General features: G+C 56.3%; 1 protein-coding gene and 1 non-coding gene across 3 annotated transcripts; one reads left to right on the forward strand and one right to left on the reverse strand.

The window, feature by feature from the left end:
• On the forward strand, positions 5,488–5,560 carry TRNAK-UUU. Its single transcript has one exon. It is a non-coding gene; the product is annotated as a tRNA-Lys (tRNA).
• PAPD7 (poly(A) RNA polymerase D7, non-canonical) lies at positions 10,473–53,066 on the reverse strand. Of its 2 annotated transcripts, none has more exons than XM_021076643.1 (13): positions 52,601–53,066; positions 25,996–26,119; positions 25,236–25,282; positions 24,300–24,420; positions 22,294–22,401; positions 21,204–21,332; positions 18,648–18,861; positions 16,793–16,919; positions 15,810–15,910; positions 15,069–15,241; positions 14,599–14,757; positions 13,651–13,815; positions 10,473–12,651 (listed from the first exon to the last, which is right to left on the reverse strand). In XM_021076643.1, the coding sequence occupies exons 2-13, from the start codon at positions 26,083–26,085 to the stop codon at positions 12,457–12,459; spliced, it is 1,629 nt and encodes a 542-aa protein (XP_020932302.1). In that variant the 5' UTR covers positions 26,086–26,119; positions 52,601–53,066; the 3' UTR covers positions 10,473–12,456. The 2 variants fall into 2 exon arrangements, with proteins under 2 accessions (XP_020932302.1, XP_020932301.1); XM_021076642.1 differs by having other exon boundaries at positions 10,805–12,648; positions 52,601–52,817.

The following is a 70,210-nucleotide window of genomic DNA, read 5'->3' on the forward strand; positions in this document are numbered from 1 at the left end:
GATGCCCCCAACAGCCCAGCCGCACCCTCCCCTGCCCACTGGGCGCCCGCAGAGAAGACCCCAGACGAAACCCTCCTAGGGCAGGGATGAGGCTCAGTGCCTGCGTCTCCCCGCGTCCAGCTGCACCCCATCCCTCACTCATCAGGGGGCTCGGCTGCTTTGTACCTGCTTCCTCCTGGCGTCTGGAAATCCTGTCTCCATCAGGCGGTGGTGCCACATGACCGGCCCCCAGCAAGAGCCCTGGGCGCTGAGACCACTGAGTGACCCAATGGACAGCACTTCACACCCGCTGACGCAGCGTCTCTGTGGAGGATTTAAGTCCTCGCCCCCGCCCGCCCCGGGGGCTGCCCTGCGGGCAAGGGAGGGGCTTCCCGAAGCTCAGGCTCGGCTCCTTCCGGACTTCACCCCAGCGCCTCTTCCTTCGATGGTTTTGCTCCGGATCTTTTTGTTGGAAGGAATCTTAGCCACAAGCACTATCACATGCTAAATCCTGGAAGTCCTCCTGGCAAACCCCTGAGAGGGTGGCCTTGTGGAGCCCAACCCAAGCCCCTGCGGTTTTCAGACTGTCCCTCGGGGGTCGAAGCTCCACCCTCTGCCTGGCTTGGCTCCGCTCCAGCTTGGGACCCCGCCCCCCAGGGAGTCCCAGGTGACCGTTAATGGAGAAGATGCACACAGGAGCTAGCTCTGCCAAGGCCCCCTGCCAAGCCCGGGGCATCGACCCAGAGGAAGAGCGTAAGTAAGATGGTAAATCAGGCGGTTAGAGGAGGAGCATGCTGGCTTCATGCTCAGGTGTGTGCCTGCAGAAACCAGCACCAGACTCTTAGACGACCCCATGTCTAAAAGTGCTTTGGAGTTCCCTGGTGGCCCAGTGGGTTAAGGACCTGGTGTTGTCCCTGCTGTGGCACGGGTTGTGAGTGCACACACACAAAAAAAGCAACTTAAAGCACTTGTAAGAGCGGGTCTCCATGGGAGGGTGGTTCACTTCTTGAACCATCTCCTGAGACCTCCACGTGGTGCCCAGAGGCAGCTCCTCTCCTCTTCGGCGCAGCTGAAGCTTAGGGCTGGCCTCCCAAGACTCTTGTGGGAATCTTTGCCTTCTCTGATTTTAGCCTGGTTTTAGTTAGTTTGTTTGTTTGTTTGTTTGTGTTTTTAAGAGCTGCATCCGTGGCATATGGAGGTTCCCAGACTAGGGGTGTAATTGGAGCTATAGCTGCCGGCCTACACCACAGCCATAGCAACGCAGGATCCGAGCTGCCTCTGCAACCTACACCACAGCTCATGGCCACGCTGGATCCCCAACCCGCTGAGAGAGGCCAGGGATCGAACCCGCATCCATCCCGCAGGAGAGACCCCAGGCTAGAGCCTCCTCGCAGACCCGAGCTCCAGAACCGTTCCTGCCAAAACCACGGCCTCCGGCTCCAGACACCGAGACCCACATGCCCAGATTCTGTCCAATTTAACCGCCTGTGATTCTGTGGGTGGGAAGGGACAATGGGCTTCGGGCCTGAGGGGTCCCGGAGCTTCCGTCCTTGGGTGGAGACGAGGCTCTCACTCACGAGGTCCCGTTATTAGGGCCTCGAACAGCAATCGCGCAGGTCAGGAAAGGGGACCTTGTCTCATCATTTCCACAGCTTCTCTAGTCTTTATCCCACATCGGTGTAGACTTTTATAATTAAAGCTGAATAAATAGAAGGGTAACAGGTGAACATTTATGAAGCTGTGAGCACAAAACTTACCGTCCTCCAGGGCAGGGATTCCCACTAATAGAGATAAGTTGCGTGGATCTCGAGTCCACAGAAACTATTATTTTACTGTATTTTTGTACATTTGGGTAAACTGGAAGGAATCTGAGACATTGATATGAAGCGTGGCAAAGAAGTTACCCCTTTTCGATATCATTTTAATTTTTCAATGAAACACAATGTATGGAGATAATAGTGAATTTGTATAAAATTTCCAAATAAAACCTTTTACTATGTTTGTAGTAGGAAGCTTGAGCAGATTTCTTTGGCCCTAGTCTTTTGGGGGTGTTTTGTTTTGTTTTTTGTCTTTTTAGGGCCAAACTTGAGGCATATGGAAGTTCCCGGGCTGGGGGTTGAATCAGAGCTGCAACTGCCGGTCTACACCAAAGCCACCGCCATGTGGGATCTGAGCCGCATCTGCAACCTACACCACAGTTCACAGCAACACTGGATCCTTAACCCACTGAGCGAGGCCAGGGATCAAACCCGTGTCCTCATGGATCTCAGTCCTGTTTGTTATGGCTGAGCCACAACAGGGACTCTGGGACCTAAGTATTTGACATCAAGTCGTGTGCTTGAAAGGGCCAATCCCTGATCAAGACTTTTTAGGGACAGTGTCTTTAAATTCTTCTTGATCGCTGCGCATGAGACCCTGGGTTGACATGATAGGGTGGCAGAGCCTGGGAGCGTGTCCCACCACCTTTTCGATAGCAACCGCACCTGCGCTGATTGGCAGGTGCATGCTCTTGCGTATGGACGGGACGGTCAGCGGGGCCCTGCTGTGAAGCCCAGGGAGCTCTCCCCAATACGCTGTGAAAATCCACGTGGGAGAAGAATCAGCAGGAACGGATGTGTGGACACGTATAATCGAATCACTTTGTTGTACAGCGGAAAGGACCACAACCTTGTCAGCCAACTCTACGTCAATGAAACTTTTCCAACGGAAAGAAAAGTTGTTGCAATTGGAAAAAAAGTACGTAAAAATCCTCTTTCTCTTCACTGAGGAACATGAAGGTTTCTCATTCGTCTGATCTCGGAATCCAGAAGACTGGCCCCAAGTGAGCACTGGCGTGACAGTGACCCTTCTGTCCACGCAGGCGCCTGCCCGGTGAGAACCTTCCCGAAGCTGGTTTCAAGACACATCTCCCGCAGGGACGGAAGTGGGCTGGGAGCTGCCAGGATCTGGGACACCCCGGGGCCCCTCCCGCCTCCTCCAGCCGGAGCCCTGGGGCTGCCGCGTGTGCAGCCCACCTTGGGTTCAGGAAGGGAGACGTGGATGTGGAGTCCAGCATCACCCGGGCTCGCTGCCGGTCACACAGACCCACCCCGCCCTTTGTCGGCCAAGGAGACAGGTGCCAGTCCACTCGCGGTGGCCCTTGGGCCACGGTGGGGGCCTTCAACCTCGGTTGGCTCAGACAAGGGGTCAGGCCGTACTTACTGTCTCCACGTAAGGGGTAACTCCTTCTCTCTCGCTCTCTCTCTCTCACCTAGGTCCCCCTCCCAAGTGCCAGGCGCCCCCAAGAGCCTGGGGGCTGCTCCACCTGTGTCTTGAAGAGGGGAGGGAGGAATGGGTCAGGGGTGCAAGGGAGGCTGGGAGGCCCCCCCAAGAGCAAGGAGAAGCTGGATTTCTGTGAAGGAAGGTTGCTTTCAGAGTTGTTCCATTCAAACTGTCAGATATACCAAATCAAAAACAAAAAACCTGAATTCTGGGATGAGCTGTGTTTCTGGGAAAAAGAAGAACTCTCCAGAATCATTCTGGTGGACCTGAGAGGGCTGTGTCTGCTGGGGAGGGGAGGGCACCTGGGAGGCCCGGGCCTGTGGGGGTCGCCCTGCCTGCAGGGAGAGAGCCTCCAACGCCCCCTGAGGACTTTAAGCGGGTGATGCCGCTCGGTCCTGGAAGAGCAGAGAGAATAGAAGTATTTTCTCCACGAGCTCAGGCCCCGAGAGCCCATTTGAAGAGTGTCTCGTCACTGCTCTTCTCAGAATGTGGCCATAAAACCAACAGCCACAGGTACCAGCCCCCAGCATCCTCGGCTGGCAGGCTGCAGGCCACCACCAGCAGCTCCAAGGGGGCTGACTGACCCGTCCCGTCCCCAAGGTCCCCCGCACTGCCCTAGGTCCCCCTGGAGTCACACCATGCCCAGGACCAGGTCCCATCTCCCACCTCCCACCCACTCTCCTCCCGCCGCTCTGCTCCTGTGCCTTGCACGCTGTTTCCACTCCCAACCCTTCCCTGAGGTCCAGCAGCTACTCTGCAGGTGCCCCTCCCGCCCCATCCGGAGCACATCACAGGGAACCTGGTGACAGCAGAGCCACCAACCCTCAGCCCAGGCCCAGACGCAGCTTTAGGTCTGCGCAGACAGTGGAAGGCTGGTTTCAGCGATCTGGATCTGATGGGCACCCCGGGTGGCAGGAGTGGCCCCAGACCCACCCTAAGGATCCCCTCCCTGCCACTGCCACTGCCACTGCTGGGGAGTCACGGGTTTTTCTTGTTTTCAATAAAAGAAAAGCCTACAGCCTCGTTTCCCCGTACTTTTCAAAACCTGGGCACCAGGTTTCTTTTCAAACCTTTGCTGAGTTCACAGCTCACCTCCGGGGCCACCCTCCCCTGGGGACCTCGGGAGGGAGGAGGGAGCCGCGGGCATGCAGGGCAGGTCTGCAGTGGGGCACCAGCGCCCCCTCCCCGACCCGCTGCGGGGCTCGTGCAGCCAGGACTTGCCAGGGGCTACCAAGAAGCCGTCAGCCGAGAGGGGATAGGGTGTGGGGTGTGGACGGCGATGCCCACCCAGACCCCGGGTCCGTCCTCGCACAGAGGACACTTCATCGGACAGGCGAGGACCTGGGAGGGAGCCACCCCACCCAGGAACTTGGAAATGGGATGGGAGGGGAGGGGATGGGATGAGAAGAGAGGGGGGTGGGGGCAGTGGAGGGGGTGGGATGAAGAAAATGAAACAAAGCAACAAACCACGGGCAATTACCCAGCTTCACTGGGCTCCAGCCTTCCCCGCGCTGCCAGCTGGCAGGCATGCTGGCAGAGAACCAAGCAAACCCTCCAGGAGGGCAATGCTGCTGCAGATGTGTTTCAGCGACAAGGAGGATTGGGCAGGGGTTCTCCTTGCGGCTCAGCGGGTTAAAAACCTGACCTAGTCTCTGAGGATGCAGGTTTGATCCTGGGCGGCACTCCGTGGGTTAAGGAGCCTGCCGTGGCTGCAAGCTGTGGTGTAGGTGGCTCGGATCCAGCGTTGTCATGGCTGTGGTATAGACCAGTGGCTGTGGTATAGGCCGGCAGCTGTAGCACCAATTCGATCCCTAGCCTGGGAACTTCCATAAGCCATGGGTGTGCCTCTAAAAAAGAAAATACAAACATAAAAGGAGGACTTGATATTCTTTTAAATTCTGACATAGTCTGCATTCCAATTTTCCTACAAACTTAACCTGGAATCTTCCTATTTCCTGCTGTACTTTTCCACATACAAACTTTTACTTTTTTTTTTTATTCACTGAAGCATTGCTGTCTATCTGCTCCTGGCTGCACCCTGCAACAGCAGAGGCAGGGGAGCGCACGCACCAACCCAGGAGCCGTGAGACTTCAGCAAGCAATTTCAGGGTGTCCTGCGTGGCCCTGGGCCCGAGAGGGCCACACACACACACACACACACACTCACACACACATACACACACACACACCTCTCACAAAGCTCACATTCTACTGAGCAGAGAAGATAAATTTGAAAAAGTCAGAAGAGCCCGGATAGCTCAGTTGGTAGAGCATCAGACTTTTAATCTGAGGGTCCAGGGTTCAAGTCCCTGTTCGGGCGAAGTAGAGGTTTGATGTGACCAATTCATTTGAGTAATAAAAATAAAATAATAAATTTTTTAAAAGGTCAAATAACAGCACAAAAGGAATACAACCTTTTTCAGCCTGATAGAGTGACTGTCAGGAAGCTGAGCGCTTAAGCGGTGACAATTCCACGCCTGGCACAGAGGAGACACAGGCCATCGCTCCGACCCCCCGGGAGCCTCCCAGGGGAGGACGGACTCCCTGGACGTGGAGAAGGGGCTGGTCCTGCCTGGAATGGGTGGACAGAGGTGGCCAGGGTCACCCCCAACGACAGCCGACACGCTCCCTGTGCCCGAGGAGGAGCCAGGACGCACAGGTGGAGACCCGGGGTGTCAGGACTCCCCACACTCAGGCAGGACCAGACCTGCCCTGGTCGTCTTTTTTAAATTTTTTTTATTACTGTTGATTTACAATGTTCTGTCAATTTCTGCTGTACAGCTGAGCGACCCAGTTATACATACAGATATGCATACTTTTTTCGTATTATCTTCCACCATGTTCTATCACAAGCGATTGGATAGTTTCCTATGCATACAGCAGGACCTCATTGCTTCTCCATTCTAAATGTAATAGTTTGCATCTACTAACCCCAGACTCCCCGTCCATCCCACTCCCTCCCTCTCCCCCTTGGCAACCACAAGTCTGTTCTCTATATCCATGAGTTTGTTTCTGTTCTGTAGGTAGGTTCATTTGTGCCGTATTTTAGATTCCACATAGAAGTGATAGCATATGGTATTTGTCTTTCTCTTTCTCAGTTGACTCATTATGAGAATCTCTAGTTCCATCCACATTGCTGCAAATGGCATTACTTTGTTCTTTTTTATGGCTGAGTAGTATTCCATTGTGTATATGTATCACATCTTAATCCATTCCTCTGTCCATGGGCATTTAAGTTAGTCCCATGTCTTCGATATTGTGAATAGTGCAATGAACATAGGGGTACATGTATCTTTTTGGCTTCTTTTGTTTTGTTTTGCCTTTCCAGGGCCGCACCCGTGGCACACGGAGGTTCCCGCACTAGGGGTCGAATCAGAGCTGTAGCTGCCAGCCTACACCAGAGCCACAGCCAGATCCGAGCTGCATCTGGGACCTACACCACAGCTCACGGCAACGCCGGATCCTTTAACCCATTGAGTGAGGCCAGGGATCGAACCTGTGTCCTCATGGATACTAGTCAGATTCGTTTCTGCTGAGCCATGACGGGAACTCCTGTGGGTGCAATTTTACAAGTATTGTATCTTCATATTCCTTTTCTAATATCGCATTGTTAGTATGCAGAAATGCAGCTGATTTCTGAATGCTAATCTTTATCCTGCTACTTTGCTGAATTCATTGATCAGTTGGCATAGTTTTTGTGTGGAGTCCTTAGGGTTTTCTGTGTGTAGATGGTATCACGTCATCTGTATATAGTGACAATTTTACCTCTTCTCTTCCATTTTGGATACCTTTTATTTCTTTTGTCTGATTGCTGTAGCTAGGATTTCCAATACTATGTTGAATAAAAGTGGGGAGAGTGGGCATCCTTGTCTTGTTCCAGATTTTAGTGAGGAGGCTTTCAGCTTTTCTCTGTTGAGTATTGTATTTGCTGTGGGTTTGTCATAAATAGCTTTTATTATGTTAGGGTATGTTCTCTCTATACTCACTACAGATGCCCAGCGGACAAGGCAGGAGGTCCGAGGGTGGCCGAGGGTGGGGCAGCCCCTGGGAGCAGTGAGGATAGGGGGCCGAGCGGCCAGGCTTGGGGAGAGTCAGGAGCCTGGGGGATGCTTGTGGGGAATCCAGCCAGGACACAAGCCGAGATGGGAGGTGGGAAAATGATGAGAAAATGATGTCAAGGAAGCTGCAGGTGGGAGGGTGTCCTGGGAGCCCAGTCCGAGAAGCAGGTTTGCAAGGGCGGAGGGCAGACAGCGCTGGGTGCAGCCAGTGGGGAGGCGGAGGTAGAGAAGGCCCGTCTTGCAGCTGGTTCAAGAGGAGGAGGCGACGCCTCCACAGGGGAAGGAGCCCCGAGTGGGGGGCAGGAGGGTGGGCATCCGACGCAGGGGTCTGAGGCAGAGGCCAAGGACAGGTGGGCCCCAGCCAACACGTGGCAGTGCCTCCTGTGCTTCTTTAGAGTCTGGAAGGGGAAGGTAAAGTGCTGCAGGTGGGCAGCCCCTGAGGCGGGGCTTTCGTTCAGACCAGGAGGCAAGGCCACGTCTGAGAGGGAAGGGCGGGCAGCAGGGAGGTGGGGCTGTGACCTTGGACTGAGTGGGGCTGAGAAAGGGGAAGGAGCCCCTGAGCCCTGAGGGCGTGGGCAGCTGCGTCCCGTGGCACCACACCTGTTGATGACCTTGGAGCTCCCCGCCCTCCGCCTCCCCTTACTCCTCCAAGGATGGGACAACAGCGCGCCCGACGTCGCAGCGTCAGAGCCACAGCCCGACATCCCACGATCCGGCCCACTGAGCACTGGCAACGTCAGCCCCAACTCTGCGGGGCCCTGCCTGGTCTTGGCCGACCCCCCAGAACCCCTTACCCTGCTCGCGGGGCCCAGGGGCTGGCAGGGCACAGATCCCGGGGAGGGCATCGCACCAGGAGAATCCGACCGTCAGACGGCAGTGAGGGATTTCATGGGGGCCGGGGTGCAGGTGAAGCGAGGGCCAGAGAGCCGGCTGGGAAAGGAGGCGCCAGGGCAGAGGAAGCTGAGGTCAGGAAGGAGCTGAAGCGCCAGGCCTGGGATGACAGCATCCCTTCCCGGGCTCCGTCTTTACGACGGCTGGTACCTTATGGTGTAGACACTGGCCACGGAAACCAAGGCCAAGTGGTTTCTCATCCAGGCTCACCCTCAACACGGATGTAAAGCGAAGGGGTCTGACATAATCTCAGCAGTTCCTCTGGGGGTCACGGGAGACCTACAGCTCCGGGCTGTGGGAAGCAGGCACGGGGCGGGTCAGGGTGCCCTCCGGGGGGCCCCACTGAAGGCAGGACCAGTCCTTCTGAGAACGCTACCAATGCCAGTTCGTACCGTCCTGTCCAGAATTTAGTCTGGGGTCTTTGAATCGCACATCAGTCCCTCCCTAGGACTCTGCTATGTTGGAAGATGGACAGCAAATCGCCAAGCCCAGGTGTGGCCACGGTGGCCTTGGAACGATCCTGGGGAACAGCCCCGCCCCCACAGACCCACGGAAACAGTAGCACAACCCTCGCTTGAGCGGTTCATCAACAGTGAGAATTAGCCTCGCTGTGTGGAGTGTTTAGGGCTCTGCCTGTGTTTCATGGTAGCCACTACACGTTATAAAGCGGAAGGATAAGCATCCCATCCTTCTCAAAGTTTCACCAAATCGATCAGAGAGTGAATATAGCTCAATATTGCATAGCTTTAAATGGAATGTAATCTATAAAAACATTGCAATTCTATGTTGTACACTTCAAACTAGTACTGTCTATGTCAGCTATACTTCAATAGAAAAATAATTTAAAAAATCATCACGATTGTTGTGTAATTATAAATGTAATAAAATTTATTGAGTAATTTTAAAAAATCATCACTGTGACTGAGACAAAAAAGGCACACGTGTCTGGATCACCAATGTGGCCGCCTGGGCGCACAGGCTGCTGGGGCCCGGGGACCGGGGCTCAAGAGGGAATAAGAGGGGGTGCTGGGGGTCCCGCCACACCTCGAGGCGGAGACCCTGGAGACCGGGCCACGGGGGGAGCTGGTGGGGAAGCCTAGGAGCCGGCGCTGACGGGGCGCCGGAATGATGTGAATTCGCAGGTGATCACACGGGGCGAGGCAGCTGGGCGGCAGGGGCAGCGAGCCACGCTGGGCGCCTCCTGACTCCGCCGACGGGACGCCGGCTCGCGAGTCCAGGGAGGCCGCGGGGCCCTGCTCGGACAGCCCCTCCCCTGTCCCCAGAGCTCGCCGAGGGCCTGCTTCCGTTTCAGGTAAGCGCAGCCTCCGCCTCCCCTGGGCTCCAGACTCATCCACAGTGTAACTTGCTGTTCAGGCCCTGATCCTCCGGGAGGCCCCGGGGAACCTCCATCACGACCGTGGACCTGCCACCACCCCACTCACCAGGACGCCTTGCAGCTCTACCTCCAAACAACCCTGGATCCTCAACCCCCACTTTCGGCCAGTCCAGCGTCCCCATCATCTGTCGCAGGGACCCCCTCAACACCCCTCCCCGACCCTCAGCCTCTGCTCCCCCCTCCCCCCACACCTCCCAGGCCTCAGGGCTTCCTTCCAGCCCCAAGACACACAGCTCCCTCTGGCTGGGGGCTGTCCCAGGCCATCCCGTTCAGAAAAACACAGTATTTCCCCCCCACCGCCCCGCTGGTGCTGTCACGTGTCTTCGGCTGCTCTGGGCGGTTTGCTGTGACTTCCCTGAACGCGGTGCCCAGGGCAGGGCCTGGCATCTCCGGGCGGCACCTGCTCCGAGCACTTTCAGAAACCTTTTGTGGAAGCGCGGGAGGAGCGCTAGAGCCCTGGCACGGGGCCTGGCACGGGCCCTGGCAGCGGGCCGGGCGCTGCTGAGGATGTTCTAGAGCATCCCCAAGGGGCCGTGCAGCCTGAGACATGGAGCAGCCACGTGCTGGTGCAGTTTTTACAAATGTCCTTATAAATTCAAATCCTAATTTGTATTTGAAGCCACACTACGCGTTTTGGTGGCTTAAATGTGTGACTTGAAGCGGTACAGGGCTGAGCCGAGAGGGGTGTGAAGACACACGCCTTGAACTAGGACGTCTGAGTTCCCCGGCACACGGGCTCGGAAGGGGCAGGATTTAAAGGGTCAGCCGAGCCCAGGACAGGCTCCCTGAGCCGAGGGCATCGCCATCGTCCCCGGCCTGAGCCAGGAAGAGACACCGCAGGGGCCAACCCTCCCCTGAAGGGAAAGACGCTCAAACGCACCCACCACCTGGTTTCCAAAGTTTATTAAAAATCAAAGAATAGAAAAACTTTACATAAAAATATGTCAATTTGAACCTCTACATTTTTGTCCACACACACAAAAAATTGAAACATGATGTCTTGTTAAGCCTGTGGCGCGTGGCCACGGGGCGGCCAGCCCAATTCATTCGCTCACCGTGACGGGTAGGGAGCCTGGCGCCTGGGCCTGGGGCCGAGCGCCACGAGGGGCACCCACGTCGCCCCGCGTCCCCGCGGCGCTTCCTTAATGGAGGGTTACAGTCAATATTGCTAATGTGTAGAGATTAGTACGGGTCTACGTATCAGTTTTATAAATATGTCTTTATCAATAGGTTCACAATTTAAATATCTTTAAATATTTTTGATAACCTTCGATCGCCGAGAGCTGCAGACCAAGTGTGCTACGCTGCTCTGGCGCCGCCCCGAGAGCCCGCGGGCGCGGTCGGCAGCTCGCGACGCACGTGGCCGGTCACGCTTCCAAATACAGCTTGTCCTTGGGGTGTCTGCCACACTGACCCCACTCCACTACTGCCCACGTCCGCACGTCAGCCGGGTCGTGGGCGCAAGCTTCCCGCCTCGGCCTTCTCTGCCGGTGGGCTCCAGGACCAGCCCACCTGTAGTGTTGACAGGGCCCGAACCCCCACTTTAACAGTGGGTGCTGGATGACCTGGGAGGGCCCCCGACTCCCAGGACACCTGTGTGCTCCAGAAACTCAGGGGGGAGGCAGGATGCGTATATTCACGCTCGAGAATGGGGACAAGGACAGTGCTGTCACGGCAGAGGACACCTGCACAGGACACCTGTAGGCTTCTCCAGTCGGGCACCGGCCGCTCGGCCCGGCACCGGGCCCCGCTCTCCTGTGACACGTGAAGGCACCCCAGCCGCGCGCCGAGCAGCTCAAGTACTTCTCTTAGAGATGCTCTTAACAGAACGAGTGCTTACTGCTACAGATTCCGCAATGGAATCAACATAATTCCTTTCTCCACATTCCTAAAACTGGGTACCGCCGTCCGGAACCAGACCCATCATCACGAGCTATGTTACTAACACTGAGGAATTTCAAAATTCACATTTTTTTTTTTAAGATTTTATAATGTGACAACCTTTTCTCCCTTTAGAAAGTTATACTCTGGCACTTTAAATGCTGGATCTGTTGTCTAGTTTAAAAAAAAACCAAACCCAAAACATTCAAACGCCATGGTCAGAGCAGGACAGGCCAGACGCAGAGCCGGCCGGCAGCTGGTCAGCAGGCTTCGGAGCTGAACCCCACCCCCGAAACCCGCCAGGGCCTCGGCTCCTTCACCACAAACTGAGAGGCCTCACGTCCGACCAACAGAAGGAACGCAGGCCCCTCCCCAAGGTCTCCCTTCCTAAGGCTGCTCATCAGCCCGCCAGCCGACACGATGAACCCAACTTAGAAAATGCAACTCGGGAAAGGATCTAAGCGTGTTTAAAAAAATTCCCTCTTCCCTTAAATATAACTTATGTGAAAATATGAAATTAAATAAAAAATATCTGAGTTATTGCACAAATCATAAGTTTTCAATATTTACATAGAAAAAGTTCTGAAATCCGAAACAAAACGTGAGAGCAGTAAAACAATGAGGACACCTCCCAGCGAACACGGGGTCTGATCGCCGTTGCTCTGACAACGTGAAATAAGGTACCCGATGCAAAGGACAGACGCGGTACCGAGGGACGCGGGGCCCGGCCCGGCCCGCGGCTCCCAGCCCAGCCGCCCCGGCGCTGGCGGGAGGGTCCGGAAGCAGGAGAGCGTCCGCGTCGGGTAAGGCTTCACAGATGAGCACAGGGAGCTGTTCTCTACGACGGGCGTGACCACCACGCGGGGACATGCAGAGGCATCGGCGGCGGGCGGCGGCCCGGCTGACGGGCTGGACGCTGGTCTCTGGGCCTGGGGGCGCCGAGGCCGCCCGGCTACAGTCTGCGGGGGCCGGGCGGCGCCACCAGGAGGATTATCTGCTGAGACTGACGGGCAGGCTGTCCCTCGTGTGGGTGTGTTTTTTCCTCCTCCAGCCGGTGCGGTTGTACTGGTGGTGCCCCCGGTTGCCCACAGGAGGCCGCACGCCCCCAGTGCCCACCGAGCTGTAGCTGCCCCCCTGGCCGTGGTTGTGGGAGCCCTTCATGGACAGTTTCATGCCGCTGTGCTGCTGGGGAGACAGGGAGGGACAGCGGGGTCGGAAGCCAGCTCGACACGGACGCCCCCGCCGAGCCACACGTGTCGCTAAACGTACGGAGAGGCGCGGAGCGGAGTCGAGGACGAGGGCCCGCAGCGCCGCGAGCGTCCAGCCCTCAGACTCGGCCCCGACGCCCACGGCTGGACGCTGGTCACGCTTCTCCTGAACATCATGTGCTCAAGACCCAGCGCCTCCATAACAACCTGTCTCCTGACACCAAGTTTCTAACGAGCGGGAGCCTGGCTTAGAGAAGCCACAGGGCCGCAGACAAGCACATTCCCAGGGACCCCGGGCCCTAGAAACCAAGCCAGTGCAGGCCCTGCTGGCCCCTCTGCCCAGGGCACCCGTGGCAAAGACCAGGGACGGTGAGACTGGAGGAAAGCATGCCGACCTCGGCTTCACCGTCTGCTTCTCAGCATGTAAACCCATTTAACGGAGGACATCCATTCTCTGTTGCAGGAGTTCCCGTCGCGGCGCAGCGGAAATGAACCTGACCAGTATCCCTGAGGACGTGGGTTCGCTCCCTGGCCTCGCTCGGTGGGTTAAAGCTCCAACGTTGCCCTGAGCTGTGGGGTAGGTCGCAGATACAGCTCGGAACTGGCGTTGCCGTGGCTGTGGCGTAGGCCGGTGGCTACAGCTCCAATTCAGCCCCTAGCCTGGGAACCTCCACATGCCGTGGGTGCAGCCCTAGAAAGACCAAAAAAAAAAAAAAAACCTGCAAACTTAAGTTTTCTGCTAACAAGTTCAAGAGCAGAAAACAGAGATGCTTATAGAGGTGAGTTAAACTGCACTCAATTTAAAAAAAATTTCTGAACACTTGTAAAGTTTTGTTTGTTACAAAGGAAAACAAAGATGGAGTTGAATGATCAGCAAACAAATTCCCTTAAAAAAAGAAAACGCCTGGGCCGCTGCGTCCGTGGTGGGGGGAGCGTGAGGCGCTGGCCTGCGGCACAGCTGCCGGGCCGGACGTACCTTGTGATACAGGTGCGGGCTGGACAGGGGGTTGGGCGAGCCGGCCGGCAGGGCGGGGGGAGACACGTGGTGGACGGCTTTCAGCGCGGGCGCGCCTTCCAGGCCAGCCTGTCTGCAGGGCACGGGGCCCACCCCTAGCGCGGGCGGAGGGATCGTAAACCTGGTCTGGGAGAGAAGCACCAGAGACGCCGTGAGGCACGAGGCGGCGACACAGGCGCACCCGACCTCTCACCGGGGCACCGAGAACAGGCCCTTCGGCTGCCGGACGACACAACCTCCCAACACTCGGTCTGCAGGGGCAGCGTTTTCTACTCCGAAACAGCGGCCACAGCGCGTGCAGTGCGTCCAGCCACCGAGTCACTAAGGCTCCCGTGTCCCCTGAAGACCTGGGCAGGACTCTGCAATGCTGACTGCTGAGGTCTCAGGACCGTGAGTGTCCCAAAGACCCGGCAGTGACCGTGCCCCCACCCCCAGGGCAGTGGCGCAGCAGGAGCTGGGCCTCGGGGATGGCAGGGCACACCTGGTGCCCCGCTCAGACGCCAGGCCTGGCACACCTGGGGGCACGGAGCACCCAGAAGCGCTCCCCGCTCTCCGTCCCCGCCTCGACCCCCGTGGGGGTGGGCGACTCCTCACTCTGAGCCGCGTGGCGACCGTCAGTGGGTCTCCCCGGGCTGCCCTCAGTTCCTCCACCAGAAGCAGCGTCTCGAGTCCAGAAAGACAGCGAGAAGGTGGGCTCAGAGCCCTGTCTTAAGATGACACTGTGAGCGTCGGGGACAGACGGGACCGCGGCACCGGCTGTGACCCTCAGCCACGCCCTGCCACTCCCAACGCCGCGCACCGGGGGCTCTCGGGGAGCTGGGCCGAGTTCCCTCCCACGGCGCAGGCAGCCACCTCCGCCTCTGTGTCCCGTGTTCAGGCAGGAGCTCGGGTTTTGGATGGGCCGCGTACCTGAGTGGTTGTTGTCATGACCAGAGTTCTGGACGTGCTGGGCTGAGGTTTGCCGCTCGGCACGGGCAAGGCGGCGGGCAGGCTGGCCAGCAGAGGGGTGGGTGCCTGCAGGCTGAACTGGTACACGCTGGGCGTCGTGCAGGGCGGTGTGTCCGAGTCCTGCGGGAAGGACAGAGCAGGGCTGCAGTCGTGCCCGGGCCCCCCAGAGCTGCAGGGGCCAGCACTCCTCCAAGTCAGCTCACAACGGAAGAGGGGCGTCAGGGAGACCCAGAAGGGACACCGGGGCTGCAAGCTGTTACCTCCACGTGAGTCTAGAAACCACAACTTCAGGGAGAGCCCCCTGCTGCCACCCGGGGTGCTGCGGGGACGGGGGGTGGCCTCATGCACACGGCGATGGAAATGAGGGGGCAGCGTGTGAACTCACTGCTCCAGGCACTTCCCCCACTCACGCCCCCAGCAGACACACTCACGATGTCACTTCCAGAAAGCGAGGACACGGAGGAGGCAGACGAGCCCGAGGACAGAAGCTGGGGGCTGGGCAGAGACAGGGTCAGGCGCTGGCCGTAGGGCGACTCGGCGTCCCGGCGCGGAGGCTGCTCCCCCTCACACACGCCCACGTGCTCTTTGATCTTGATCCTGTTGTCTGTGGGGACACGGAGCCCGCGGTCACCTGCCAGCCACGCGCCGAAGGGCCCTCGGCAAGGGCTGTCCAGGAGACCGACAAACCGGTTCTTCTGATTTTACTTAATTTCAACGGATTTCATTTTAAAAAATTACATCTCAGTGACTGGAAAACGTTTACATGTCTTTGGAACAGTGTGGATACATAGCTTTCAAGTGTAAACTCTGGGAAATCTAAATACAGATCAAGCATTTCTGTCGAAAACTTACCAGCTGGATCACGACAGACATGGGCTATAGACACACACTAGATTTCAAGGACGCGGTACCAAAAAAATTAATAATAACTGTTTATATTGACTACCTGTTCGAATGTTCATATTTTCAATACGAAGTTGAAAAAAACATTATTAGAACTAATTTCACCTGTTTCTTTTCACACGTGGAATGCAGTTCCTAGAAACTTTACCACCGCACGTGTGGCGCCTTGTAGTTCTGCTGGGCGGCACCAGCCTACACCGCACAGACGTGACCGACCGGATCCGTCCAGCACCAAGGGACAGCGCACGGGGCGGGGGCTGGTGGCTCACCGAGATCCGGCGCCGGGCGCGCCCTGCTGCCCCACTTCTCCTTGATCCACCTCCGGTAGTCGATCACCTCCTGCGTCACCTTGACGATCCTCCCCAAGGTACTGCGGGGACAGGGGCTCAGCATGGCACGCGGGCCCCTGCGGCCAACGACCCTCCCGGGAGCTGCTTTAGACTTTACACAGGCCTCTGCTCGGTGAGAGGCGGGAACTGCTAGAGCCGCCTCATAAAAGCCGTGTGACTTCCGGCGTTGGCACCCAAACGTGCCTTGAGCTCACGGCACAGAAAGTGGGTGCAGGTGTGCACGCGTCCCTGGACGTACCCGAGCCACAAGACAGCGCAGCGATTCCGTCCAGGGCCAGAGAGGGACGCCCCCCCCCCCCCGCCCCCCGCCCCGGGGTCCCAGCTTCCCGTTTCCCACCGCACGGGACAAAGCTCTGCCCGGAACACTGAGCGAGCGGAGGCCATGGACCCCTGCGCTGCCGCCTCCAGGGCCAGGCCTCAGAACCACCTTCCCCCACCGCTGCCGAGGCCGGAACCCAGGCCCCGCTTCAACCGCCGCCTGCGACAGCCACCTCGGTCTCCCTTTCCACCTCCTCTGCCTGCCCCCCCGCCCCCCGCCCCGTCACAAAGCATCATCTGGGGTCAGAGGATGGGGGACACGGGCGCAGGAAGGGGCACAGATGCATCCCTCAGAGCTGAGCACCCACATTCCGCCTGAGAAAAAGCAGCTCGTGCCAGATTCAAAGGCCAGACGTCGCTCCCCAAACAACCCCCTGAAGTAAAGGTTGACTCCCTCGACGGAACACGCGTTACTCCAGACCACGGGCGACCCTCTGAATGCCCGTGAGGTCCTCCTTCCCCCATATTCTCCGGTTCCCCGAAAACACGGTCGACAAACTTCGGGGAAGCCAACGACAAGGCCAAGGGCGCTGGCGCGGCAGAGCCGGCAGCACCGGGACGGGACGCGGCCGGGGCGGCCTTACCTTTCGGAGTCTCTGTTGGGGTAGGACCTGGCGAGCGGCGACACGGCGTGGCTCAGCACGATGTAGGCGTAGTCGAACACCTGCTTCACCTGCATGGCCCCGTAGGAGCTCCGGCCAACGTCATTTCCTGGAACGGAGAGGCCGCCGTAAGCCCCCGCCTCGCGCCCGCCGCTCCCGGGCATGTGCGACACCCTGAGCCCGGAAACACACCCAGACCCTGGCAGCCAGATGGCACCAGCCAGCGCCCTGCCTCGGCCGGCGGCCCGTCCCACCATCAGACCAGGGTCCCCCTCCGTGGAAAGACGTGTCACTCACGGAGAGAGACAGCCAGGTCGTCCCCCCAGGTGGCCGAAAACTCGAAGGCGCCTGAGCACCCGCGGAACCAGACCGCCGGGGCCGACGGAGAGGCCGGGAGAGCGGGGGTCCCGCCCCCGTGGGCACCGAGGGGGCCCGGCAGGAAGCACGTCCTCCAGCCAGGACAGGGGGCCAGCTGGACGAACGCTCAGGGGTGAGAAGCGCGGGGACAGCGCCGAGGTCACGAAGCGGGCCGCAGGCAGGGAGCTGACTTCTGCCAAGAACAGCCGCGCTCCCAGCTGTCATTTCCCTGTAACTCGCTCTGACGATTCAGGGAAGGATGTTTCTTAGGAGACATGTTCTTAAGTCCCGGGATTTTATTTTCTCCAGATTTAACAATATAAGCCAAGGGTTTTCACTTTCCAAGCACATTTCAGCAAAAACGGAAGCAGCGGGACGGCTGCCATTTAACTGACCCAGGCCCTGAAGGAAGAGGCACCACGGGGGGCACGGCGCTCACGCAGCCGAGAGCAGTGGGCCCGGTTCCTGCCAAGAGGTCTTAAATAAACGTCATACCCCAGAAGCCGTACGACAAAACCAAAAAATCGAAAAACATATACAAGAGCTGAACCGTAAAAAAAAAAATACAAAGGACAGATGCAAGAGACAAAGACAGAGCGTGAGGACAAAGAAAGACCCCGCTGACCACGGATGACCTCACGGGGCAGCAAGACAGGCCAAGACGGATGGCAAAGCACACGAGCAACACGGGGGCGCCGCGCCTGCAGCTGACGCGCTGCCCCGCCTTCTCTGTCACCTGTCCGTGCGACATGACACATTTTATCCCCAACAGTAAAAATGCGGCATCACCTAATAAATGCTCGGTAAGTGTTCACGGAATTGATAAATAACCGTGTGTTTAAAACCTCACTCATCATTAAAGAAACGTAAAATAAGCAAAAATGTACAGTGAGACCACTCTTCTCCGAGCCGCAGAGGTTTAAAAGACGGCCACCAAAGGCGTGGGTGTGTGAGCAGCTTTAAACCACCTCGGGTTCTTCAAGGCAGCACTCCTGACAACAGAACACAGCCTGTGAACACGGGAAAGGGGCCTCGGGAACACTGTTAACTAAACCACGAGCTGCAACCTCTTTGCAATAGGGGACGCCACCCATTAACAAGAAGGCAATAAACGTTAATATCCACGCAGGGAAAACCGGAGAAAACCACACCAAAGGGAGATGACGGCACACCCCGCAGCTCCGTGACAAATTTCTGGGAAGCAGATGTTTATGATGGATATGCAATACTTTTCCAACCAAACAAAATAAAAATTTTTAATCCCCACTCTCTACATTTTTCTGATTAAAGAAAGTACACAAAACTGCAACTTGACAGCGAGTGACACAGAAGCATTAGCAGGAATTTCTGAGTGTGCCCCCATCCCCTCAGCCAGCACGGCGGGAGCCTGCCTCAGATCTGAGGGCCCCCGGCTCAGGGGGCCTGCGGACACGCCTGCCCCCCACCCGGCCAGGGCGCAGGCGGAGCGAGGCGTCCTTACCTGGCAGCAGGGGGTCCTCGATGCACAGCATGGATGGTCTGTACCCGCTGGTCATGGCTTTCATGATCTCCTCTTTGGCGATGTAGGCACCTCCTTCTTTTATTCTAATGCCAGTTTTCAAGTAATTAAAATTTCTTCCGTAGAGTTCAAAGAATTCTACAAGAAGCATCCCAAGGTTTTCGTCAGCTCTCCGGGCATCAATTCTCGGATGCAGCTGTAGAAGCAAGACAACCACGGTTTGCATGGACTCCAGTCACTCTCTATTGGGGGGGTGGGGGGGCTGGGGCAGGATTTGGGGGCGGGGGAGGCTTGCTCAGCAGCACTGTAAGGACCCGGAGCAGCGCCAGGGGGCACTAACGGAGCCTGGAGAGCTTCTGTCAATCAAGAGGGTTCACGGGAAACAGAACCTTCTCATCCAAAGGTTTTAATTACACTGTAATTCTTTGAAACGCATGTTCCATATAGCCACTTCCTACACAAACATCTGATTTACCACAAATTCCCAAATGCCGAAAAATAAGTAGACCAGCTCCTGCACAATTTAGTCACCTAGATGGTGGAGTTAATTTCAGACTCTAATCTTGAATCCCTTTTTCTGAAACACAACCAAAAGGGGGCAGTATGAGACTGAACAGCATCGCGGTGCCTGGGGATGCTTTTACCCGTGAGCAGTGACGGGCACTGCGTCACACTTAGAGCAAACGCACATCCCGCCCGGCATACGGATCCATGCGGATCAGCATCAGCCTCGTTCCATGCCACACTTCCTTCTGAAGATAAACCCTGTCTCCTGGCCCCTCCTGAGCACCCCTAATTTCAGAGGCTCACAGACCTGAGCAGCGCAGACCTGCGGTGCCCACTGTGATGGCCACGAGCCGTGCATTTATACTGAAGTGATTCAGAACACACTAACTCATAAACACTCATTCAGCTTGTGGTCTTGCTGGCCACGTCACCAGCCTCGTAGGCACAGGTGGCCTCGTGCTGGACAAGGGGGTCACACTGGACAGCGCCATCTGAGGACAGGACAGCCAGGTCTAGGGGAAAGTCAAGGTCCTGGCTGAAGATGGTTCCAACACGGGGCTCGGTGAGCAAATGCGGCTTCGAAAGCCTGCAGATTATTTCTGGGGCTGAGAAGACCTTCCAAAGGCATGAGGAGGCTTTCTCCTGCCTGCCCGGCCCTTCCCCTTCCTCGTCCGCCTGGTCCGAGAGCCCACCCAGGAAGTGGGGCTCCTGCCCCCAGCGAGCCGTGAGCTGAGCGCAGCGCCAGGCGCCAAGGGAGGGAGGTGACAGCGGCGCCCGGCACAGAGTGCAGTCCCTGCGCAAGGCTCCCGCAATGGTTCGCATCAGGAGAAGAGCGGGAACGAAGGTAAGAACACAAGGTGGGGCTCAGCTGGAAACCAGGTCCGACTCCTCGGGGAGAGCAGCGGTGAGGCTGCGTCTCGGAGGTGAGGGCAGACACGTGTGCCCGAGACCGCGGGAACCGGCGAGGAGTGCCATGCCCGCCGTTCCTGCAGCCCCTCTGCCAAGACACGCCAAGGAAAGTGACCAGCAGCCCTACTGGCCGTCGGGAGTGTTACCCAGAGAACGACCCAATTCGGGGCCTCAAACCCAAAGCACACCACAGACACAAAGTTAATGAGAGCCGTGGAGGAAGAGTGCCGTCCAGCTCAAGCAAGACTCCGTAAAGACCTGAGTCCTTCGGAGAAAATGTCAGTGGGTAATGACGGCTTCAGGTCACTCGCAGACTGTACCTTTAAAAAGGAGCCGTCCAGCGATCGATACATGGTAGCACTTAAAACTTAGGTTTTCAGCTGAGAGACTTCCTCATGCGACTCAAAAAAAGGGGCAAAGTATAACTAAGACAAATACTGGTTTTTCATCACTGAGGAAAGAGGCTCTTTTCAGTATTGAACCATATGCGGTACCCAACTTTTTTTTTTCTGATCCAAATTTTTCGGTACAAATCATAGTCAAGAATCAAGAAAAATAGTTTTTCACTGTCCAGGCATGAAATTTTGACTGAACAAGGCGATAAGCTATAAAGGATATATATAAAGGATATATAAAGGATAAGCTATAAAGGAGCAAAGGAAAAAAGTAGTGATCAAAACAGAGTGTCAGGAGCTCCCATCACGGCTCAGTGGTTAACAAATCTGACCAGGAACCATGAGGTTGTGGGTTCAATCCCTGGCCTCACTTGGTGGGTTAAGGATCCAGCACTGCCCTGAATTGTGGTGTAGGTCGCAGAAGCAGCTCGGTTCCCACGTTGCTGTGGCTCTGGCGTAGGCCGGCAGCTACAGCTCCAATTCGACCCCTAGCCTGGGAACCTCCATATGCCGCAGGAGTGGCCCTAGAAAAGGCAAAAAAAAAAAAAAAAAAAAAAAAACCAGAGCTTCATTCTGAAAATTAACCATTTCTACTACCACGAAACTGAACAGCAAGGGGACAGCAAGGAGTTGAACCCATGAAGCAAGGGGTCAGACCATCGAGGCAGAACTACTCCCACGCAAGCCTCAACGCCCAGGGTTTCGACAGCAAGCACACTCTACTCACCTGTAGAAAGCTAATGGCCATTAAAATGAGGCTGTACGAGCTAATTCCACCTGTAAAAACTTCGTTCAGGTCCCTCTGCAGGAGGAACTGTTTCAGTACTAAAATCAAGTAAGGCAGCAACGAATATTTCTGTAAATTCCAAAAGAGAAACATGATCTGGTTAGTTACTACAGCTCCGAGACGTCTCACGCGGCAAAGCCTACAGCCGACAGGAAGCTCGCTTTGCCCTCCCGCCCCTGGGAAAATCTAGGCCCTCCGCCCCCAGGCCATGGGGGCCCAGTTCCAGGAGGGGAGCCCCTTGGTGGTGGTGCAGCAGGGGTGAGGTGGGACACCTGCATGGAGCCCCCGGGCAGCAGGGCTGTGTGGGCAGGGGTGCAGCGGGGAGAGGGAAGGCCCTGAGGCGGGGTGCAGAAGGCCAGCACACAGGGCACCCCTGACAGGAGCCAGCGGGTGGGGCGGAGGACAGCGGCACGTGGCACTGCCTGAGGCAGCACGGTGGACGCAGGCGGATGGGAACAAGGGACACAGTGCAGGCGGGGAAGGGGGTGAGGGGGTGCGGGAGCTTCTCCGGTTTCCCCTGTTCTCCTGGGGACGGACATGGACCTTCAGACGAGCCCGACGGTGCAGAGGAAAGGGGAAAACCTGAGGGGCACGGCCCTGAAACTGTGGCAAGAGGCAGGATCCAGGCGGGGCTGGCTGCCCCCCGCCTGACCACAACCGGACGACCACACGCCTGGCCAGAGCCCCAGACCCCTCGGCCCGATGAAGCACCCAAAGCAAGCAAATCTAACTCCACTGGGAAGGGCTCCCCTCGCAAACCAGGCAGCCTCAGCTACGGGACGGTCACGTCCTAAGAACTAGAAACGGGCTTCAACAGGGTGCTCCGGAATGACGCCCAAGTCAGTGAGGTGCTCGGCCACGCGGAGCCGCTCTGCCGAAGGGCGACGCGACTCCCCAGCATCTCTAGAGGGGCTTCTGGGGGATTCGCTCGGCGGCTCCGCCCTCCTCACTAACGGCGACCAGCAGCTTGGCGCTCCCAACACTCCCACGAGCAGGACGCCCGCGGCCAAGGCCGCCGCGGGGACGGCACCTTCATGTAGTTCTTGATGAACTCGGCCGCCCGGACCCCCGTCTCCATGTTAAAGCTGATGTCCACCTTGACTTCCGTCTCCTGGTCTGTGAGTTTGATTATCGGTACCTGCAAAGATGGCATTTAGGAAACTGCGCTTTAACAGGCAACGGGTTCCACAGTCGGGCAGCCCCGTGCTTCCCGAGTGGACAGCGGGCTCTCCTCCTCCTTCGCAGAGGCGCTGAGAGAGGATGGGCCCCGTGTGAAGGCGGACGGAAGGGCACCCACTCTGTCGGCCGTAACCCGCAAGTCCCCAAAGCCGCCCCCAGTCCCTCAACAGCGCCCCCTCCAACCTCTGCAGGGCCCACAGCCTCTCGCCACAGGGCGCAGGGGCGCGCCCAGGCCTGTCCCGCGAGGGCCTGGGGACCGAGGAGCTTTCGGTCCCCCAGTCACACTTGCTCCAATTTCCCAGAGCATCCAAAGTCACTTCAAAGCCACTTTTTAAAGTATGTTTCGTACTGATGCTGTTTCTCCAGACACCTCCACTTCAGGTTTTCACTCTTTAAGACAATTTAACTTAGAAAAACTTTCCCAGGAAATCAGAATAAAAGGCTGTTTTGGAAAGAGTCTCATCAACAAGAAGTATCACCAAAAGGCACTAAAAACGGGCCCCATAAAAGCTGCCCAAGCAACCGTGCAGACCCCACACTCCTTCCTGCCCCAGACATAACCGCGTACTTCCGGAAGGAGAGTCAGCCTTCTAAGGACTGAAAGGGACACTCCCTCCCCCGCCACAATCGGGGGCTGAGGGAAGGTTTAAATCATCTCCACGCCAAGGCAGCAACGTGCTCTCCAGCACACGCCCGCCCCGGGCTCTGACACATACACCCGGGGCAAACTGCAGGGGACACCTGCGAGAGGGGCAGGCCAGCAGGTGGCGACAGCGACTCCGGGAGCCACCTCGGCCACCAGGCACGACGAGCGACGGCCCCTGGGGTCCAAGAAGCAGAGAAAACAAAATGTTTTCCCAAAGAACTTGTGGGAGAGTGTTTCAGAAGCTGTCCATCCTCAAACGCCCAGGCCTCCGGGAGGAGGAAAATTCCCGCGACGTGCGCAGCTCTGGACAGAGCTAGGAAGCCCTGCCTCTTCCGGACTTGGACGTTTCCTAAAGCACGCCTGGCACCCTCCTGCCACACACACACTGAACCCCCAGGTTCTGGAGACAGCTAGTAACACCACGATACCTACTTTTTGGTGCTTGTTCAAAACAGACACACTTTCACCCAAAACACAGCTCTCACACTGGGCTCAGAGCCCCTGATGCGATGCCCTGAGGCTGCCCAGCAGAGGGGTTGACGGGCAACAGGCAACACTCCTGGGGAGCGGCCTGCGGACACTGCCCCTCCGTCCACGCTGCACCTCTGGCAGCAGAGTCGGCGTGTGGCTGCTTGAGGCCACTAACCACGCGGCTCCTGCAGCAGCTACTCAGCGTGTGGTCTGCACTCCAGAAAGTTCTGGAGCCCTGGACAGTCAGACTGAACCTTCTCAGCTCATCGTCATCTAAACAGAGACACCGGCAGAGACCACCGCCCACCCCCAAACTCTCAACGAACAGAAGGCAGCATCGCGTCTGACAACCTCTGCCCTCGGGGCAGGTGGCGCTGGCGCTGCCAGGGCCCTGGGGCTCGACACACACACCGAAGCGGCCTCATCTCCCACCTGCTCCTGAGAGCAGCACGGCTTTCTCACGTGTACGTGTTTTCAACACTGGAAGGAGCAGGCAAGGTTTTCTTTCCGAGGTAAAACTTGGCACAGGTAATAAATGCCACAGGCGGAACGTTCGGCAACACCCTCCCCGCAGGCAGCGACCGAATGCACCCGTGTCGGGTGTTACGATCCTTCCACGGCCTCTCCAGAGGCGCCCGGGCCCGGGTTCCAGGGCGGGAGCAGGGAGGCGCTCTCCCGCTCACACGCCAGCTGGCGTCCCAGCCGCACAGCCGCGAGCAGGGGGACAGCCCCGCACTCACCGTGGCCTTGTCGAGGACCTTGATGGAGCAGGGCTCGGCCACCTTGTGCTTCCGCAGGGCCTGCTCCAACAGCTGCAGCGGGGGGCGCTCCCACTTTCCAAAGACCACCAGGTCGATGTCACTGGGGGAGGAAAGGGAGCGTGAATGACGTCCCCTGCCCACCGCAGCCCAGACGCGGGGCGGCCGGGCCCCAGCGCCCCTCCTGCCCGGCGGGGGAAGCGCAGGTCATGAACTCTTCGTAACGGAAGAGGGAAGGCAAAGAGCTGACGGGGTACCCGAGGGCTGGGAGAAGGCGCCTGCCCGCCGAGGGGGCCCGGCCCTCCCATCCGTGCTGACCTGGGCGCCTGGACACCTGGGATCTGGCCCTGCCAACGCCAACCCAGATCCTAAGACTACGGCTGCGGCGGTGTCCCAGGAGTAACAGTGGGTTAGTGGAAAAGGAGCTTTAATAAAATGATGCGCGTACAACTAACTGGAGAGGAGAAAGCCCCTGATAAGCAAACCCTGGAGAGTGGCCGCGGAAGAAACCTTGCTTGACGTTTTCCTAGTCAAAGAAATTCTCACGAAATACTGTTTAAATACAATTTTGCCTGGGTCTTCATTAGAACATATGATCAACGTTTCCAAAACCTCAGGAGGATTTTCTGCCGCATCTGCGTCCCAAGCCCGCTCGCTGGTCCTGACGCTCGCAGGAGCCAGCGCTCTTGGATCCCATCAAACGAAGGGCAGGAGGGAAAGCAAAGCAAGCAAGCGCGGCAGCAGAAAGTTACGTCTGCTCTTCCTGCACTGCTCCCTCTCTCTGTGCCCCAGAGGCCTTTCCTTTCTTGCCTTAGACGTGAACGCAAGGAACCTACTTTCAGCCTTTCACACGCACAGACACCTGCACCCGGCAGACAAGCGCAGACGCGGACCTGCGCGGCGCCGCCTGCTGCTCACCTGGTTGGAAGGTAGAGGCCGGTACTGAAGCTGCCAAATATCTGCACCTGAAAGAGAGCGAGCGAGGCCTTCACCGTGACAGTCCCGGCCGCCTCCCCGCCACGCGCCTGCAGCGGGGCCCGAACCCCAACGAGACCCTCTCAGCCCTGCAGTTAAAGACCTGCCCCCAAAAGGAATGTGTATAATCTCAGAGCTAAGGATGCAGCGACTCCTGCCTCGCCCACAGTCGCTGCAGCCGCGAATGTCCAGAGCCGCTGTCATGCCCGTGGAAGGTGCTGGCAGCAGGGCTTTGCCTCAGGGCTCCAAAGGGCGAAGCCAAAAACGTCATGTGTCCTTTTAGACAGGAGGGGAGCGCGGGCTGGCCGCAGTCACGGGGACTGTCTCCGCTGCCCAAGGACCACAGCTCCACGAACACGTGTTCACTCCCTGGAAAAGTTTCACGAAGCTGAACACGTGCTGTGATGTGAGACGCAGGGAAGGGGGGAAACTCCTGACCTTAAGGTAAACTTGAAACAAGAAAAATAACCAGGCCATGTCAACAGAGAAGTCCCTTAGGCCGAGGCTGCTCAGCTGGGTGTGCGGGGTCAGAACCACACGGGGCCAGGGGCGCACGCGGACCAGAGGTGCACGTCTAAGGGGCTCCCTGGTGAGGGCCCAGCCCACCCCAGGGCCACACCCGGGGACAGCACCATGGGCCCGGAGCCCAGCAGACCCAGGCAGCCACGGGGCTGAGTGACCCACACCAGCCAGGCGCACCCACCTCAGCCGTCGGCCAAAGGTCTTTAACCACAGTCTCGATCCTCTTCACCACCTCTCGTCTCATGGCTGCTTCTTCAGGACAAGGGGACATGAAGTTATAAAAGTCAATTATTTCCTCATGAAGCCTAGGACAGAAGAGAAACACGCTGAGTTACCATCAAATGTAAGCACACGTCTCACTCCAGCGTCAGAGCAGCAGGACATTAAAATGTGTGTCTGGCCACTTGAAATCCAGCTCCTTTCCGCTCTGAACGCAGAGAATGAAATGAAAACTGTCGCGGGCCGCGTCCCAGAGCCCAGCTCAGCAGAGCAGCACCGCTGGGTCCTGACGACAAAAACAGCCCACCTTCCAATTGGCGTTTAAAGGCATATCCTAAAGATACATCTGGGTGACTTCAAGAAATGGAGAGAAGTCCCTCCGTGACAGACAAAGAGGGCCCCCAGGTAGCAGCCTCACCCCCGCCGGGCTGTGCTCGGGCCCACGGGCACCTCCCGGCCTCTCCACGGGCGGGCCTGAGACCAGCGCGGCCAGGAGGACACAGGTGTGCTCAGGAGCCAGAGACCCCGGACCTCAGCCAGCAGGTTTGCCCGACACACCCGCTGACCCGCCACCACAGGCCCCACTGCATTCAGCTCTCGAGGTTCCCTCCACCAGACTCCAAGGAGGCCAGCTCCCCACGTGCTGGGCCTGCTCTCCCTCTCCGTCCTTCTGCACAAAGATCTAAAAAGCAGTGGCCCCAGGAAAGAGAAGCCCCCAAAGCCACCTCACCCCGCCCCCCAAAGGCCCTTCTCTGTCAGCCCCACAGGTGAAGGCTAGGCCTGTGGCCATAGCCACACGGATCTGAGCGCAGTCACCTTTGCAGGAAGGAGACAGGCCATCGTGGGCTACTTTAGGGATTAAAAAGGGGGAGGTAAATAACCCAGCCCTAGGAACGACGTCAGGTCAGATCCACCTGCTTCCACTCGCAGTCTGATCATGAGCCAGGCAAAGGCAAGACAGAACAAAGTCAGGGGCATAATATGTCAGCTCAGTGACCACCCAACCAGTCGCCCTGAGAGCGGCAAGACTTCCTGGGACCTCTCAGCATCCGGGTCCGAAGGCACAGACGTGACAGCAAACATCTCACCCCACAGCGAACATCCAATTTCTCATTTAAGGCCAAGGTCAACTCCCTTGCCTGCAGGACCGGCTCCCTGACCCCTGCAAGTCACCTGCAGTGAGCATCCCTACTGCTCAGTTTCAAGGCTCCTCGAAGCCACTGAAAGCACATGTGGGACCCGAGTGGCAAATACGTCCTCGACACCCCTGTTCACGGAGCATCTGCAGTCAGCGGGGCCATCGCCGGCGGGGGACCTAACTTGATGGTGTTTTGTATCAAACAGAACTTCACCCCAAGCACGCTGCTGATTCAGTTTTTAGTAAATCCAAAAAGATAATAAATCATGCAACATTAAAACGCAGTCATTTTTCCAAAATATCTATCAACTCCAGGATATACAGCGTCAAGCTTCTACAAGCTTCCACCGTCGCAGCCGCCGCTGAGCGCCAACTACATCCTCCACACTCAACGCCGTCTCCTCCGGCAGCCAGCAGGCGCGGCACGTCACGGGCGGTCCCCACAGCTCCAGGGCACAGCTCCAACGCTGTCGCAGGACAAGACGGTCAGGCTACAGGTGAATGCCCACAGCAGGGCCCCTGCCCCTCAGCTTAGGCGTCTGTCCCCGTCACTGTGTGGCCGTCAGGGAGGCAGCACAGGCTCCTCAGGGGACTGGCACGCGACACTGGACCAGCAGCCACCTCGGTTAGTCCATCAAAGCACGAAGGGCACACGCCCCCCACCGCAGCTCAGGGCTCTTCTGATAACACCACGAGGACAGACATTCGGAGAAATAAAAGAACATAGGCCTAGAAAAACTAGGCAAATGGCCCAAAGACATGGGAGAAGAGGAGCAAAGCTGGCGTGGCAAAATTCCATCCACAGCCCAGAGGGAACCCATCACAGCACCCAGGAAGCAGGCCAGGCCGATGTGCTACGGGTCACTGCCAGTCTGCACGTGCAGTGCGGAATGAACCGTCACACATGGAAGAACATGAAAGGTCGCCCCCTGGCTTCCCAGGACACCCCAAGGGACCTGGCTGCACAGACGCTGCCCGGTGGGTGACACGGTGGCAGTGTTGTCAGATGCCCGTGGACTTGCCTGACACAGAGGACGCCGCCCAGAATCCCGCCCCTCTCGCATTTCAGGAGAGATTAATAATGAGGTCGCCAAGGGCCCACATCGCCAGAGCGGAAGTGGTGCCAAGCAGGACACTCGCCTCCAGGCCTCCCGATCTCAGTGTCCTGTTCCAGGAGTAAGATACACTGAGGAAGCATCTTATCTGAAATAGGTGCTAAACTGCATCTAAAAGTTAGCAACTGCCAAAGTTCCCGTCGTGGCTCAGTGGTTAACGAGTCTGACAAGGAACCACGGGGTTACAGGTTCGATCCCTGGCCTCGCTCAGTGGGTTAAGGATCTGGCTTTGCTGTAAGCTGTGGTGTAGGTCGCAGATGCGGTTCGGATTCTGTGTTGCTATGGCTGTGGTGTAGGCCGGCGGCTACCGCTCCAATTAGACCCCTAGCCTGGGAACCTCCATATGCCACAGGAGCGGCCCTAGAAAAGACAAAAAGACGAAAAAAAATTTTTTTAAATAAAATTAAAAATAAAAGATAGTAACTGCCCTAACAAATATTAGGAAGGGCATTTTTGCTTTGCCTTCTGGGAACAGAAGGGACATTGCTGGGAGCCTAGCTGGACAAGAAGGCTCGGCCCGGCCCCTGCCGGCGAGCTGGGACGGGCGAGGCACTGCACGACCCCTGGAGCCGCCCGAGGCTCTGCAGTGTGACGGCTCCGTCGGTGCAGAAAGACACCAGGAGGTCTAACCACCACCGCGACATGTGGGCAGACGCGGAGAGCCCCACGGCTGCCCCCGTGCCGCCTCGGGCCCTGAGGGCTGGGAGAGCTGGGAGGTCCCGCAGGACACTTCAACAGAACCTGCGGGGAGGAGAAGCAGAGGCCCCCGCGTCCTTCGTGGCCGTGGTGATGGCCCAGCGCCCGACTCTGCCCAGAGGAGACGACCCGCAGGAGGAGAGGGGCTCGCCTGTCCCCGACAAGATCTCGGCGCAAGACAGCGCTGACCCAGGACCAGCATCCGACCAGCGTGTGCGGAGCCAACCGAGTTTGGGTAAACTACATGTTTTGCTTATTACCATCTTGTCATTTGAGAGCGACATTAGGGAATGTCATTAAATGACTACACGATGTCGTCAAAAATTAGCACCCCAAGAAATACTGTACCCCGAAACTGGGTAACTTGACTTGTTAGCAGAAATCATTTAAATGGCCAACTATCCTTTTTTAGAAAAACATAACCAGTGTTCAATAAAGCCGCCGGGGTTAAGTATTCAACACACATTACAAGGGTCACTTGAAGAAACTGCCCGATGGGCAGGACAACATACTGCACCAAGAAGGGCCATCGGCCCCAAGCCCGCTGCCAGCGTCAACCCGAGGCCGCCGGTCAGTCACCCCTTCGGAGACTGAGCGTCCCCCGTGCACAGTTCTCCAAAGCGTCTCACGGAACCACGTCCACGGCGAGTTTGGATCCTTTCTACTCGAGCAGGAAATGAGGACGCCGACGCCTCCTCCCTCAAATCAAAACCTCAGAGGAACTGCGGAGCCGCCAAGATGAACTCGGGAAACCACACTCAGAGCCCCTGCCGCTGCCTGCCTGCCGTCTCCACACCTTCCAAGAAAATGCTGACGCTGCGACCACCGTGGAAAAGCCCCCCGAGAGCAGCAGAGAGGTGGGGTCTCAAAACCGGCAGGAGCTGCCGGTCTGGCGGGCCCAGGCCACCGCCTCGGCCGCAGGCAGCCACCAGGCAGCGCTAGGAGGCCGAGGAGCGCCTGCTCCCGGGGCTGCAGGTGCCAGCGTGCCCCGGGGGGACCTCGGAGGGCTTCTGAGGGGAGAGCGCCCTCAGCCCTACGCCCCCTCGCTCAGTCCTGGTGCCAAGGCACCACATTGTGACTTTTTATCCTTGTAGACAAACCTAATCCTGACACAGCAGCCGAAAAACAAGGACGACTGGAGTTCCCGTCGTGACTCAGCGGTCATGAATCCAACTAGTATCCATGAGGACGCAGGTTTGATCCCTGGCCTCGCTCAGTGGGTTAAGGATCTGGTGTTGCTGTGGGCCACGGTGTAGGCTGCAGACAGGGCTTGGATCCTGTGTTGCTGTAGCTGTGGTGTAGACCGGCAGCTGTAGCTCTGATTCGACCCCTCACCTGGCAACTTCCATACGCCCGGGTGCAACCCTAAAAAAAAAAAAAAAATACAGATGCAGAGTTAGATTTTTAAATGAAAACATCAAATAGAAGAAGAGAAAAAAAGCCATGAGAGCTATCAGCTTTCTCAGACGGGAAGAGGCCTTTCCAGACTCCAATGCAGAAAAGACAACCACGACACAAAGACTGAGAGTCAATTATTATGAAGAAATTCCTTCCAAAAACACATGGAATGTGAACAAATTAAAAAGCAAATGTCAATTTCGCACGGCAGGAACAGGAAGAATCTGTTCACAGAGATGGGACCTCGCTCAGACTGGACCTCACACTCGGGCACCAGCAGACAACAGCTCAATAACTCTGAGTGAGAGGAAGGCTTCCCTTGGGAGCCACAACCCCAGGCCGGGACCCCGGGCCCTGGAGCACGCAGGCACTCTCACACACTCTCTCCCCCCACACACGCACTCACATGCACATACACACACGTGCGTGCGCACACACTCGGGAACCGCCTGGTGTTCCCGCTGCAGGGCTGTGGGTAGGGATGGACACTGTTCAGCACTGAGAAGGGCGAGGAGGGTGTGAGGCTCCAGGACAGACAGACAGACCTGCCCGGCCGCTACAGGAATGTAGCTACACACATACACACACGCACAGCTCATGAGAAGGTCTGGAGCCACACGCCAAGGCCCACAGGCTCTGCCACCAGATGAACGAGTTGCTGAGAGCAACCACCTCCTACGCTTGAGACCCACGTGCTGCAGGAGCTTTGTTCTTCACCAGAATGTACTCATCATATGTACAAATTAAAAAGTGAAAAGGAGGGAGCTCCCTGGTGGGCTAGTAGTTAGGATTCACTGCTGCAGCCCCGGGTTCAATCCCTGGTATGGGAACTAAGATCCAAATCAAGCCACTGCACACTAGAGCTAAAAAAATGAACCACCAATAAAATCGTGATTAGAAAAAGTGAAAAGGAGCAAAGACGACACTTTTTAAGAGGGAAATAACTGCAGAAGTACACAGAAGTTCACCCCTGAGAATGGTCACTACACCGCTCATACTTAACAGCAAACAGCAAAACATTAACTACAACACAAAAAAGTCAACTATTTTTCTAGATGACGAGATTACTTGTGAATTTTATATTCCTTTTGCTTGCATTCATTTTCTAACTTTAATGGTAAATTATCAATTCCTTAACTAAAAAAGCAAATGATCCAGCCAGTCAGCCTCAAGAGCCCCGACTCTGCACCCGCTGCTGAGAGGCAGCAAGGTGACCAAGTCCCGCCAGTGTCTCTGGTCCCAGCACCTCGGCCAGGCCCCCAACTCGGCCCGAGCAGGGACGAGCCTAGGATGCTGCCGTCCTCGGGGCGGGGGGGCAGGACCCACAGGCTCCCTAGCACAGCAGTACAGCGCTGCTGACAAGTCCCATGATCACAGAACGTTCTGGAAGTGGTGCAGAGCTCCGAAACGTGGCCGTGACCGAGGCACTGGAGCTGTGCTTTCACTGCAGTCTAAGCGGCCATGTGGGGCGAGCGGCGGCGGCTCCAGCGGCTGCTTCCCTGACACCCGCGCAGGCAGCTGAGCAGCCCAAGCTCAACAAGGGGGCGCGGGCGGCCCCCACCCATCTCCTCTCCCGGGTCCCCGCTCCTTCCATCCCTGGAGAAGCCAAGGTCTAGGCAGGAGGGGAGGCCCCCCGTGGGCAGAGGCCGTCCCACCCACACGCCTGCCAACAGGAGACCAGCGTCCCTGGCTCTCAAAGGCTCCCCAAAATAAACATCTCAGAAGCTTCAGGCTAAATGCGGACAAGGAAGAGCCGCGTCCGTCAAAACTAAGCATTCCAGCTCTTGATACAATTTAAACGCATCCTCACGGCCACGTTTACCACACCCCAGTTTAGGAGCTTTTACCAACAACGGTGCCTGGTGAGAGCGTTTCCAGAGGAACTCACGTCACTGGGGAACTGAGCAAAGACTATTCTTTCATCCTCAGGAAAAGGTACCCTTTTTTCCTTAACATTTCAACTCATCTAAAATTGGGATGCATCTTCCAATCATGGCTGAGCATCACATCAACTCAAAATTAAATATTCTCCTTTCTTCACGGTGAGTTTCATAAAGGCGCTTCCCCTTAGGTGGCTTCATCCACAGGAAGCTGTCCTTACCAGGGTCACATTTCTGAGCCATAAAAACACAATTTCAGAACAGACATTTCTGCAGAGAAGATATACAGATGGCCAGCAAACACATGAAAAAATGCTCAACATCGCTGATTATAAGAGAAATGCAAATCAAAACTACCATGAGATACCACCTCACACCAGTCAGAATGGCCATCATTAATAAGTCCACAAATAACAAGTGCTGGAGGGGGTGTGGAGAAAAGGGAACCCTCCTGCACTGTTGGTGGGAATGTAAACTGGTACAGCCACTATGGAGAATAGTTTGGAGATACCTTAGAAATCTATCCATAGAACTTCCATATGACCCTGCAATCCCACTCTTGGGCATCTATCCGGACAAAACTCTACTTAAAAGAGACACATGCATGTTCATTGCAGCACTATTCACAATAGCCAGGACATGGAAACAACCCAAATGTCCATCGACAGATGACTGGATTCGGAAGAGGTGGTATATATACACAATGGAATACTACTCAGCCATAAAAAAGAATGACATCATGCCATTTGCAGCAACATGGATGGAACTAGAGAATCTCATCCTGAGTGAAATGAGCCAGAAAGACAAAGACAAATACCATATGATATCACTTATAACTGGAATCTAATATCCAGCACAAATGAACATCTCCTCAGAAAAGAAAATCATGGACTTGGAGAAGAGACTTGTGGCTGCCTGATGGGAGGGGGAGGGAGTGAGAGGGATCGGGAGCTTGGGCTTATCAGACACAACCTAGAATAGATTTACAAGGAGATCCTGCTGAATAGCATTGAGAACTATGTCTAGATACTCATGTTGCAACAGAAGAAAGGGTGGGGGAAAATATAATTGTAATGTATACATGTAAGGATAACCTGACCCCCTTGCTGTACAGTGGGAAAATAAAAAACAAAAAAAAACAAAAAAAAAAAAACACAATGGGTCCTTTTTTTTTTTTTTTTTTTTTTTACAAGTAATGGCACCTCAGATCCACAGAAACAGGGGAATCAGAGGTGACCAGAGGCACCCTGGGGCGGGGGGGCAGCAGAAGAAACAGAGGGCCCACCAGCAGGTGAGGCCTGCCCTGCCACTCTGCAGCCATGAAGCCAAGAATGGCTCCAGAAACCTCTGTGTGGGGCAGGCTTCATTCTCAGCTGAGACCCCAGCGTCCACACCGCTGTGGGGCCTTTAGGGACCAGAGTAGGGCTCTGGCCGGCTTTAGCCTCATAAGTGGCATCGTGAATTGGAACGTGGCAGAACAGAAGGTACAAAAGGGACAGCGCAGTTGCGGGAGGTGGGACCGCACAGCACACCTGACGAGCTGCCCTGAGCAGTGGACCCGAGACACTCCAGCCAGGGCGACTGGCCCATACAGACCCCGTACGACTCTGATGGTCAATCTGGAAGAATCTCAAGTTGATACAACACAGTGGAGAAAGCCCTGAATTGATTTACTTCCTGGTTATTTTAAGAAAGACGAAAATGGTGAGACCAGAGTTTCCAGTGATTTTTAGTTACAACCATGAAAGTACTGGAAAAAAATTTCTAACGCGTTATTGCTAAGTACCCTTTGAATCTAAATATCAAAAAATAAAGTTCACTGAGAAATGAGAAAAGACATTCCTCATTTACAATTGCTCGCTTGTAAAGCCACTCGAGGTAATAACTGACTTTTCTTTTTTCTTTTTTTTGTCTTTTTAGGACTGCACCTGCAGCATATGGAGGTTCCCAGGCTAGGGGTCAAATCATCAGAGCTGCAGCTGCCGGCCTACACCACAGCCACAGCAATGCAGTTCCAAGCCGAGTCTGTGACCTACACCACAGCTCACAGCAATGCTGGATCCTTAAGCCACTGAACGAGGCCAGGGAGCAAACCTGCAGCCTCACGGATACTAGTCGGATTCATTTCCACTGCGTCACGACAGGAACTCCTGGTCTTTCAATGTCTAGTACATTTCCCAAATTAATTCTTGCTTCCGGTACCAAGTATCAATCAGCAATGTTTAGTATCTATCTTTGCATCTGGTATCTGGTTGCTTTAAATATTTGTGAAATCCAACTCACAAAGACCAAAAGGCAATTACGAATTTAGAGAGCCAAACTCACCATTCCACAGCCAGTCAAGTCATTCATGCAAACAGATGACCCATTTCAGGCGGATGATTTTAGACTTTCAAAGCCGTGCTGGCAGGGTTACATGGTAAGTCTAACCCAAAGTCAGGGAAGGCTGTTGGTTCTGAGGGGGGTGCCCCAGAGAAGCAGTCCCACCCCCAGGAGCCTCGGGGTCCGGCCCCAGCAAAGCGGCTCCTTCTCCCACCGCCAGCCTGGCACAAGGTGCAAGTTGCTGAGTGGTGACATCTTCGTACGCCAACAAGGACAGGCACACGCACTGCAGCAGCTAAGAGACAGAGAAACAAGGGACCGGACTTGAGGACACTGAATCAGATTTAAGATAAAACCGTGTCGACAGAAAAGGGAAAGGAAACAGGCCAAGGCGGCCCTGAGGCTGCTCTGCGAGGGGTTTGAGAGCCCCGCGGCTTTTTCGAAGGAAAGCCCTGGCCAAAGGTCAGATTTCATTCATCCTTTGAAGGGGAAAGAAAAACCAGATGAATGAGCACAACTTCCTGCAGTTTGGCTACAAGGAGTTCCAGCACCCCGTACCGGATTAAGTGTCAGCACGCACCCCACCCGCACAAGCCGCCGTCCCCACGGCGCCCGCCCCACCGCTGCCCCACCATCCACCCTCCCAGAAACCCGTCCATTCCAAAGGCTCGTGACCCACGAGGCTTTTAGATTACACTGTAAAATGCAAGGGAAACGCCGCGAGCCACCCGCCAAGGTCCATTTCCTCCTGTTCTCTCCTGCTCCCCGCCCTCCAACTCTTCTGAAAACCCTCAAAAGCCTTAAAAAGCCAGTGGTTTCTCAGAAACTGGAGCTCCCTCCCCTCAGCTTCTCGTCTGCATCCTTGCCAAAAGCAACGCGTTGGTGAACGTCTCTGGAGTCAAGTGCTGGAGTTTCCAGTGGCTGCTCAAGCCACTCTGCTGCGCAGCCGTGGGCGTCCTGTCTGCCTGCCACCGGGCAGGGCCAGGGCAGTCACTCGGGTGGCCCATCCTTTTTACAACTCCCTTCAAGGACTTGGTTAATCAGCTCATTTTTTTTAACTGATTTTTAATTATGTTACAAGCCAATTAATATCCGTACCCACTTAGAGAACCCCGAATCAGACCTTCGAAGGTTGTTTTGAATCTAAGCTCAAAGGCAGGAGGAGACTGACTGAACCCGCAAAGCAGAAAGCCCGCCCGTGTGTTTCCAGGCGGACCCCTCCTGCTGCCGAGCCCCGGGCTCCACCCGCCTTCCTTGGGCCTGCGCCTCGCCTCCTCAGCCCCGCAGACCCCTGCCTGTGCACCGTCTCTCTCTCCGGCAGGGGCTCCAAGGCATCAGTGGAAGAGAAGCTGCTGCAAAGGGAGGGTCCTGAGAGCTGAGTGACAGGCAGGGGGAGGTGGGGCTGGGCTGGGGCACCGCTGCTGTTCGGAGCAGGCCGAGCCAACCCAGGGTTTAAAAGGGCTCAGAGCAACAAAAGAGCCAGGACAGAGGACCCTGCAGCTTAGGGATCTCTCTGTGGTAACCCCTGATCCCCGCAAATTCAGCTCCCGGCCAACGCAAGCTCTGCCTCCCCTTCCCTCCCGGGTCCCTCCTGGGATCAGCCGCGCTGCACGCTGAGGCAGGCAGATGTCCAGGGGCCTGAACCGAAGCGAGGAGAAGTGCCTCTGTGCGGGTCAGGGGAAAGGATAGCACCCCGCTCCCGCTGGCCCGGCAGAGCACCCAAGCACACTGCAAGTGCCAAGCAAAGCCCCTAGGGCCACTCAGAGGCCCGAGAACCACAACCACCTTCCCTCCCCTTCAGAAAAGAAAGCAAGAGCTCGGATACCACAGGCTTATAACTAAGCCACGCAAAGGCATTTACTTAATTTCAGTGGAACCACTAAACCCACGGCCAGAGCAGACAGGACATGCCAAAATGGTTTCTAGAAAAAAACTCTGCTGAGGCACCCAGGAGCATCCCGAGACCAAGACGAAGTCAGGTGAGGGAAGCACGCTCCAGTGCCACTGCACCGTCCTGCGTCTCAGCCCCAAGGAGACCCCCACCTCCGGTCCCAGCTGGAGCAACCCTGCGGGAAGCACCCACTCCCTCAGCCAGTCCTGAAGGCATCACCGGCAAAGGGAGCCAGTGGGCCTCAGCCCCTAACACTGGTGTCCTAAGGAAGCTGCAATGCAACCCGGGCCTCCATGCTCCGGACAGGCTCAGAGACTGCAGGGCTGCTGGGCAGGGAGGGGCCGCACTGGGTGCACTGGCTCCAGGCACCTGCCACCCAGGCTGGCACAGCAGCTGCAGCACAGCCCCCTGCAGGCCAGGTGCTCAGAGGGAACCCCAGGGCTGCTTGTGAAGGCAGGGTCCCCGGCCCTGCTCGCCAGCAATCATTTCTGAGATGAAAACAGCTGTGCCTTCTGTCCTCTTTCTGGAGATGCTCACACCCGGGGCGCGGGCGAGCGGGACCATCTCTGGGGGAGGAACGCCTAGGAATCTGAGAAGACGACTACTCCGGATGCCGCGCAATTCCGTCCACTTCACCAGCCCCTTCCTTAGGCTCTCCAGCAATCTTCGAGGCAAGGACTGCTGTCCAAAACCAACTATTCTTTCAACGGGAGGTAAACGGCCCAAGATCCCCCAACGAGGACTCAAAAACCCGGAGCTTGCAGCCCTCAGACGTGACGTTCAGCCACGGAGCAGGGAGGCCACCCTCGGGGAGTGGCCCAGCACACAGAAAGGTGCACAACTCTGCACCGTGGGCCTCTTCTAAAAAGTGGAAGGTTGGAACTCTCTCTCTCTAGCGCACCATCTTCTAAAATTGCTCAAGAGAGCTCTTCAAGGAGGAACCACTTACCTAGAGTTAAACAAATACAAAACGATACACTGGTGACACTGGGGTTAGCAGACGCAAACTCCCGCACTCGGAGTGGATAAGCAAAGGGATCCTGCGGTCCAGCACAGGGAACTCTATCCAGTCACTTGGGGCGGAACATGATGGAGGATGAGGCGAGAAAAAGAAGGTACACACACATACACACACACGCACACGCATGACTGGGTCACTCTGCTGTACAGCAGAAACTGACACACTGTAAATTAACTATAATGACTTTTTTTTAAATAACAGAAATATGCTCAAGTGTTAACAGGACAATTACGGACAGCTTCTTTTCTGTATCTTCCAAATTTCTTCAATAAGCACACCGTTGTTTTTATAATCAAAGCCAAGAAAAAGCGTCATCATCTCAGCTTTACTGACACTGACTTTACTCCAAAGGTCCCAGGGCAGAGACGTTGCCGACTGGCCGCCGTCAGCCGTGAAAGCCAAACCCAGCCTCCGGGGTCCAGGGCACTGGGACTCTGCTCAGCTCCAAGGACCAGCTGGGCTAAAAGGCCCCTTCGGCCTACATTTCTGCTTCAAGCGCCACCTCAACCAAGCCACTGACTTAGCAGACACAGCCCCAAAGACAGGGCTCCTAAGAAGGCTCCCCTTTAGTCCCAGAAAAGCCTCCGTGGATGCAGACGACTGAGCCCGGACGAGACCTGTGAGCACGGGGTCTTCTCCAGGACCCCGACCCGCCCCAGCCGGACCACTAGCAGGCTCTGCCCGCTGTCCCAGCCCCCGTCAGAGGCGCTGCTGTCAAGAGGTGTGCGCACGAGGATCCTGAGGCAACACGCGGCAAGAAACGGGTAAACTCACCAGGGATGCTGCCAGCCGACGCTCTCGTGACCGCGGCGAGCACCTGCCCCCTCCATCGGCTGCCCTGTCCAGTCTCCACACGACGCACCTGACTATGACCCTGAGAACCAGCCACCTCCCCGGCTCACGGCGGGCTCGGCGCTGACAGGTAGCCCGAGCCTCACGTGCGACCTGGAACCTGCGGGCTCGGGCCCCTCTGCGCACACTGCCCGCACCCCATCGGCCGCCCGGCCCGCCTCGCCCTGCAGACCCAGGGCCTCAGCACCCCCTCCCCCGGCCCGGAGACTGACCTGGGGAACGCGACGTCCCAAGGACCCTCAGGGCAGGAAAGCCCGCGTGTGACACACCCGGAGAAGGACGTGCCGGCCACCGTGCACGTCACCAAGACGGGCAAAGCACTCGGTGAGCCTGTGGCCTGTAGATCTATGCGGCCTGAAGAAGCGACCACAGAGGCACTCGCCGCCCACCGGGCCTCCCCACACCAGGTGTCACGCACCCGAGAGTCGGCTGCACTCAAAGCCCCCCGCCCTGGGTGCCCTGCGTCTGCACACACGTCAGCGCCAAGTCTAAGCGCGGCAGCACACACACAGGTCTGACTTTTCCGGCTTTACTCCCACTGAATCAGCAGGACTGTCTCCATCCAGGGCAGAGGAGGAACCAGCTCTCACGCGGGCACTAGACGTGTCTGCCTCTTCAAGTCCCAGCAGAGGGGCTCCGGGTTCCGGCACGGGACGCCAGGGAGAGCACCCCAACCTCCCAAGGCCCCACCAAGACCACCAGAAAGAAGAACTGCAGGAAAAGAACAACACGACGGTGCTGGAAAACCAGCAAACATCAAAGGAGGGAGGGAGGGAGGCGGGCAAAGCACAGAAGGGCAAGGATCTAAAGGCTAAGGACGCGTGCGGCTCCCGCGGGCAGACACGGGGCATCACCGCACGGTTAGTCGCCTCGACCTACGGCGCGGTCCTGATCTCGGCCACGCAGAGAGCCAGACAGGGAGGGCCTCGGGCTCCGGAGAAAGGAGCGAGGCAGAGGAGCAGAATCAAGCCCAAAAACAGCCGACGACACGGAGAGGCCGAATGCGGCCCCGGCCGGCTCCTGCGCCAGCCTCCCCAAGAGCTGGTGCTGCAGCCAAGACACAAGGGCAAGGAGACGCCAGACCTGCAGTGAGCAGGGGACGAACCTGGGGCCATGGCCGAGAGCACAGGAGCCTGAGGCTGACACACCGGCAGTGAGGGCCTCCTGTCCCGAGTCTGAGTTCAAAGCCAACAGCCAGGCTCAGAGCCCGGCAGCAGGCAAGGATGGGACCAGGCGAGCTGAGCCCTGAGAGGCGGCCTATGTCGGAACAGACCCTGGGCCCCAACGAGGTGGCCCACCCCCCATCGACTGGCTCCAAGACGCTTCTCTCCCTCCGGGGCCAGTGGGTCCCCGAAGGCTTGGCCCAACCCAGCAGCCTTTCAATCCTGCAGCCTGGCCTGAAAGGGACAGTTCCAGGGAAGAGGGAGGGATGGATCAGAATACAGTCCGGCCACATCGGCAGAGAGGCCGGGCCAGCAACCCTGTGTACACTGCACAGCTGGGAGAGAAGAAGAGGGGGCCCAGGACACCGTGAAGACACAGCCCAGCGTGGGGTCAGGACACCCACTCCAGTGCCTCCTGCCACAGAAAATCTAGGTGAGGATGCGGCAGGGACACGGGCTGGGCAGGCGAGGTCAGGAAGCCGCGGTGCCAAGAGCCTGCGCAGCGCCCACTGAAGCAAGCCGGACAGTGAGGAGCGACAAACCGAGTCCGGCTGTCCACGCGGCCGCCCTGCACCAGGACGATGAAACCAAGGCCGCTTGCAAGAGCCAACAGAGGACCAGCCCCAAGGGAAAAGGCAGAGCCAGGCTGCGGGGGCACCAGGTGGCTGTGGCCCAGGAAGGCTGCTGTGGGGCCGCCGCTGCCCAAAGGACCAGGTGAGGGCGCGAGGGATGCCCCAGACGGACGGGCATCCGAGATCACTTCCACTGAAGCGGCATCAGTCCTGCCAGATTCCTGACAACGGTCAAAGCCAGAGGCAAGGGGAGGATGCTGAGACTCCGAAGCAGGTGTGCTATTCACGCACACGGCAGGCTGCAGGGAACACGGCACCAACAAGCCCGCCTTTAAAAACGTGACTACCAGAGTTCGTGGCTCAGCAAGTTAAGAATCTGACTAGCATCCTTGAGGATGCAGGTTCAATTCCTGGCCTTGCTCAGTGGGTTAGGGATCCAGAATTGCCATGAGCTGTGGTGTAGGCCACAGATGTGACTCAGATCTGGCACTGCTATGATTGTGGTGTAGACCGGCAGCTGCAGCTCCAAGTTGACCCCTAACCTGGGAACTTCCATATGTCACAGGTGTGGCCCTGAAAAGAAAATAAAAAATTAAAAAATAATAAAAAATAAAAATGCAACTACTCAATACACATGCCAAGACAACACAACTGGGCTCACGGCAGTAAGCACAAAGTCGGTGTAAATACAGAACCAAGACCAATCACTGCATGGAGTTCCCGTCATGGGACAGCGGAAACAAATTCAACTAGTATCCATGAGGATGAGGGTTCGATCCCTGGCTTCGCTCAGTGGGTTAAGGATCCGGCGTTACCGTAAGCTGTGGTGGAGAGTGCAGGCACGGCTCGGATCCCGCATTGCTGTGGCTGTGGTGTAGGCTGGCAGCTGCAGCTCTGATTCAACCCCTAGCCTGGGAACCTCCATATGCCATGGGTGGGCCCCCACCCCCCAAAAAAGACTAATGACTGCGAACTGTGGTGTTCTGTGCGGAGCCGGGACGGCAGGGCCATCAGCTTTCTGCCACACAACCACGAGGGGCCCTCGGCTGCCCTGGGCCTATTTCCTCATGTGAAACCCAAGGATGCTGAGGGTACACCCTCCGCGTGGTGCTGTCACGAGGATGGGATGAATCCCAACAAAGTGTCTAGAAGGGGCCTGGCACTCAGCAAGACCGCAGCAAGTGGTGGTCGTCACGACTAGAGAGCCAAACGCCAACTCGCGGTGACAGACAGCATGATGCAAGCCAGGAGCTGGAGGACCTCTGACAGGCCTGGGCCGCTGTCAGGGGACACCGCAGCCCGGGCACCGAAACCAAAGGCACTTCTTTCTCAAAGTTCTGGGAGCGACAAGTTCAAGATCAGGGCTCCAGCCTGGCCGAGCTACGGTGAGGCCCCTCTTCCGGGCCTGCGACCGCTGTCATGTCACTGGGTCCTCACGTGGGGGAGGGAGAGCGAGGGAAGCTGGCCTTTCCTTAGAGGGACGTGCACCCCAGGATGAAGCCCTAAGGTCCCACTTCCCCACACCATCACCCGGCATCGGGGTGGGGACAGCTCGGACCACGGCAAGGGCTGCCATCTCGGCCCCCGAGGCTGTGAGCACATGGATGCGACTGCGTGAAAACGCGCACTCTTTTCTTTGCACTTGGCCATATGCCGTTTTCTATCTTTTATGTTCTTGGCCTCAGCAATACCTCTTAGAAGCTAGTATTTCTTTTTTAATGGCCGCACCTGCGTCATATGGAAGTTTCTGGGCTAAGGGTAGAAGCAGAGCTGCAGCTGCCAGCCTACGCCAGACACAACAACCCGGGATCCGAGCCGCATCTGTGACCTACACCACAGCTCATGGCAACGCCAGATCCTTAACCCACTGAGCGAGGGCAGGGATCGAACCTGAATCCTCATGGACACTAGTTGGCAGAAACAATTATTTCTATTTGAACACTACATTCGCTTTCAGGCCAAATCAATACTTTAAGTAAACGGGATTTGAGGAGAACGTAAGTTGTAACAGGAGTGTTTCTGTTGATCAACATACGTGTCCGTGCACACGCGGCTGAGAGAAGTGGCTGCAACGGCGGTCACCCGACCGGCCTGTACTTACTCCTGGGTGGGGGCTTGGGTGATTTTAAGCTGTCTACATTTTACCAACAAATACACACAAAGCTGTTTTATAAAAACAGTATCATTATTTAAGAATCAGCACAAAGCACTCTCAGAAGCAGTTAACTGCAAAGCAATGAGCAGACAGAGAGGCAAGCAGAGGCACGGGGTCACACCCGCAGCGCTTGCTGTGGCAAAGGAGCCAGAAGAGCTGCAGGGGGACAGCAGCAGGGCCTCCTGCTGGCTCTGCGAGAAGCTCTCTCAGGTCCTCTTGGGGACATGCGGGCAAAGATGTCCATCTTCGGGATGCCCGGACTGTTGAGACTGGGGCAGGAATTCACGGCGCCTGCAGCCCTTCCCGAAAAGCCAGGGGTCCCTCCTCCTGACCTGGAGCCCGGAACGCAGCGTGGGCAGGTGCTGTCTTCCTGTTACCATGCGCCTTCGGACAAGCCCCTTTGCTCCGCGGGCCCAGTGCTTAAGAAGCTGGGCTGTGGGGTCGGGCAGCTTGGGCACTGAGGCAGGCACTGCACCTACGCCCTCTCCTGCACTGTGGAGGGGACAAGAGCCTCTCCAGGGCGGGGGGCCTCAGGTGCACGTAGAGGGACGAGGGCTCGGCAGAGCCAGGGAAATTAGTACTGAGGACACGTGACCAGCACTGAGGACCCCCCTCTGATGGGCGCAAAGGAAAGCTGAAGCATCCAGCTGCTACAGGCACGGAGCCAGCTCCCCCAGGCCAGCCTCCCACGTACTGCCCACGGGCTTCCGCCCAACCATCCGAAGAGGCCCTTTGCACCTGTACCAGTTCCACAGGCGGCCCTCCGTTCCAGGCTTTAACCTAGGACAATTCTCACAGGCCCTTGTTCTTTCAAATCTGGTCTCAGTTTCCCATTATTTCCATCCACCCTCTTGTTCTCAGGGTCGCATGTCGGTCCTTTGTCAGAAGGTCTTTGAGAGACACAAACTCTTAGAATCATCATTTGCTTTTTTTCTACAAGGCTTATAACAATGCTTTAGAATCTCTGCATTTCACAAACCAGGCAAGATACCCTCTTTTCTTAATTTTTATATTTTTATTTTACTTGTCTTTTGTCTATTTAGGGCTGCGCCCACGGCACATGGAAGTTCCCAGGCTAGTGACCTATACCAGATCCTTAATGCACCGAGCGAGGCCAGGGATCAAACCCTCAACCTCGTGGTTCCTAGTCGGATTCGTTTCTGCTGCGCCACGGCGGGAACTCCCAAGATACCCTCTTTTCTATGTCACTTATCATTTCAGAGTTTATACGTCAATTTCTTAAATCTATTTGCTTAAATTTATAAAAGATATCAACGACCAAAACACTCTAAATTGCCTTGCGCCAAGGCTGCCCTCTCTGCGGACCCACCAGGCCCTTGCCTCTGGCTCTCATGCACGCGCCCCAACTCCCTTCCCACGGGGGCAGTGGTCACGCGCACGGGCCTCCTCGTCAAGCAGGCCTGTGTTGAGGCTCCAGTTCTCTATCTTCCAGCTGCGCCTTAGGCAAGATGCTTCATCTACGGAGACTCCATCCGCCCCTCCCTGTAAACGAGGCGCTGTCCACAGGCTCCAGGAGAATGTGGGCTCTGCAGCCAAGGCAGCGCCTCACACCAAGGAAGCAGTGGGCAAACACCTGCCAGCCCTGCTTTTCGGGCCTTCAATTGTCTTCCAGAAAAACAGCAAGTCAACAACTCATCAAATGCTGCATTTTTCATAAACTGCGACTTCTAAGAATTGTCCAGATGGTAGAGTCCTGCGCTCTCCACCACAGCTTTCCCCCAGGCAGCTCTGGAATGTCCGGGGAAGCAGGAACTCCGTGCACTACAGCAACAGGACTGGGTTCTGGGCCCCGGGCCTCCCCCTGCCCCCCCCAATCCACCTTCATCATCCGTCACCTCGCTGTCTGCCCTTAAGCCACCAGCCAGGCCCCTGCCCCAGTCCGCACTCTCTGCAGGAAAACGAACAAGCCCACGGCCCTCACCGGGCACACTCGAACAGGGTGTGAGCAGAGTGAGCTGCTGGCTTCCAGGGAGGGGGCGGTGCAGCTGCTGGGTCAGAGCGACACCCTCTTCCAAGGGCAGCACCTCTGGCCAGACCACATTAGCCAGTCTAGGCTTTGCTCTTCTGCCCACAGAACAGGAGAAGCGGTGCCCCTTTCAGGGGGCTGCTCTGGGAATTCAAAGAGCCGAGCCCGCACGGGAGCCCCTGCGCTGCGGCCCGAGGGGACAGGAGAGGCCGAGCAGGTCATCGGCCAGTGCCGAGGGGCGGGCACCAGCCCCGCCTGCTGGACCCAACACCCGAGGTCAGCCATCCAGGGTTGGTCCCTGGCACCCCCGGCTAGGAACCCATTTATGCCTCTTGTGTCGCTGAAACAGCAGCCTCTGCAAAGGATTTCCACTAGAGCTCAGAGATGATTCTAGAGCTTTCTAGGGGTAACCTGCTGAGGAACACAGCTTTGGTGTCTGAGTGTGGACTTGCGCCGGCAGCAGTTACTGAATCAGGCACTGCGGTTCGCGCAGGAATCTCAAGTTACTGCAGTTCAGTGCCATCCAAACATGGGCCCGTTTAAATTTTAACTAAAATGAGAGACAATTAAAATCCAGTTCCTCCGTCCCATCAGTCACGTTTCCAGGGCTCCGTGGCCACACGTGCCTGGTGGCTGCCGTGCTGGGCGGCCCCGAACGAGGCCTCCTCCGTCCCCATGGAACGGTCCACGGAGGGCGCTGCCCTCGTGCTGACCCTCCCGGCCCCCGCTTCTGTTTTCTGCACTGTACACAAAACACGTGTCGAAGCTGCACAGCGCCCGGAAAAATAACCTAACATCCACGCCGGGCACCCAAGACCCAAACCCCAAACAGCGCTCGTCCAGTTCCGCGGGCGGCGCAGGCATGTCTGATACACACGCGGGGGGACCCTGGCTCTCCCTTCAAACTGGAGAGCACGTGACTCAGGCCCTGTTTACATTTTTAAAAATAGCAAAGTGTGTCTTGGCTCCAAGGGGAGAAAGCGCTTCCACAGCATCAGGTGGGCCTCCAGCTGTGCCCGCTGCCGCCCGCCCCCGTCTGCAGTCTCTCCTGAAACCGGGGACACTGTCTGCAGCCGGTGGCAATGAGATGTGTGCTTCCGATCTCGACACGACAACACCCCGCCAGGCCTCGCCTCCTCTCTGTCTCCCGGGCCCTGCAGGGCGCCGGCACAGCCCCGCTCCACGGGGCACGGAGGCTCACGGCCGAACCCTTGAGGAAACCGGCCAAACGCCGCCGGAAACCAGGCTGCACGAGATGCCAGCTCCAGGCCACACACAGGCCTCCCGATGCCAAACGGCTTCCACACAAAGGGCTCAAAGGCAACGAAACGCACACACGATGTGATTTTCCACCGTCCTTTACCGCCCGCATCCCAGCCAGTCCTTCAGACTCCCAGGATCCCAGAAAGATTAAGGTCGTCTGGAACCTCCTTCAGACAAGGAAAGCTGGAAAGTGCCTACCTCCACAAGCTGGCAGTGAGGAGATTAGCTCTGATCTGAAGCCACAGAGACGTTGAAAGGGGTGTGCGGAGCAGCTGATTAGGGAATTAAGAAGAGCACCCCCTCAATCCACAGGCTTGTTGCCGATAACCAAGGCCCCCCCGCCACCCCCACCAATGGGAACCTCAGAGCCCTCCACCCAGACACCCTCCGCTGCCAGTGCAGGGGATAAATCTCTGTGCCAGCCGAGCCCAGCCCAGCCCAGCCCAGCCCCAGGGTGGGCCCACCTCTGCCTCCGCCTCCCCCCAGCGAAGGGAGCACAGGCCTCCCAGGCCAGGACACTGGACTAGTCACAGGACACTCACCAGGCTTCTGACTGCTCACAGCAGGTGTTAACGTTACAATGAGAAAAGGAAACCAGTTAAAACTAAATGAAGATGCCTCTCAAACACAGATTTTTGGTGTTCTGTTTTTACATTCTACACGGCAAGGCTTCCATGAAGCTGATTTAACCATACTGTTCAGGAAAGTGGGCAGAAACGCTGTAATAGATTTTAATTTATTCTGCATTTATATATTTATTGTTTCGGTCGCACCCATGGCAGGGAGAGGTTCCCAGGCCAAGGACTGAACCAGGGCCACAGAGGTGGCAATTCTGAGTCCTCAACCACTGGGCCACCAGAAAACTCCTAACCTGCATTTAAATAACTTTAGAGTTTGCAGTCAAATCTTCAGAAATTCTAGGACAAACAACGGAAGTTACTGTAGCATTTGCTTTATTTAAACTATGCAGACTTGCCACACCTCACCTGCTCCTCTAAGCTGCCAGATTTCCCCTTCTCTTCTTTCCTTCACTCACTCCCTCACTACTATTATTCAGCAGCGGCAGGAGTGCTTGGCACTGGGAACGCAGCCTGGGACACAGCCCCTCCTTCCCAGAAGGGACACGGGAGGGCAGTGGTCAGTTTTCAAGAGCAGCAGTAACTGCACAGGAAGGGACAGTGCTCTGAAGCAGGGGTTTGGCGGGAGATGCTCCCCCCCCCCCAACCTGGACGGCAGCACAAGTGCTGCAGGACCTTCTGCAAAGCAAGATGCGCTGCCACGTGTCTGTGTGTCTGGACCCCAAAGGCGGCCAGGATGGGATGCCAACCACCCTCTCCTGCACAGGAGCGGCACCTTTCCTGAGCTGCTCTGTGCAGGGACACCTCCTGCACGGGCCTTGTCACTGCTGTCTCAGAGACGCATTCACACGGCTTTCACGTAAACCTTTCCCAGATGACACAGTTTAAGAACAGGCCCGGGAAGAGAGAGAGAAGCACAGAAAGGCACTCAGCTACAACCACTCTGGTGGCCCCCGAGTTCAGCGGTGACAACCCAGCTAGAGGACACGACAGGACCAGCCATCGGCAAGAGTCACCGTGATGGGCTGGAGTCCAGTCACAGGGAGAAGGGCTGGAAGAGGCAAACACAACCTCCGGTCGCCTGTTTTCCCACAGAAGAGAGCCGGCCTCCCGAGCACCTGCATGCGCCACAGGCGGCCCCCAGAGATTCCATACCTGACTCCCCAGACCCTGCAGCCACCACCGTACTGTCGTCGCTCCTGTGACTGTGCTGCACTATCGTGTGCCCTCGATACTGTGTCACCTGGGAGGACCTGGCCCAACCACAAGAGCCCGTAGAGCAGAAAGCTGCTCCGGCTGGCAGACGCGGATTCAGAGCACTGCTGCCAGTCTGAAGATGGGAGGGCCTTGAGCCAAAGGATGCAGGTGGCTTTAAGAGCTGAGAGAGGCCCCAGCTGGCAGCCAGCAAGAAATCGGGGACCTCAGTCCTATGACTGCAAAAGAACGAGATTGTGCCAATAACAGGAAGGCGCTCCTGCTGAGAACGCGGCGGCCACCCCCTCGACTTCAGCTGGGCAGGGCACCCAGCTCCGTCCCCAACCTCCAACCCGAGGAACCATGAGACAGACACGCAAAGAGTGCCATTCTAGGGCCACTGAGTCTGTGGACGTTTGTTACACAGCAGCGACCGACGGGTACAGCATGGGAATCTCAGTGCAAACCCCAAGCCAGCAGGGAGATGCACCCCGACCGCCTCACTGGGAGGCTCTTCACACTGGGGGCGTCTGTCCCCCAGCTACCTGCCCTTCCTGAGGGGCCGTGCTCGCCCGGCAGCCTTGCGGGAGGAGATGCCCAGCCAAGCTGACCATAGCCGGTGGCAGTTTTCAGCCGACACCGTGACTTAAAACCATCTCCTGTGACTCTAGTTAGCAGGAGCCGGCACCCCCTCCAGCCGGCCGACTGCTGAGCTGCATCAGCAAAATCTGGTTTCTGAATTTAACCATCACAGGATTTTGTTTGTTTACTAAAACGCTCTTTTACTCTACCACCAAAAAACCACATTCTAAACCAGAAAGACCTAACCACGGCACAAAAGTCTCATTTTTCAAGGGAAATTACGATCCCTCCTTCCGTTTACGTGAATCCACTTAAAAGGGGACCAAAATTTCATAGTAAACAGAGACCAAAAGGTCTGAGACTTTACTTGGAAACACAAATCTTCAAATTATGAACACCTTTTTTAGTTTAAAATACCACTTAAAAATCACTTTTAAAAGCCTTAAGTTGCAACCACGTGTTACTCCTGGGCAGCAGCAGACGGCCCTGCCTGGGCCCTGCTTTCCCATCACGAGCTCACAGCAGCGGGCCGACCCTCTTCACCCACCCTGACCTCCGCAGCAGGAGCAGTAAGGCCACTTCCTGCAGAATCATTTGAGCCCCCCGCCCCACCCAACCCCGACCCGGCCAGGCTGCCAGGCTGTTTAACATCCTGACCGTCCACTCTCAGGGCCTGCCCTGCTCCCCCTCCTTGCAGCCCCTTCCCTGAGTGTCCGCTGTCCTACCTCCTTGACCAGGGACCAGGGACCACTCGCCCCAGCTCTGTCACAGCCAGCATCCCACGCTAAATTTTCAACGTCACTTTGCAGAGACTGGCCAGGGCGCGATGGGCAGGAATGGCGATGCCAACAGTGATGATGCTACTACTGCCAGGTGGGCGTGTCTGAGTGGGAGCTCACTTCACGGCCGGTGCAGCAGCCCTGCTTCCCGCTACAGCCGCACACCCTTGGGTCCCCAAGGACGAACATGCAGCAAACAAGGCTCCTGTGCCACCATCACCTTTCTTGGCAGAGCTCACAGCCACCCCTCCTGTGCATCCCGGGCCGTCTGCAGGAAGGGACGGGGATGAGAGAGAGGACAGCTAGGGTCCGTGGTGGGTCCTGCCAGGCCTTTTCCAAGGAAGAGCCGGAGAAGGCAGCTGGTCGGACTTCAGGTAGAGCCAAGTCAGGCCACAGAGGGAGAGGTGGGACCGGAGCCCTCGCCCAGCGCCGACTCGCAGGGGAAAGGAGGAAAGAGTTAGGACGAAGCCAGGCCGGCCCTGCCCTGCCGGCTGTGGCTGACCACACCCACATGACATCCACTGGTTTCGCACCAGCTTCAGGCTATAGGAATTCCTTTGGGGAGAAAAAAACGTCAGCATGAAGCATCAAGGGACCTACAGGGAAGATGCTGTGGCACGTGGCCCCGCACCCTGTGGACAGACCCAAGAGGACCAACTCCCGACAGAGCCCTGACCAGGGCAGAACCACGGGCACCGTCCTGGACGCTGGGCTCTTTCTCGCCCCCATACACTCTTCTGGGGACCTGCGGGGCACCAGGAGGGACATGGTGGAGTATCTGAGGGCCACGCTCCCACTCTCACCTTTGTCTTTCATCTGGGAAGGTTTCTGAGGCTGCTGACACCGACCAGGGCAAAGGCACAAAGTCCTGCAGGATCAGGAGGTGGGGAGGGAAGGGGCCAGAGCCAGGGGCCAGGATGCGCCCACGGCCGTACGCCTGTCCTGCAGCTCCGGTCGGGAGCCCAGGTGCAGAGCACGGCGCCCAAAACCAAAGTCTGAGAGTTCAACCCCCAAACAGACAAAGAACGAGCACCAACGGCAGCCCCCAAGCCAGCATGTGGACTGTCTCCACTCTGAAGGGCCTGACGCTGACTCTTGCCTGCTTTCACCTGCGGCATCTTCATCTCACTCAAGGGTGAACCCAGGCGGCCCATCCCACAAGGCGGCCTCCAGGCAGTGTCCAAGGGCAGAAGCCTCCCCAGGAAAGAAAAGTGCCAGCTGCTCCAAGGGCCACCAGGCAAAGGCCCAAATGGGTTCTGCTGATGCTACCAACGCCCAGCACGCCAGCAACTGCCCAGCCTTTCCCACGGGCTTGCAGGCACTGTCTTTCCAGAAACACCAGTCCTGAGGTTATCCAGGCCGGGCAACTCCCCGTCAATGAGAGTCTCTTCTGCTGCTGGGCTGGGGGCGCTCTCCCCTCAGTCCTTCCCTTTCTAAGCCAGGAGCAGAAAGACACTCATCACTGTGGGTGAGCTGCGGCCTGGAGCAAGTTCCACGAACAGGCTTCCTCGATACCAAAGGGTGAGTTCCCATGAGCCCGGCGGGCCCTGTGGAAACGCTCGTTAGGGACGGGAGCGCCCCAGCTCGACACGGGTTCCCCAGCACCCCTCCCTGCCCTTCTAAATGGGCCGTCTGCCAAGCAGACGGGGGGCGGGGGGGGCACAGGGCAGGCAACCCAGCAGGCCCCCCTCCAGGCAGGGATGGCAGAAAGCAGACAGCCCCAGGGCCACCCGCAGAGGCAGGCAAGGAAGGGCGGCTGGTGAAGAGAAGAAGGAGCAGAGCCCCCAGCTAGGTGGGTGGAAACGAGGAATTCCTGCTGCTTCAGAGCCCCCTCTTCAGCCCTACACCACAGGGCTGCCAAGCCAAGTGCTAACAGGCTGGCGGGGGTGGAGGGGTGAGACCCCCAGGCAGGGCCCAGAGGCACAGCGTGCCCTGATCTCCAACCTCCGCGGGACCAGGGAGGTGCCATCACGGGGCTGGTTCCCGGCAGAGGGGAGCAGCCCACTGGCAGTGCCAGGGCAGGTCCAAAGGGGCCTGGATGCTGAGAGACGCCACCTCAGGCTCCATGAGGGACCCAGCGGGAGATGAGGGCAGCCGCGTGAGGGTGAGAAGGCCTCGGTAATAAGAGACCAGACGAGCCTGATGCAGGTGATGGATGAGGGCAGCCCCCCCCCCTGCCCGCCCCAAGGGTCGGTGCTCATGCGCACTGGGTCCGGCAGTCGGGGCAGGGATACTCGCCGATCAGGACCGGGTTTCTGAGTCAGGGTCCTGAGGCTGTGTGCCTCCCACACCGACCCCTCCCCTGGACCCCAGCACAGCACCTGGCAGGAAGTGGGCTCATTGACCAAGAAAAGCAACCGGCAGCCTAAGGACAACTGAGGCTTCCTGGAGACCAACAGGTGAGGAAGGAGCTTCCAGAACCTGGGCAAGTTGCACAAGAGCTTAGTCTGCCGCTGCTACAAGCTCGTGAAAGGAAGAAGGGGGACTCCAGACGGCCTGGGCCCAAAAATGCTTGACAAGCAAAGACCACATATCCCCTCCTTTCCTAAAGTGACACAGAGTCAGCACAACTTCCATGACAAGCTGAGACCTACAGGTCCCCCCAAGGCCATACATCAAGAAACTGCGCCTGGCCACCTCTTCTCTGCAAGTCCTACAAGTAAGAAGCCCAGGCAGAAGGGGGAGGAGACCAGGCTCCTACCTGGGGCTGAAGGGGCGCTCAGGCTTCAGGGAGCTTAAGAAAGTAACACTCCCAACCCACACAGGTGAAACAAGTTGCAGAACACAGAACTATTACTGTGTATCCCACACACTTTTAAGTAGTATCATCTTAAGGTTCTACAAACATACTTCACATGAGAAGAAACAGACCTATGAGAGAAAAAGTTACTTTAAGAAATTAACAGCCACACCTAGACACTGTGGGATTTGTAAGCCTCATGTTTCCCAATCCTAACACACCCTGGCAAATTCTTAAGTGCCCTTTAAATCAGCATGTGACCATGCAAGGAAAGTGAAGTTTCTGACCTAAGTCCTGAAATACTGACATAAAACCTAGATACAAATACCTTGTCTCCAGGTGCTCAAAAAAGCACAGGAAGGCAACGGGGCTGGGTAGGTAGCACTCCCACCTGAGCGGCTTCAACTCACCAACTTTATGGATGCGTGACTGCAGTAACCCTAAGTGGAACGTCAACCCCCCTCTAGACTGACGTGGAAACACTGAAATAGAGATGACACTTTCCGGATAGGTATGTGCTGCAAATGTTTTCTTTCTTCACATGCTATTAGTTTATTCTTTAAAAACAGATGCACATGATGCTATTTGTCCATTTCAGCACAAAATTAAAGCATAACATGTAAGCTTTAAATCATTTAAATTCGCTGTTGCTGAACTGTAGCGCTACCAAAAACCTAGTCATCTTTTAAATGGATTTTCTCAGAGAAAACAAGAAAAGTTCCCATTTAACAAACATTCACTTTCAATTCGATTCAGGTTGGCGGCAATCCCAAAATGCTCTGGAACTTAACACAAAACGCCACACCTATCTGCAGGCCACTTTGACAAGAGGTCCCTAACCTGTCCGGGGGGGGGGGGGCGCGAGAGGGAAAGTATCCGACGTCCGCTCCAGTTTCGCCGGCGAGAAAAGGAAAACAGCTGCACAAGTCGGATTCAGCGGCCTCTTTCTAGCAGCACCGGTCATTCTAGCATCCGGACACAGCACTCGTTTTTGAAACGAGTTTTAAGTTGAAATAAACAAAAATCAACGTAAAACCTCAGGGCAGAGTTGCACCTGGGCCTCCAGCATCCACCTCGAAATAACCCGGGAGCCGGGACGGGACGTCGGTGCACCCGCGGCGCGGCGCGGCCCGGGGACCGACCCCGCGGCGGGATGGCGCGCCGGGCCTGGCCCGGGTGCCCACGCGGGGCTCCGGCCCCCGCCCCCTCCCCGGTCCCCGCGCCGCGCCGCGCGCACTCACCCCTGGATGCCCGGGCTGTACGCGCGGCTCTTCCACGGCGTGCCGGGCCGCGGGGCCTGGGGCCCGGGGCCGCCCCCTCCGCTCAGCGCGGCCGCGCGGCTGCCAGACAGCAGGTAGTTGAGGCCGTACGTGCTGGCCTTGTTCTCGCGTTTCCGGCGGCCCGGGTGGAACTGGTGCTGCGGCGGGGAGCCGGCCGGCGCGGGGCCGCGCGGCCCGGGGTGCCCGTTGGCCGCGCCGGGGGCGCTCGGAGGGCCGTCCGCGAAGTGGAAGAAGGCGCCGCCGCGGCCGCCGCCCGCCCGGCCGAGCGAGGCGCTGCTCGAGGACGACGAGGAGCAGCCGGGGCTCTCGGTGCCCGACTCGGCGTTGGACGAGGAAGACGACGACGACGACAGCGACGGCGACTTGTGCAGGCGCCGGGCGCCCTCGGCCGCGGGCCCGAGCGCCGTCAGCAGCGCGGGGGGCAGCGCGGCGGGGCCCGGCGCGGGCGGCGGGGGCGACGCGGCGGGCAGCGCCGGCCCCGCCAGGCCGCCGCCGCCGCCGCCGCCGCCGCCCAGCCCGGCTGCCCCCGCCGCGGCCGCCGTGTCCAGCGCGGGCGAGTTGAGGCAGAAGTAGGACGCGAAGCCCGAGCCGCCGCGGCCCACGCCCTGCGAGGTCTCCCAGATCTGCATCCACAGGGCATTGGCCGGCCCCTTCTGCTCGGGCTGGATCCAGGCCACGCGCGGATCCATCCACGCGCCGCCTCGCGGGCCCGCGCGCCCGCCCGCCCCGCCGCGGCCCCGCCCCCGCCGCGCCCTGAGCCCCGGCCGCGCCGCGCCGCGCACGGACGGACGGACGGGCCGCGGACGGACGGGCGGGCGGGCCTGCGCCGCGGCTCGGGCCGGCAGGCGGCGGCGGCGGCGGCGGCGGCTCCCGTCGGGGTCCGGTCGCGGCGGCCTGGCGGGGCCCGGGCAGGCCGCGGCGGGCTGCTCGGGCCTGTCGCGCTCCCTTCACGCGGCTCGGGGCGGGCGCGGGGGCCGCGGCGGCGGCGGCGTTCCACACGGGCCGGCGGGAGAGGCCATCGGAGGGGGCGGGCGGCCCGGCCGAGGGGGCGGGCCCAGGCGCAGCGCGGCCCGGGACCCGCGAGAGGGCCGCCGCCGTGCGCCGGGCCCTCGGTCACGCTCGCTCCGCACCCCTGCAGCGGCGGCGGCGGCGGCGGCGGCGAAAAGACACTCTCGGCGGCGACTGGGCGCGGGGGAAGGAGGGGGCGCCGCCACCTCCGCTCCAATGAGGGGCGGGGAGGCAGCGGGGCGGGGGCGGGCGGGGAGGAAGCGCGGCCTCCCTCGCCGGGGCCGGGCCGCCACTGCGCACGCGCGGCCGATTTCAAATCCTCACTAGACACCGCCGCCTAGGTTACCGCGCCTGCGTGCTGGGTGCTGCTCCGCGAGGGCGGGGGGCACCGCGTCGGAAGGATACGCGACTGGGAGGGGCCGGACGGGGGCAGCGACGGCGGCCCGGGCCTTTCTAGACCAGACTGGGCTGCGGCGGGGCAGGGAGAAACCCCGGGGCGCTCCGCCGGCCCCACCTCCCGTCGCCGCGCACGGGCCGAGGCGTGGAGACATGCGCGCTGGGGCCGGGGCCCCGGGCCGCGCTGCGCGTGCGCAGGGCCCGGCGCCGCCGGTGGAAGTTTCCGTGCCGCCGGGCGGGTGCCGCGCCCTCCGCCAGCGAGCCGGCCGGTCCCCCCCGTAGGCGGCTGGAGCGGTACCGTCGCCGCTCCAAGGAAAGAACACAAACGCCCCAAGACCCCTGCTGCCCATCGGAGTCCTCTGTGCAGCCGGTCACGCTGCGGTCACTCGTGCCCGCCCCTGCCCACGTGCTCGCCGGCGTCCTCCCGAAGGAGTAGGTCCCACACCCTGCGGCCTGGGCAGTGCCGGTCCCTGATACCGCTGCCCCGAGCGGAATCCGGGAATGGTCAGGCAGAACCTTTCTCTGCCGGCTTCTTGTTCCCCTTTAAACATGATTTTCTATGCAGAAGATGAAGTTCGAACTGTCCCCTTGGCTCACTGTGCGAGCTTGGCAGTGCTGCCCATCTGAGAAACAGCCCGAGCACTTGGGTGTCGGTCCCAGTGGCCTTGATTATTCAAGCTGGCACAGGGTCCGCAGGATTCATTAGAGAATTGTCCAGCTGTCTGCTTTTTGGGTTCCCAGGGTCCAGCGGGTGCCCTGAGCCAGGTTTGCCAATAGTATTGTTTGGAATGCCACGCTAACTGTACATTCTGTGGAGTCCAGGGCAAATCTGCTTGTGCCACTGGGAGGGAGCCTAGACTGCGTGCCCGCAGCCTGGGCCCCACCCGTCCTGGTCCGAGCCGGAGCCTGAGCCGGGGAATGCATTCCCGAGCCAGGCGGCCGCGAGGAACCCAGCCAGGGCCCTGAAGCTGTTTGCCTTTCTCCCACAGCGCCTGGGCGCCATTCCTTCGGAGCGAGGCTGGGTTTTTTTAAACTAAAGTTTTATTGTATAGTTGATTTACGATGTTGTGATAATTTCTGCTGTACAAAGAAGTGATTCAGCTGTGTATATACACACACGTTCTTTTGCAGGTTATTTTCCCATATAGATTATCGCAGAATATTGGGTAGAGTTCTCTATACAGCAGGTCCGGGTGGCCAGTCATTCCATATAGGTCGGTGTGCATATGCAAAGTGTGTTTTCGTCTCTTCCTCGCCTGTATCAGAGCTGAGTAGACATTTGCTACGTGCTGGACACCTCAAACATCAGACCAAAATGAAACATCCATGTATTGCATGCTATGGTTTTTTGCCGAATGGTGTTACTTGATGAAAGTGAATTATTTCAGTTCAGACTCTTTTTTTTTTTTTTTTTTTGGTAAATTATAGTTAGAACATGTTCAGTCAAATAAAGTGCAGAAAATGATACCCAAACCAGTCAAACAGTCGTTACTCTGGAAGTCTTTGCTTCCGTTGACTCAGGCCAAAATCCCCGGGGTCATCCCAGCCTCCTCTCTCCATAACCAGTACACCCTCTTGGCCTCACCTGCCAGCAACAGCCAAACCCCTACAGCTACTCTTCCTGCACCTGTACTCCCTGCAAGCCACCAATATTTTTAGCCTGTTTAGAACTATGCCTTCGGAGTTCCCGTTGTGGCTCAGTGGTTAACAAATCTGACTAGGAACCATGAGGTTGCGGGTTCTATCCCTGGCCACACTCAGTGGGTTAAGGATCCAGTGTTGCCGTGAGCTGTGGTGTAGGTCACAGATGTGGCTCGGATCCCAGGTTGCTGTGGCTGTGGTGTAGGCCAGTGGCTACAGCTCTAATTCAGCCCCTAGCTTGGGAACCTCCATATGCCGCGGGAGCAGCCCTAGAAAAGGCAAAACCAAAACAGAAAACTGTGCCTCCTAGCAGGTTCCCCACATTCCATTCTTACGCCCTCTGGTGTGGTCTCCCACTTGAGTTTTCCTTTGAAAAAAAGAAAGTGTTGGTTTTCTTTAAAATCAGATCAGGCCACTTTTTCTGCTCAAAGCCCCCTGGTGGCTTGCTTTCTCACAGCCTTGCTCTGACCTCCAAGTCCCTACATGGTCTGGTCCTCAACCAAGCCTGCTCAAGGCACAAGCCAGCAGACACACACCTACCGCAGGGCCTTTGCTCTTGCTGTTCCATCTGCCTTGGATGCTCCTCCGCCAGATGTCTGTCTCCACTCTCACGTCTTAGTCAGGACTTCCAAGTGGCTCTATTTCAACTACCAGCCTAACCCTCAACACTCCCTACTTCTCTTCCCTGCTTTATTTTTGTTGGCATTCATCTCTTTTAGTTTCCTAGGGCTACATAACAAAATACCCTAAACCCAATGGCTTAAAACAACAGAAATTCATTCTCTCACCCTCCTGGAGGCCAAAAGCCTGAAATCAAGCTCTCTCCAGGGCCAGGCTTTCTCCACGGGCTCCAGGGGAGAAACTCACCTTATCTTATGGTGTTGCCAGCAATTCTTCCTGTCCCTTGGCTTGTAGGTACCTCGCTCCAATGTCTGCCTCTGTCACTGCGTGGAGTTTCCCCTGTGTCTCTTCTTCTTATAAAGGTACTGATTCTATTGGATTAGGGCTCATACTATTGACCTCATCTTAACTTGCCTACATCTGCAAAGACCCTACTTCCAAATAAGGTTACATTCTACTGGTACCCAGGGTTAGGGTTTGAATGTGTCTTTGAGGGGACATAATTCAAACGACCATGCCAGCTAATCTAATTCTGTTTACCTTTATCATCTGTGTCCCCTCGCCCTACTGGCATGGAAGCTTCACAAGGAGAATTTTTCTCTCTCCTTTTCCCTGCTACTGGCCAGCTCGAGTACTGTGTCTGGCACATGACAGGTCCTCAGTAGACCTTGGCGGGGTGACCGATGGTAGCCTCGATGACCCAAAGGGAATGAAAGCAGGCAGTTGCCGAGCTTCCGGGATCTAAGACACAGGTTGTCATTGTTGATGTGTTTTCAGCCTTGTAAGCTTCCCACCCACCCACCCATCCATCCATCCATGGCCTCCTCAGTTCTAGCCAAGCCTTTTAGTTGGATTCATCACCCATCAGTCAACTTTTTGTCATTATATCTGGATTTTGTTATTTATGCATTTGATCACAAATCTTTTATGTAAATTAGAAGCAATATATTTCTCTATGTAAATCAAGAAACGGTACTGGGAAGTTCCCATTCTGGGGCAGTAGAAACGAACCCAACTAGGATCCATGAGGTTTCGGGTTAGATCCCTGGCCCCACTCAATGGGTTAAAGTTCTGACATTACCATGATCTGTGGTGTAGGTCATAGATGCAGCTTGGATCCCCTGTTGCTGTGGCTGTGGTGTAGGCCAGCCACTGTAGCTCTGATTCAACCCCTAGCCTGGGAATATCCATATGCCCTGAAAAGAAAAAAGAAAAAATACTGAGGTCAAAATGCAGTCTCTGAGACTCTGGGCAGGGGAGGGCTTTCTCTTCGCTTATCAATTTTCAAGGCTAAGCCCAGCATGTACCCCTTCCCGCCAAAACCCATGCCCCTCTCTCTCCTGATATTAGAGGAGAAGGAACATTTGGGATTACATTATGGTTTTAGTGATTTGTTTTCATGAACAAATGGTTTCCAAGGTGTGTTTCACAGACTACCTGTGCAAGAATCAGCTATGCTGGCTAAATGCAGGAAAGGCTGCGGGGACCCCTATGAATATAAAAGAGGCACCCAAGAGGAGACTCCCTCTTCACCGCAGGACACAGTCATATCTGCACAGGATGCTAGGCACCGCTGCAGCCACCTTGAGGCCAGAAGAGAGATGACCAGTACCCTGGGGGCCGAGCAGAACAAGGCAAAGAAGTGCCTTGGTGCTTCGCTGAGCAGCAGAATCAACCACACCATAGCCTCCCTCTCCAGACCCCTGGGTGTCCAAGGTGAGGCCTCCCTTACCTGTGGAAGCATCTTCTGCACAGCCATGCCCTGCTGCAGAATACACCTTGATACAGCAAGTAATCCAGAAACTGCTACTGTACAGTGAGAGCCAGACTAGGGGAGTCAGTGGGTTGCCCGTAGCTTGTGGGCAACCTCCGGTCACTGGGAAGCAAATAATGTGATCAGGCAAAAAGAGAGGGGAGAGAGAAAGAGCAACCTACCTGCGCTGTGCCCTGGGGACTCCGTGTTCAGGGGGAGAGATTTTTCTCCAAAAATCTGTGTTCCTGCAGAGGTGAGTGCTGAACTTTTGGAAAGTTTTAAGTGCTTGTTAAAGGAAATTATCAGGGTGAGTTTTTCTGTAAAATGAATAATCCTCCTCTTATTATTAATCACAAAAATTGTCAGACATACACAACAGTAGAGAGAATATGTACCATGAACCCTTACGTACTCATTACCCAGATTCCACAATTATCGACTTGTGGTCAAGTTCGTTCACCAATATCCTCACCCACTTTCTTCCCTCCCAGATATGTTGAAGCAGGCCCCAGATAATAATCTCTTCCATAAATACTTCAGGGTATATTTCTAAGTTATATGCATACTTGTTGTCATACACAACCATGATATTATCCCATCAAGGTATTAATAACAATAACTTAGTATCAAATATCTGATCCATAATAAATAGCTTTGATCATCTTATAAAAATTTTAATGGGTTGATTTTTCCCCTAAAGGCTATATACTGCAACGGGTTGATTTGTACCCTCCAAAGTTTTTATTTTTTATTTATGTATTAATGTATTTTTTATTTATCATTTTCTTTGGTTTTTTTTTTTACAGCCACGCCTGGGGTATACAGAAGTTCCCAGGCTAGGGGTTGAATCAGAGCTACAGCCGCAGGCCTATACCACAGCCACAGCAACACACCTACGCCACTGCAGCTATGCTAGATCCTTAAGCCCCTGAGCAAGGCCAGGGATTGAATCCACATCCTCACAGACGATGTGTTAGGTTCTTCACCCACTGAGCCACAATAGGAACTCCTATTTTTTCTTTTATTTCCATACTCATGGCATGTGGAAGTTTCCGGGCCAGGAATCAAACCTGTGCCACCCTAGCCATTAGCAGGACAATGCTGGATCCTTAACCCTCTTGCCACAGTGGAAACTCCCCAAGGTATTTATTTATTTATTTATTTATTTATGGTCTTATTTCCATTTCCCAGGCTAGGGGTCTAGTCAGAGCCATAGCCACCAGCCTACGCCAGAGCCACAGCAACGCAGCACCCAAGCCATGTCTGCGACCTACACCACAGCCCACGGCAATGCCGGATCCTTAACCCACTGAGCAAGGCCAGGGATGGAACCCACAACCTCATGGTTCCTAGTCGGATTCGTTAACCACTGTGCCACGACGGGAACTCCTCCCCAAGGTTTTTAATCCATGATATCTCCCTTATCTTTTTCTCTTGGGGAGGGAGGATGGCAGTCTGTTACTGAAGGAAGTGGTTCCTTTGTCTCACAGTCTGCATTTCTGGGTTTTGCAGTTTGGTACACACACACACACACACACACACACACACACACACACACACAAATATCTCCCTGTGGTATGACTTAATATGTCCCGTCTTCTCAGTTTTCTGTAAATTGGTCTGTTGGATCCAAGTCTTTTTTTGCCTTTTTTTTTTAGGGCCACACCTGCAGCATATGGCGGTTCCCAGGCTAGGGGTTGAATCGGAGCTGCAGGTGCCACCACAGCCACAGCAACGGCAGATCCAAGCTGAGTATTTGACCTATACCACAGCTTATGGCAATGCTGGATCCTTAACCCACAGAGGGAGGCCAGGGATCAAACCCGCATCCTCATGGACACTAGTCAGGTTCGTAACCTGCTGAGCCACAACAGGAACTCCCTGGACCCAGAGTCTTGATGGAATTCAGGTTCAGCCTTTCTTGGCAAGTGTGGCAGCTGTGCAGGTGGACCTGAGTCCCCCGAGGGCCTTTCGTGTTTGTTTGCTTGCTTTGCTTCTCTTAGCTGCAGAAGTTCCCAGGCCAGGGATTGAAGCCACAGCAGTGACCCGAGGCATGACAAGGCCAGATCCTTCCTGCCGAGCCACCAAGGAACTCCTTGAGTGCCTTGGACAAGCACTCTGCCCCAGACCTGAGATCCCTTGTCCCTCCAGGGCAGGGTCCCCACATTCTGACAACAGAGAGGTCCTTGGCGACCCCTTCCCACCTGACTCGAGATGCAAAAGATGCCCCGCAGGCACCTAGTCTAACTCTTTCGGGTCTCAGGTGAGGATTCCGAGCTCTCCTGAAACCACGGCCCAATCAGGACGACCAGAGTGAGTCCCGTCAGTCAGACCCCATGCAAATCAACCTCATTATGTCACACAAATATGACTTTGTGGAATATGGACCATTTCTGTGGAAGGAGCATGTAACAGAATTCAGGAAATGGACTGCAGGAACTCGATAAAGAGGGAGCCCCCAAATTACGCTTTGATCACCTTTTGTCCAAGAAATTGCACCCCGATCCTGGTGAATACACATGGCATTTCATCAGAAGCTAACCTTTGAGGGCAGCAGGAAGATTTTCAAAAGGGTCCACCTAAAAAAAGTAACGATGTGACCCGGTGGATATATCACTTAGCTTGCCTGTAGCATCATTTCACTGGGCACAGGTATGTCCAGTCACTAGGCTGTATATCTTAGATTAGTCATGGTTTTTATTAAAGTAAAATAAAGATATGAGGTCAAATTTTTTAAAAATTCATACATAAGTTCAAGCATATTGAAAAAAATCTTGGTTTTGAGAAAACAGAAAATATCTCAATGGAAAAAGAAATGCCTCAAAATCAATATTAAGTAGCTATCGAGTGGCTAATATTAGAAGTCAGTGAACATAAAAATGGTAAGCTTGGAGTTCCCGTCGTGGCTCAGTGGTTAATGAACCCAACTAGTAACCATGAGGTTGCGGGTTCGATCCCTGGCGTTGCTCAGTGGGTTCAGGATCTGGTGTTGCCGTGAGCTGTGGTGTAGGTTGCAGACAAGGCTCGGATCCTGTCTTGCTGTGGCTCTGGTGTAGGCTGGCAGCTACAGCTCCGATTCGACCCTTAGCCTGGGAACTTCTATGGGGTGTGGCCCTAAAAAAACAATATACAAAAAATAAAATAAAATAAAACAAAACAAAATGGTAAGCCTGTTTCCAGCAGTGTCGATTAGTGAGGAAAGTCGCATTTCTTCGCAATGTAAGATAAAGGAATTATACGACGTGTGTGCTGTTCACCATTTTAAGTGTCTCCTTCACATTTAAATGATACATAATAAAAACTAAATTAGTGGTCAGTATTTGGAGTCAATTTTTTTAAGGCTCCCCCCTGACGTGGAAGAAATCAGTTTCATTTCCCCCGAGTGACCTTCCAGTTGACCTGCTCCTCTCCTCTCTTGTCCTCAAAGGGGGTCCCCTGGAAATGAACCCCCCCCCGGGGGGGATTTCTAAACTGGTTCTCCCTGCCTATCTTCGTGTATCCAATAAGAATAGTTTCATCTAGGAGTTCCCTGGTGGCACAGCAGGTTAAGGATTGGTGTTGTCACTGCAGTGGTTCAGAGTACTGCTGTGGCGTGGGTTCAATCCCTGGCCCAGGAACTTCCACATACCATGGGTGTGCCCCCCCCCCAATAAGAGTTTCATCGAAAGCAACAGAAACCTTCACTAACAGGGGCAAATTTGTTTCCTGGGTCTGCCTGTAACAAATGACCACCAACGTGATAGCTTAAAACAACAGAAATCCGTTCCCTTGGGGTTGAGACCACAAGCCCCAAATCATGGTGTCAGCCCGGCCGGGCAGGCTCCCTCTGGAGGCTCCAGGGAAGGGTCCCCTCCTCTTCCTCCAGCTCCCAGTGGCCCGTAGAGTCCCTTGGCTTGTGGCTGCATCACTTCCACCTCTACCTCTGTCTTTCCATGTCGCCTTCTCCCTGCGGGTCTCCCGGCACCCTCTCCTCTTCTTATAAGGACACCAGTCACGGGATTGAGGGCCCGCCCTCAATGCAGCATGCTTTGATCTCCGGATCCGGAACAAATTACATCTGCAAAGACTCTGTTTCCAAATTAGGTCATATTCTGAGATTCTAGGTGGACATTACTCTGGGAGGGGGAGGGAAATACCCACCCTGCTCCAGGGGCTTCGACAAAAGCTGAGAGTTCGTTTCCTCCCGTAATTAGAAGTCAGGAGATGGAGCGCCCCTGGCCCGAGGGTGTGTATGGCTCCCCTGGCCTTTGCCCCATGGCTGCCCCTGCCCCAGCATCATGTCCACAGTCAGGGATGGAGAGAGGCGGGCGGGGAGCTGTATGCTGCTTGTGGCCCTTTGTATCAGAAAAGCAAACACGGAGTTCCCGTCGTGGCGCAGTGGTTAACGAATCCGACTGGGAACCATGAGGTTGCGGGTTCGGTCCCTGCCCTTGCTCAGTGGGTTAAGGATCCGGCGTTGCCGTGAGCTGTGGTGTAGGTTGCAGACGCGGCTCGGATCCCGCGTTGCTGTGGCTCTGGCGTAGGCCGGTGGCTACAGCTCCGATTCAACCCCTAGCCTGGGAACCTCCATATGCCGCGGGAGCGGCCCAAGAAATAGCAACAACAACAACAACAACAACAACAACAAAAAGACAAAAGACAGAAAAGCAAACACGTCTCAGAAAGCCCCTCACACTAGATTTCCCCTTACGTCCCGCTGCCGATGATAAGGCCACCCCTAACTGCAAGAGAGGCTGGGATGTTAAGACTCAGAATGATCGAGAAAAACCCAGGTCAGTCCTGGTGTGTTGCCTGTGCCGGACAGAAGGCCGTCTTGACCCAGACCGGGGCCCATTAGCAGGAGAGGAGCCGTGGTGAGTACCGTGCCTGCCACTCCCGTCTCCTCTGGGTTTGGTCCCCACAAGTCTGCTTCTAAGAGCCTGTTCTGATGTTCAGGTCGACATGGACCCAAGATAACGAGCCCTCTGGTTTCTTGTGGGTCAGCAGAGGGTCCCTTCCCCCGCGTGACTCCAGGGCAGAGCTTCTCAAGTGGGTCCGACTGTCCCCCCCGGGGGACATCTGGCAAGGTCTGGAGGCACTTTTGATCAGCATGAGGGGTAGCATTTGAGCCCCTGCTGTGTGTCCAGCATCCAACACGGTTTCCAAAGCCAGTGTTTCTCAGTGGAGGAAAAACAGAGATGCGAGTGGTGGGCAGGTTGCGGGGGGGGGGCGTGGGGGGGCTTGGATACAGCAAAAGGGAGCCTGGAGGAGGTGTTGAGATTGATTTGATGCTCGAAGAGGCAGAGAAGGAAGACGATTGGGAAGGCGGCGGGCAGAATGTTCCAGGCCCGGGGAGAGACAGGGCGGCACCCCCCAAGGCCAGCCCAGGAGAGCCGCAGACACACAGTCCGAGGCTGGCGTTGTAGACCAAGGCCTGGGAGGGCCGTGCTCCACGCTGCAGCCCCAGGGAGGCTCCTGGCGGTCCCGTGAAAAGATGGACGCGGAGGAGCCAGGGTCTATGTTGTTTTCAGAGGCTTGCTCTGCCTTGGGAGACGGGATTGAGAGGCCCAGGGTGCGTGAAGGTAGGGAGAGAGATTAGGAGGACGTGGCCTGTCGAGAGAAACGGACAATCAGTACAGGGCCCACATCCCAGGGGCCAGAACTCCAGCTCGTGTTAGCTTCGGCAAGGAACATTTAGAAGATCAACTATTAGGTGAGTGGCTGTCGTTGCTGTGGCAGGACGAGTGACTTCATGTCTCATTCACACCCCAGCCCCGAGTGGGCCTGATGGGGCCTGGGAGCGGGGAGGGCGGGGACTCCCTGCGGTCCCTCGGGGATGCAGGCTCAGGAGGCCCAAGGGTCCCTGCTGGTGGGCTCTGCTGATTCTCTGCAGGGGTCCCTGGAGAGAGAGGAAGCAGTTTGGAGCGTCCTGCTGGAGGAGGTCTGGGGCAGGCCTGGTGGGCGGGCAGGGGCATGCATGTCTTCAGCCCACATCCTGGGGACCAGATCTCCGGCTGGTGGTCCCAGCTCATCCAAGGGAGTCTAGAAAGTGCCGCCAAGCCAAAAGCCCAGAACAGAAAGGAAGCAGGCCTGGCAAATACACAGCACCGACTCTGCCACAAAATGTTTCAGAGGTAAAATCATCGGGCCCCATAATTGCTTCCACGTGGAGGAAGGGAAGAGGCCGGGACCAGAGCGCTTCCAGGTTTGGGCTGAGGAGCCTGGGGCAGGACGAGAGGGCTGGAGAACACGGGAGCCACGGCCTCCGCGAGTGAGACGGGGGTCTGGCCTAGAAGCACCGCAGACGTTTCCACGACCTGTTTTACTGTGCCCTCTGCATCCCAGTCTAGGAGAAATCGAGAGCTAAGTTTGCGATATGAACAGACACGCTGAACGTGAAACCGGGAAATTCTGGTTTTTCGGTGTCACGCTTATGGCTACACTTCGTCCTTTCTCCCTCGAGAAGCCGCTGCAACAAGAAGCACTTGCTGAGTGTTTAGGTTACACACCAGAGTCTCAGACGCTTCCTGCAGCTGAAGCCGCCCGGGGCTCTGTGACCTTCCCGAGGTCCTGGGCAGCCCAGCCCAAACCCGTCCGCCACAGCCCGAGGCGGTCATCAGCTCTGCAACAGGGAAGCAGTTCTAGGTAAATAAACCCAGGCTTTGCTGAAATGCCCCTCTGCTGTAGAACTTTAACTGGGGTGTAAAGCCTGCTCTCAGACCCAGATCTGTTTATTTGGTTAAGTACAGGGGGGCCACAGAGCCAGGTCACGTTGCTCTGCCGTTTCCTGACTCTGAGGCTGGGCGGGCTCAGTTTCCTCATCTACAGAATGGGGACAAGAGCTGTAACATTCATAGGGTTGCGTGATGATTAAAAGAATCAATACAGGGAGTTCCCTTGTGGCCCAGTGGGTTAAGGATCTCGGGCTGCGCCTGCAGCGGCTCAGGTTGTGGCTGAGGTAGGCAAATTTGATGCCTGGGCTGGGAATTTCCACGTGCTCAGGGTGTGGCCAAGAAAAAGGAAAGAATCAACGTATGTGACGTATTTGCCAGAGTGACTGGCACGGAGCACCTGTTCTCCATGCGTTTGTGATGTGATGCTCGGAGGTTCTTAAAGTAGCTCAAATTTTCTTTGCATCTTTAGCTTCCTACGTACGTCCTCCCCTCACTGGAGGGAAGATGCCACTGAGGCCACAGCTCCCTGCTTTCTGCTCTTGGCCAGGCTCCAACCTCTCTGCAGACGGAAGAGAATACTGCTCTGCAGGTCTGATGAACTAATTAATTTTTTCTATGTCTCTAACTGATCTTCATTCCAGACAAGCTCTCTGGGTATCTCTTTTGTGCTGCTGTGCAACCAGGACTTGGCTGGGCAGGCTGGAAGTGCTCCTGCTTCCAATCAGTGCTAAACCATCCTTCAAATCAAAAACGTCTCTACCTGGGACGTCCTGTTGTGGCTCGGTGTTTAAGAACCTGATGCTATCTCCCTGAGGATGCGGGTTTGATCCCTGGCCTCGCTCAGTGGGGTAAAGATCCAGTGTTGCTGTGGCTGTAGCACGAGACTCAGCTGCAGCTCCGATTTGACCCCCAGCCCAAGAACTTCCATATGCTGCAGGTGTGGCTGTAAAGAGAAGAAAAAGGAAAAGAAACTCCCCCAAATAACAAACTTCTCTATGTGACATGTAACAACAGAGACAGGTGTAGCCTCCAGACCCACAGACACTTGTGTCCTTCGTCGCAGGACAGGGCGAGAGATGGAGAATGGCAGGCTCCTGAGCCGAGCAATCGAGACCCAGTTTTCACCTCCTGCAGGTCAGCCGCATGCTCTGTGAAACGTCGCCGGGCAGAGGGAGGACTCTGGGCGGGGAACCTGTCTGAGGCCACGGCGGTTCCATGGGAACAGATATGGGCGCTGGAACCAGGGTGGGGTGGAGGGGAACCAGTGAGCTTAGAGTCTGAAGGCAGAATCTCAGGGATCCACTGGGGGGTGAGGCAGAAGGAAGAGCAGAGGGTCCACCGGGTTGGTGGCCTGCGTAATTGAGAGCCTTCTTCTCCCGGATGGAGACGGTGGGGGCGCGCGGGAAGCAGCCCCTGTGGTGTGTTATTTTATTTAACTTATTTGTTTTTTGGGCCGTGCCTGAAGCTTGTGGAAGTTCCAGGGCCAGGAATCAAACCCATGCCACAGCAGTGACAGCAACAGACCCTTCTTTTCTTTTCTTTCTCTTTTTCTTTTTCTTTTTCTTTTTTTTTTTTTTTTTTTTTTTGGTTGCACCCATGACATATGGAAGTTCCAGGGGCAAGGATTGAATCTGAGCCAGAGCTGCGACCTACACCACAGCTGCAGCAATGTGGGCCCCTTAACCCACTGAGCCACGGCGGGAACGCCACAACACCTGGTCTTTAAGTGCCAGGCCACTAGGGAACTCCCAGCTTCCCCTTTAAGAAACATTAGGCTTGGGATGCCCAGCCTGACATCCTGGACGCCTAAGTCCCACGTTTGGAAGAGAAGCTGGTCTGGAAAGGCGCTTCTGGGAGGGGACCCTTCCCTGCTGGCGTGGGGTCAGGGCGGTGAGCTCACCCAGTGGGTGCGGGTGACAGAGCAGACGCAGGGAAGGTCGGCTCGTCGTCCGTCTTTGTGAACCAGCTGCCTGTTCAGGTTTCTGAGAAGATGTTAGACATGCGTCGTCACTTCCCAGGGCCCCACACAAGAAAATATCTGGGTCATTACTACACTCAGGAAACTGGCTTAAGTCCACCGAGGCCTAAAAATAGCGAATTTACAGACCTGTGGGTTCTTTACTCATGACAGCGAGGCCTCGCAGGCCCAGCCAGGAGACCAGGGAGGGGCAGGCCCCTCTTAGAGGCGCAGACAGAGCTGGACACGAAGCCTTACTGGCAGAGACGTTTCTAGTGAATTCTGTGCGGTCAGGAGGACAGATGCAGGCGGTGCCTGGGCCAGGCCCCAGTTCACCCACCAGCTTTCGCTGAGAAAAAGTTCTTGGAGTTCTGGTTGTGGTGCAGTGGAAACAAATCCAACAAGGAACCATGAGGTTGCGGATTCGGTCCCTGGCCTTGCTCAGTGGGTTAAGGATCCGGCGTTGCCGTGAGCTGTGGTGTAGGTTGCAGACGCGGCTTGAATCCCGTGTTACTGTGGCTGTGGTGTAGGCCGGTGGCTGCAGCTCTGATTAGACCCCTAGCCTGGGAACCTCCATGTGCTATGGGAGTGGCTCTAGAAAAAAAGCAAAAAGACAAAAAAAAAAAAAAATTTTCCTTTCAAACATCTGGCATTTGAAGAGGAGGCCAGTTAGATGAAGGTTCCCACAAAAAGAGGCTGGAAGGAGGGGTTCCAGCCCAGGGGGTGGGGGGTTGGGGTTGGGGGTCTGCCTGCTGCGCTGGCCTGTCCTTGTACAGACACTTTGAAGGAGGCCTGTTCCCTAAGGTAGAGACGGACCAGCAGCCCGGAGGTCACGTTAGCCCTCCTGGGCGGGCGGGCGGGCGGGCTGGGCGTCATTGTTGGAAAGAACACACTAGCCCCACACATGCTTTCTTTGGCCTACGCTGTGTTGGCCAACTTTTTAAAATATAAACTGCTTAATGGAGTTCCCGTGATGGCTCAGTGGGTTAAGAACCCAACATAGTATCCATGAGGATATGGGTTTGATCCCTGGCCTCACTCAGGCGTTGCCATGAGCTGTGGTGTAGGTCACAGATGCGGCTCAGATCTGCTGTGACTGTGGCATAAGCTGGCAGCTAGCTGCAGCTCCAAATCACCCCCTATCCTAGGAACTTCCATATGCTGTGGGTGCAGCCCTAAAAAAAGGCCAAAAAAAAAAAAAATTGTCACTTTGCTCGTATATGCAGCAGTAACAACCCCCTCCCCATCTCAGTGGCTTACAGGAGTAACGCAGTACACAGCACCTGCACCTCTCCCTGGCACCATGCCACACCATGCTTTTCCCCTTCAGGGACCCTGGCCAGAGCAGCAGTCCCCTCTCAGTCACACCAGGAGGGAAAAGGGAGACACAGCCGAGCCACACATAGCTCTCGAGACTCTACCAGGAGGTAGTGAAATCTTGGCAAATCACAACCCGAAGGCGTGCCTGACGGAGAGGATGGGGTGGGGGGCCCTCCGAAAGAGAGGCCAGGGAACGATTGAGAACGACAAAACTCCAGCATCATGGCCCGGACACCTCTGGACAAAGGCGGCCACCTTGCCTGCACCCCGTCTCACCACTGGCTCCACCGCTGGTAGATGACACTCCTGTGGTCCACGCTGGCGCAGGAGTTTGCAGGCCCTGGGCCGACAACTGGAGGGTGGTTTACCGCCTCAGACTGGCTACCTTTAAAAAAGAGCCATTGACAAGTTTGCTTCTTTTTTAGCATAAACATATGTAAGATTCGTGAATGCTCTGACCTAAAGAATCTGGAAACAAGAAAAAAAATATTTTTTAAGGCCACACTCTCGGCATAGGAAGTTCCCAGGCTAGGGGTTGAATCAGAGCTGTAGTTGCTGGCCTACACCACAGCCACAGCAGCTTGGGTTCTGAACCGTGTCTGCAGCCCATGGCAATGCCAGATCCTTAACTTGCTGAGCAAGGCCAGGGATCAAACCTGCATCTTCATGGATACTGGTCAGATTTGTTACCACCGAGCCACCATGGGAACTCCAAGAAAAAAAATCTTTTAAAGTGTCAAAGCTTTGCTTTGTCTTTGTGGCCCCGTCTTTCTTGGCTCTTCTGTAGATAAATTTATCCACTGGCGCATTTATTACACAAATATTGAACAAATCAAGTCCTTCTTCCCACGTGATGTGTGTGGGATGAACCCCAAGGACCCCCTGGAGGGATGCAGTCTGTTGCATCTCCCGTCAGAAAGTCAGAATGAGAACTGGGGTTCCTGCTGATGGGGGTCAGACACCCACCTCGATGCTGGGGAAGGTCCTACCCCCGTGAGCAAAAGACAGATGCTTGGAAGCAGGTGCTAAAGGTTCTGGGTAGAAAATCTCGGTGTGACAAACTGCGTGTGCAGGGGATGGGATGAGAGCCCTCTCAGAGTCAGGGGACCTTGGTGCTGTCCACTTCTGCTGCCCTGGCTGGGGACTGGGAGAGTGCCAGCCTGCCTACCCTTTGGCAGAGCTCAGCAGGATGTCCCAGACACAGCCGGCCATTGAATAAAAAGCCAACATTCAAGATACTCCCAACCAGACCTCAATCTCCAGACCGGCCTCATTCCCAACCACTATCCCACTTGATGGAGCCCAGAAGCTCAGAGGTTGTTTGCTCACTGCCTCTGAGCCAAGCGAGCCACACACTTTCTTGTCTCTGACCCGCAGTTCAGGAGGCACCAGTTTTCTGAAAGGTTCTCTCAACCTTGTCTTTGCCTCTCCCGATGTAACCCAAACCAACCGGACTCAGGTCCAATGGAAACCTTTGTAAGGCTTTCCTGGCCACATTAACCTGGAGTGATGGGAAGAGGAGGTAGAGGTGTGTGGTCCTTGCGAGTGGCTATATGGTGATTTTCAAGATGAGTGATGGGCTCCTCCCACTGCCTGGAATTTGGTAATTCCTGCACCCCCTTGATTTTTCACTCTTTAACTCACTGTTCCAGGTTGACTGCAGGCTTCATCACAGCCTGAGTCTTACCTCCTGAGAATCTAACCTTCACTGGCTCTAGCCCCTGGGCCGGCCAGCAGGAGGCGCCCAGTGTCCATGGGTGGGACTTGTGTTGCCAGCTGCTCCTTTGTAATTCATGAGGCAGGGGTGGGTCCTTCCAAGGCTGCCAAGGACAGCCCAGCATCACAGGGGAGGAAATGTCCCCTAACCACAAGTGGGGACCGACCTTTTAAAAGAACTACAAGATTTCAAACTAACAGAAGACAAATTCTTATCCATCGCCAAGTGCTCCACGCAGCAGCTTGAATCTGAAGACAGCAACCCAGTTGAATCTGTAAATATTTAAGGAGAAACCATTCCACAGCAAGGCGGCCCAGCTCTGAGCTGGCCACTGTCCCCACTGTCTGGAAAACAACTTACAGGACAAGAGAGAAGTTTTCTCACACTGGTTTGAAAACGCAAGCCCTTGTGAAGTAAAACTCAAAAGATTGAAGTGAGTTGTTTGATTAAGTGAACGCAATACAATTGGCTGACAGGTCAGATTATCTGGGGGTTAAAACGTTCC

This window comes from Sus scrofa, chromosome 16 (genome assembly GCF_000003025.6).
Source record: "Sus scrofa isolate TJ Tabasco breed Duroc chromosome 16, Sscrofa11.1, whole genome shotgun sequence".
NCBI classification, from domain to species: domain Eukaryota; kingdom Metazoa; phylum Chordata; class Mammalia; order Artiodactyla; family Suidae; genus Sus; species Sus scrofa.

What these genes read in the sequence shown, in the direction of transcription:
- PAPD7 (XM_021076643.1), bottom strand. Translation starts at nt 26,085, where the DNA reads ATGTCCCCTTGTCCTGAAGAAGCAGCCATGAGACGAGAGGTGGTGAAG. An exon ending in TCATCAAGAACTACATGAAG is followed by an intron (nt 21,333 to 22,293) that starts GTGCCGTCCCCG and finishes TGGAATTTACAG; the next exon opens with AAATATTCGTTGCTGCCTTA. An exon ending in TCATGACAACAACCACTCAG is followed by an intron (nt 13,816 to 14,598) that starts GTACGCGGCCCA and finishes CTTCTCTCCCAG; the next exon opens with ACCAGGTTTACGATCCCTCC.